The sequence below is a fragment of the Delphinus delphis genome, chromosome 1, assembly GCF_949987515.2.
Source record: "Delphinus delphis chromosome 1, mDelDel1.2, whole genome shotgun sequence".
Taxonomy (NCBI): domain Eukaryota; kingdom Metazoa; phylum Chordata; class Mammalia; order Artiodactyla; family Delphinidae; genus Delphinus; species Delphinus delphis.
In genome coordinates, this window is record NC_082683.1 from 152,961,552 (window position 1) to 153,032,222 (window position 70,671).

At 47.7% G+C, this 70,671-nt stretch overlaps 2 protein-coding genes across 14 annotated transcripts; both read right to left on the reverse strand.

Moving 5' to 3' along the window:
* Positions 1 to 7,131: 7,131 nt before the first annotated feature.
* PPFIA4 (PTPRF interacting protein alpha 4) lies at positions 7,132 to 41,015 on the reverse strand. 10 transcript variants are annotated; one of them, XM_060010529.1, is made up of 29 exons: positions 40,782 to 41,015; positions 38,637 to 38,738; positions 38,079 to 38,243; positions 37,690 to 37,764; positions 37,369 to 37,458; positions 36,602 to 36,793; positions 36,156 to 36,302; positions 35,752 to 35,859; positions 33,790 to 33,873; positions 33,362 to 33,493; positions 32,934 to 32,996; positions 32,154 to 32,245; positions 29,945 to 30,053; positions 28,180 to 28,388; positions 26,399 to 26,639; positions 25,898 to 25,933; positions 25,547 to 25,680; positions 25,083 to 25,249; positions 23,121 to 23,214; positions 22,552 to 22,633; positions 21,819 to 22,019; positions 21,054 to 21,116; positions 20,428 to 20,454; positions 18,525 to 18,700; positions 14,952 to 15,049; positions 14,025 to 14,200; positions 11,463 to 11,531; positions 7,785 to 7,962; positions 7,132 to 7,181 (listed from the first exon to the last, which is right to left on the reverse strand). In XM_060010529.1, exons 1-29 carry the CDS (start codon positions 41,013 to 41,015, stop codon positions 7,132 to 7,134), a joined length of 3,594 nt encoding a protein of 1,197 aa, XP_059866512.1. The 10 variants fall into 10 exon arrangements, with proteins under 10 accessions (XP_059866512.1, XP_059866502.1, XP_059866554.1 ...); XM_060010519.1 differs by having other exon boundaries at positions 35,752 to 35,886; XM_060010571.1 differs by lacking the exon at positions 35,752 to 35,859.
* Positions 41,016 to 53,808: 12,793 nt separating this feature from the next.
* On the reverse strand, positions 53,809 to 69,296 carry TMEM183A (transmembrane protein 183A). Of its 4 annotated transcripts, none has more exons than XM_059996431.1 (8): positions 69,107 to 69,296; positions 68,823 to 68,912; positions 67,835 to 68,002; positions 62,861 to 63,017; positions 61,798 to 61,978; positions 59,305 to 59,385; positions 57,544 to 57,699; positions 53,809 to 56,195 (listed from the first exon to the last, which is right to left on the reverse strand). In XM_059996431.1, the coding sequence occupies exons 1-8, from the start codon at positions 69,213 to 69,215 to the stop codon at positions 56,010 to 56,012; spliced, it is 1,128 nt and encodes a 375-aa protein (XP_059852414.1). In that variant the 5' UTR covers positions 69,216 to 69,296; the 3' UTR covers positions 53,809 to 56,009. The 4 variants fall into 4 exon arrangements, with proteins under 4 accessions (XP_059852414.1, XP_059852405.1, XP_059852434.1 ...); XM_059996422.1 differs by having other exon boundaries at positions 62,861 to 63,020; XM_059996451.2 differs by having other exon boundaries at positions 56,101 to 56,195; positions 57,544 to 57,691.
* Between the last annotated feature and the right edge of the window lie 1,375 nt (positions 69,297 to 70,671).

Genomic DNA, 70,671 nt, shown 5'->3' on the forward strand with positions numbered 1-70,671 from the left:
TTTTCTTTTTTTTGCTAACTTATTTGGATTTCTTTTTTAAAAAATGAATAAAGACTGGGTGCTAGAAGAGTGTCTGTGATGATATAGAGGGAGGAGATGACTAATGCTATAGCCTCTCCCACCTCAGTGGTCCAGACACGTGGCAGGGCCAGGGCTTGTGGAGCAGATGGGGCTCCAAAAGCGTCAGAGGCACCATGTTGCTGGTGGTCACTAGGCGCTGGGATCCCTGCTCTTTTTACCATTACAAAGGAAGCCAGGTCTGGTCCATTGGCCGGGCGAAGACAAGATTCTACAGAAATCCTTGTGGGACATGCAGGAAATTCTGTTGAGCATTCTGTTGCACTCTAATTCATAGACACTGTTCACAGTCTACTACACTCCATCTTATATCCCAATAGGTCCATTCCCTTCCAGTTAATTGAGCATGCTCATATGCCTAGCACTTAGACCACAGCCAGCAGACAGGGGTGTAGAGCTGGAATTTGTGGGTTTCCCCTCTCTAATCCCTGCCTCTCCTCTGGTGCCACATTAGCAGGAGTCCTGTGAGGAAGTGGGAGGTAATTCGATCAGGGTGACTAGGGTCAGACACTATCACTTTCTTCCAGGCCAACTAGCATGTCCCCTTACCACACCCTTCCATTCCTCCAGGCTGCAAGAGATTCTGGTCCCTGTCTACAGCTCAGAGAATGAAGGCAATTCCGCTGGGGGTAGGGGAAGGGGCTTACAAAGGAAACAAAGCTGGGGCTCTCTTCATGTGGGATGCTATCTTCCAAAGACTGGCTTCCTGAGGGGGAGAAGGTGGGTGAAGAATTGGGGAGAAAGAATTTGGATAGAGATCGCATAATATTAACTGAGAAGGCATCAGGAGCTAGAATTTGAATGGACTAAAACCTTTATTAATTCCAACTGCTTCACGCTAAGTGTGATCTGATTTATTGCAAATTTTAAGTTTCAGAATCATTACAGAAGTCAGGGGATTCAGAGTGTGGTACATTCCATCCTGCATTCAATTCCTCAGGGCCCTTTATAAAACACTTAACCCAGTTTTATCAACCAGGCCCTCTTACCCATTCTGCACTTGCTCTGGGCTCAGCTGGGCCGTCTCTACCACACCTGTCCTCTTGATTTGTTCCTGGAGAGGGGAGTCAACACACTGCTCCCAGCGGTTTCTCCAGAAACTCCATTTAAGCAAAAGGTGAAGTAGGCTCACAGAACTCAGGTGAGGGTGCAGAAGGGAGGGTCCCCCCCGGGGCATGCTCATCCCAAACCACCAGTCAGGGCTGGGCCTGTTGGGAATCATAAACTGGCCTAATCTGTCCCCGTTTGTGGGATTTTCTTCTTGGGTTTATGTCATTGTGTTTACAGCTGTGGACAGGGAATGTTGCCTGCCATCCCAAGAAACAACAAACGTTGCCTGCCATCAAACTATCATCCACTGTAGTGGCAAGGTACTCCCTGAGGGGAATCCAGGATGGAGAAAAAACAGGAAGCATTCTGTGCTTCGGATACTGGCCCTAGATTGTTAAGATGCACACCTAAGGAATAATTTCAGTGAGCCTGGACTCTTGCATCTTCCCATACATAGAAAAGCACTAAAATCATTAATTTGATATGCCTGTTTTTTGTGATTAGCAGTAATCTTTGACATCTGACTACATTTTTTTTTTCCAGCAAAAACTCCCATATATCCTGGCTCCTCCCTTAACTCTTCAGAACAGTTCCTCAGAGCTATCTGAGAGGCTGTCTCCTGGGCTATAGTCCTCAGTAAGTTCCCTGAGTAAAACATACCTTGCAACTTTTAGGTTGTGTGTTTTTCTTCAGTTGGCACAGTTCTACCTTCTTGGAAAGGCTGGAGAGGAATACCTAGGTCACTGCCACAACTCTTAGCTCTCCCTGGCTCCCTGCCCTTGGAGATGAGGAGAGTAACATGTGTGGATGGCAACACCTCGGCTCTCCAATCTATACTCACTCCCTTATTATGCACCAATAATACTGAACTACCCATTCAAGGGGGATCTTCTCCCCTCGGGTTCATTTCCTCTGCCCCTGGTACCTCCCAAGCTCCTAGGGTAGATACAAGCCTGCTGCCTTCAGTTGCCCTCCTTCTTACTGTGGGCTCGGTCTGGCCAAGAGAAAGGCACTCATCTCTCCTAAGGAACTGATAGGCTCTCGGGTTGCCAGATATATTTTTTAAGTTTATTCCTCTTCAGTTATCATGTCAATTGGAATCTGAGGTTCATATTCATAATCTGTTACGAATGAACAGTTCTAAGCAATGGCTATTAAGGTCGATTGATCCTGACCATTGTCAGGTGTAGTCATTGTCTGCTTATTTCTTTTTCAGTCTTTAAGTCCTTAAGCCTCCCACCAGGAAGAAACAATTTGCTGGAACTTCACATGTGTGAATGGCAAACTTTGCCAAACTGGAGCCCAGCCTCACTCATTATTTTCACAGAAGAAACATTTGTCATCAAAGCACAGGGACTTTCTTAAATTAACAAATGTTTGACCTGCCCAACTGAATTACAGATAAGACTCCAATTAACGAGTAATGAGTGATAGTTCTTTGGGGAAATTAGCTTACATCTGGTCTCCCGTGGAAGCACATGCAATAAATCAAAGTTAAACAAATGTTGCCTAATAACGGACTTTAGGGAATCTGCTAGAATAAAAAGATAAGATTTGAAATTGACATACCAATTGTCAGTGTGGAGAGAGGAACTTCTTGGAGTGTTTAGATAGTGTGAATTGCAGAATGCTTAAAGTACTATTTGCTACACTCCAATAAACATCCTTAGGTATCTAACTTCTCAAAGTAACCTATTTGGCAGACTGAAAAACCTTTTTAAGTGCTGCAGGTATAGTAGTAGGAGGTTGGACCAACTGGAGACGGAGGTAAAGGGGGTAAAATGGAGGGTGAGAGAAGAGGAGCCCCCTCAGCAAGGGTATCTGTTTCTTGGATAAGACCCACCATGTCACGTCCCCTGGACTTGTCTGAATTCCTGGTTTCCGGACTCCAGGCTAGGGCAGAGATGCCTGGAGGTGAGCTAAAGCTCAGGAAGAACTGAAGGCTGTGAACTGGGCTAGGATCTTGGCTAAGGAGGCACCACCTAGGCCCAAATGGGATCCCCAAACCCCACAGCGATTCTAGCTGTCCCTCACTGCTCAGCCACAGGCAACCACCTGATCCAGATTCTCTGCCTCTCACTCTGCTGGGACCATTCCTAAGGAAGGCAAAGGAAGGTGTTCTAGGAAAGAAACCTAGAGTCTTCTTTCTTTTTTACAAATGCTGACAGAAACATGATGTTGGGGTCTCATCTCAAATGCAGCATGTCCAATATCAAGCTCACATTTTCACATGAGCCTGTTCCCTCTACATTCCCCAGCCCAGTAGATGGCAACTCTGGGAAACTGTAGTTTTCCTGGATTCCTTCAGATCTCACTCCTGTAGCCAGCTGGTCACCAAGGCTGGTCAACTCTACCTTTGATCATTGAGAGGGTGGGAGGGGACCCCCAGAGGCTTGTAGGCACTAGGCCAGCATCTTCCCTTGCCTGTTTGGCCTCCCTGAGTCACAAGTTGCCTTGTCTTACTCCCATCCTGCCATCTGTGCCCACGGACTCTGCCATCCTGTATCATCAGCGGGTCAGTTAGCCTTGGAGAGGATATAAGGCTGGATGGTGGATTATGCTGCCCTCAGGGAGTTCACCATTCAGATGAACAGAAGAAACAAGCCTCCATGAAAATCACAGGAGCCAAGTACCGCATGAGTGGTACAGATGTAAGAGTTTGAGAAAGGGAGCTGCGAGAGGCTTAACTTCAGCGTAAGGTCTTGGGCTCACTTAAAAGAGAAGCAAGTAATATCTGTTAAGCACTCCTGGTACCAGGCCAGAAGTTTTAACAAACATCTGCACATCTATCTCACCAGCTGCACGGTCTCAGCTTTAGAATTTCCTGTTCTGCAAAATGGTGATGAGGATACATCACAGGGTTGGGAGGATTTAATGGGCCAATACATTTAGCATGCTTAGAACAGTGCCTGGCACACAATAGTTCTCAATAATTTTTAGCTTTATTTAATAATAATCCTTATAAAAACCCTCTGAGATAAGGTTGGTTCATTTATTCATTCAAGTATATACCTAACCCTAAAGGAGCTTCCCCACAGCCCAGTGGGAAACAGACAAAGAGAGGACAATGGCTGGGCAGCATCACCGTGTGCACAGAGTGCCAGGGGCGCAAAAGGTTGCTGGTTATCTAATTCTTCTGAGGAGAGGCAGGCAATGCCTCCCAGGTGATGCTTGAAGTGGGTCTGGAAGGTTCACAGCTGCAAAGGCAAGGGAAGAAGTATTCTGTGCTGCCTTCTGGTGATGGGCCTGGGTAGACGCAACATTTCTGAGTTAGGTGGACTCAAGACTGTTGGGAGGAGAGGGCACTGGAAGAAGTTATGATGGCCTCTTGTCCTACACCGAGGAGTTGGACCTCAGTGTTGGGGAGCTGCTACAAAAGCGAACAGCAGCGTGATATGACTAATGGGTATTTAGCTTCAGTAACTCTTGCATCAGTAGGAAAGTCTATGAGGATAGTGAAGCAGGTGTGTACAGAGGAAGAAAAAGAAATAAATCAATCCCAGCAGTCAGGACTCCTCACTCCTTTTCCTATACTCCCTTGGCACAAGTAGCTCAAACACTAATCTATCAACCCATGGTTATGTAAGTAAACAGAAGGTTATTGACTACAAGTTTAAAAAACTCTGATATTTACTTTCCAGATTACAGCAGCCCTTAGGACTGTGGAATAAGCTAGATGTATCAGGTAAGCTCAAAGTTAAAAAAAAAAAAAAGACCAAAGCCATATGTATGTTGTCTCAAAACCAGGTTATTTATTGGTATGTACACACACACACACACACACACACACACACACACACACACTCACACTCATACAGACCCATACACCCATTCCTGACGCACTGTGTCGGCAGTACGGTACTGAGAAGGAACCTGAAAAGATACAGGAAGCTGGTGAGGGGGTATGGGTCACAAGTGACTCCCCAAATAAAAAGTATATTGACTGTGAGGCAAGGGATACACCAAGACAAGAGCCTTCCATCACTGTACGCATCACCTCCCTGCAATAATCCCAAGATGCCCCGAACAGACCTGGGTCCTGCCAGCAGCTGCCTTATGACATGACTAATTAAGATAGGGTTGAGTTGTAGAGGAGAGGCTGGGGCTGAATTTCCCACTATGCTAGCCTATCAGAGTTCCCTGAAGGAGTCAGATGGCCTTGTGGTCTCCAACTTCACCAATCTTAGGAATCTGGGGTTTCTCCATAATCTTAACATCCATTACCCAGGGATAGGAGCTCTTTCTCTCCATCCAACTTATTTTCTGCTCAAGAACTCCTCCAGCTCCATTCCCAGTGGCCTGACAGACAGGAAGGGCAGGGAACAATGAGGGAGAGCAAGGGAAGTTGGATGCCTTGCCCATACCCATGGGAGCCCACCCAGCCCCACCACTGGTAGACCTCTCCTCTACTGAAAAGCAGCAGAAACCTGTAAGCCTGGTACTGCCCCAGGCTCCAGCACTCCTTCTGGACAGGGTGCTCTGACCCATCATCCCACCTGCGAGCCTAGCCACCACTCAGAATCCAAGTCATCAGCTTGCAAACCAGCTGCTCAGCCACCTGCAGGGTAGCGCTTCACTGGCTCCTCTCCAGGAAACATGCTTCAGGCACTTTTCCTCTCCTTTCACTTGGATGAAACCTTAGGTTCCATCAGCTCACCCTGAACTTGGGTCCCAGACACTTCCAGGCACCTTGGCAGGATGAGTACATGGGTTAAGAAGAGGGATTTCTTGGAAATAACATTCCTACCAAAGCAGGACCTGTATCCCTCAGCCCTGGATGCTGCCGTGCTACTGGGGAAAGCAACTGAAACTGGGCAGGTCTCAGGAATTTCTGGACGAAGCAGTCCCTGCACACCAAAAGAGCCCTGAACAAGGGGGTAGTGGTGTGGGGACAAGCAAGAGAATGACAGTCTTCACCAACACTGGATTTCCTGGACCTAGGACATGATTCACTACAGGGGAATCTTTATTTTCTTCCTGGGAGATCAGAGGAAGGAAGCCTCAGATTACCTTTTTCCCAAACCAGACTTTAAGGTCAATGTATATACTCAATCCACCCATTAGGTATATTCTTACGGGGCTGGAATTATCAAAGAAGTGGGGCAGAGGGGGACAGAAAGGGAAGGAATACTGGGAGCATAGCTGGCAGTGCAAGGTTAGCTTGATCCACAGCCAAGATCCACACAGTTCTCTCTCCCCGCAGCCCAGCAGCAGCTCTACCCTACAGCTGGGGCAGGAGGCATTCCCGCTGCCATCTGGGCTTAAGGCTGCCACAGGCCATTGGCTCTCCCTCTAGCTGACCTGCCTGCACCTCTCACTGGGCAGGAGGGCTGAGTTTCCCAATCCTTATGTTTGGTGTTCGGGATTCAACTTAAACCAGGGCCTAGAATCTCCACCTTAGCCTTCCCTCTTCCCAGGTTCATCATCCTGAGGAAAAATGGGGCCTTCTACAGCCCTTCCCAGCCCCCAAGGAGGTCCTGGAGGTGAGGCAGGAGCTGTAGCTATGCAGATGAGTTGGGGGAGGGATAATGGTGAAGGTGCCAAGAGCAGATGTAGACCATCTAGTACAACCAAGAGGCGGACAGAAACCAGAAAGCCCAATAACCCAAGCAAGGCAGTCTGGAGTGCCGTTTTCTCGAAAGGGCCATCCCCAGCCCTTGACGCTGTGTCCTGGTCTCTGGTGGAGTTTGCAGTCCAGACCAGCTAGATGCAGAAGAGGGAAGGTGGAGTCCATCCATCTTGGGCTGCCTTCCTCTCCCTCCCGCAGACCCACAAGCATGGACAACCTGGTTGCCTCCACAACACCAGGAAACCCAGCCACATCCCGGAGAGCCTTACAAGGGACACACGTTGGACCTGGGGTAGAGGGATGGCTAGGGGGTAGACAGTATATTCTGAGATATGAGACTAGGAGCCGTGGGAGTAAGGGGACCGAGCAGGAGGGTTAAGGGCTCTCCGAGCCTGTGAAACCAAGCAGAAGGAAGCTGGCCTTGGGGGCTGTAGCTAGTCGCGGAAGGCGGAGAGCATGTGTCCGTAGAGATAGTGAGAGTGTGCTAAAAGAGAGAGAAAGAGACAGGCGTTGCGCGGTGAGCTGGCAGTGAGTCCCTGAGAGACGGGTTGCAAGGTATCTGCGGCGTGCTCGCAAGCTCCAAGCGCCCAAGGCCAAAGAATGCAGAAGGGGTAAGCCGGGCACTGGGCGCGAGCAGGGCGGGAGCGGCACTGCCGGCCGGAGGCCAGGGACAGGTGCGGGGAGGCCTTGTGCGGGCGGAGGGCGGGCCAAAGAGCGCCCGTGCCCAGGGCCTGGCCCACTTACCCCGAGCCACGGGCACAGCCCCGTCAGACCCGGGGCGGGAGGCGGGGTCAGCAGGAGTAGGTCCGAACCGTGGAGGTCTCCAGTCTCTGCGCCCCCGCCGTCCCGGCTGGGAGGAGTCGGCAGCCGCGGGAGAACACAGAGCGGCGGGTTAGTGCGCGCACAGCTCGCCCGTGGGGCCTTCCCGGCCGCGCCTGCCCGCGGCGGCCGTTAGTTAGTGCAGCGCCGGCGCGGGAGCTGTGCACCCGCCTCGGCCTCGCCTGAGCGCCAGCGCCCGTCCCACTCCGCCGCCCGGGCACCTAAGTCCTGCTGGGCCGCGGCCATGCCCAGCCAGCCTGCCACTCACCTTCAGGCATGATCTTCTTTGGCGGGGCCGGTGGAGGCTGCAATGGCCCCAGGGTGGACACGCGGAAGCCTACCGGGAGCGTTTCGGCAGAGGCGCTGAGCATGGCGCTGCCATGATGGTCCCGCGGCCGGAAGCGTTTCCTCCAGGAGGGTGCGCGGCGGAACACCTTGTCCTCCCCCTGCACCGTGGGGACACGCAAAGGACCAGGGCTACCTTGGAACTGCCACCCTCACTCCCTGCCTGGGGTAGGACAGTCAATGGCTGGTTCTAGGGGTACCTTTCTCTTCGGAAAGAAGCAAGCAAGGTCACGTCCGCTTTTAGGCCCTCAGCTTTTCCTTGTGTAAAGTGAATGGGGCAAGTGGATGACTCCGGGGAGCCCTTGTGACTCTGAAGTTCCCTGTCTCTTGGCTCCCGGGGTGGGGTCCCCCTGTTCGGATGTGGCATTCTGCAGTTGAACTCTGTTTCTCTGCCCACCCCAATCATCTCAAACTGGGCTTGGGGTGCCCATTGACCTTTAAAGTATTCCTCCTCTCAGGCTCATCCATGGGAAGTAGTCACCAGCCAGCCTCCATTCACTCCTCCCTGCCTTTCTGGGGCCTCAGTATGGCTGCAGCACCGGTGTGCTGAAAGAGCGCTGGGTCAGGAGTCAGGAGACCTGGCTTCCATTTTATCAAAACTAGCTATGTGACCCTGAGCAAGTAACCTCTCTGAGCTTCAGTTTCCTTATCTGTAAATGTGAAATAGGAATATCAGCATCTACCCTACCTATTTCTCAGGCTGCCTATCCCTGAGGGGATCAGGGGAGAACATTGACCCATTGATAGTGATGGGTCAGGCAGATGGCCAATCAGAGGCAGGTTCCTCCAAAGGCTCCTGCTGTCTGCCCTCTCACCCATGCCAGCCAAGTCTCCAAAATAACTATCTCTGCCAGAGGGCACCCAGAGCCATAACTCTACAGGATGTCCCTCTGCACAAGCACCCACCCCACCCTTCAGAGCCCACATCCATCCTGCTTGGCAGCCATGCCTAATCCCCCTCAATGCTTATGTTCTTGGAACTGGTGCAGGTAGACCGCTAGCAGCAGGAATAAGAGACACTAACCCACCAGTTCTCACCTACACAACCTCTCCCAACCCCATTAGGGTTTGTTGTTTGTGCTCTGAGTAGGCCAAATGCCCCCATCAGTTCTTAGCACCATGTATCTCTGTCATAGCATTCATCATAGCATTTTTAAATGTACTTATGAGATTATTTCATCAATTCCTTTCTCTCCCTCTCTTCCTCCCCCCACCCCACCCTTTCAAATTCTATGCTTCATGGGACAGAGATTATGATCTTTTTTGTTCCAACCAATATATCCGCAGACCTGAGTAGTGCCTGGGAACACCATAGGCCCTCGATAAATATTTGCTAAATGGCAGCTGGCTCCCTAGGCAGGCATCCCATCCCTGAGTTTATCAGGAACTTTCCTCATCATTTCTGTCTTCGCCATGATCCTATCTTTAACCTAATCTAGAGACCCTTCTCTTCTGCACGCTCTCTCTCTCTCCATTTCTATCTTCAGCCAACCCTAAGGACTAGTTTCTGTTTTTCTCCCCTGTCCCCTAATAGTCAGATGTTCTTTGTGTTCCTCATCTCCTCATTTCCCTTGAGTCCTGACATCCATGCATGGGAGAACTGGATATAGCCCTCCAGGGCCTTGAAGCTTGAGAGGGGAGACTGAGAACCAGAATTGTCAAAGGAAACAGTTGAAAGAGATAGCTCAAGGTTGCTGATGGTGTGCTGGATGGCTGGACAGGAGGCAGTCTCTTGGATCTCCACCCTCCCACCTGCCACTCCCCCCACCCCCAAATCTCACCTTATTCCTAGGACCTGGCCTTCTACTTAAGCTTCCTTTTAAAGAATCAGTTCCCTCCAGCGCCACACCTAGCTGCATCCCAGAAAGCCCACTACATTGCCAAAATGATGTCACCTACTCAGTAACCACCCCAATGCCTGAAGCCTGATAGGACAGCTGTCTCCACTTTTAGGAGGCAGCAGGAGGTAGGAAAAAGAACACAGGAATCAGATACACTTTTGCTCCAGTCTGGCTCTGCCACATGTCAGCCTGTGACTGCAGGTAAGTTATCTGTGACAGCAAGTAAGTTACCTCTTTGAGCTTCAATTCCTCATCTGTAAGATGGCATAATAACCTGTCTCACATGATGATTGTTAGCATAAAATAAGATGTCTGTCATCACTGCACCGCCATGCCTTGCCCAATGCCTGGCCCAGAGTAGGCATTCAGAGAATATTTTTGTTAGGATTGAAGGGGTAAAGAGTTTTCTAAATTAGAAAGCACCATTTAAAGATATATGGGAAAGCTGTATCAAAGAAAGCTTAGAACCTAGTGGGTGGGGAATAAGTAGGAGGGTCCACCTTGCAGGGGCATTGGGAAGATTCAGATCTCACAGTGGGGACATCTGGTGGGGTCTGGCAGTTTCTCTCCTTGAGTGGAATACACACACATACATATGTAATATGTGTGTGTGTAAATAACACACTCCAAATTTCAAGGCACCTCTGTGAAGAAAACACCCCTCCACAAATTCTGTATGTTTCTGAGTCTGTCCTATCTACCGAGGTGCAGTAGTCATTCCACAAAGGTGGGGTTTAGCCCTGTTAAACCCAACTAAGAAGAGACTAACTGATAAGCAGATAACACTAATGGTGTCCCACAAGGAGGCCCAGAAGTCTAAACAGAGGCATTGGTAGAGGTAGGGGTGCTGCAGAGAAAATGGGGATCAGAAAGAGTTCTGATTGAAGATGGAGAAGCTAAAAATAAACAGTCTGGGCTCTTTTTTAACTTGTTTGGAACCAAGGCAGCTAAGGCAGACCTGACAGGGAAGGCAGGCAAGGTTAATGGTAAGAAAGGGAGGAGGGAGGAGGGAGGGGAGAGGAGGCCAGGGCTGGGGAGGGGGCTGTGCCCTCAGGAAACACGTATGTTTTAGGAGGAGCATTGTGCTAGGAGCATCAATCTAGCATCCTAATGCTAGATTAGGAGCATCTCTAACAGGAGCATTATGGCTAGAACTTCGGAGTCTTCCAAGACATAGTCCAACCTGAACTCAAGGAGAAGGCCTGATGAAACTCAGTTGGAAGGGACTGTTTCTTCAGTGACCTGGGGCATAAGAGTAAAACTAGAAAGGAAGCTGGGATGATAGAGGCCTGAGCCATGTGTTTAGCTGTGTCAAACTGCACTGAGGGACATGTGAGCAAACCTGTCATTTAATGACCTCAGAATAATGTCTACCTCCAAACAACCACACTATTGGATGGGTGGGAAACTTAGCAGGCTGGAGATATGCTGTGCTCACAGCCCTGAAGAGAGGGGCTCTAAAAGATAAAGAAAAAGGTATGATCCCAAAGAGATGACCTTTGGGGAAAACCTCTGATCCTGTGTGGTTAGGAGGTTTAGGGCACAGAGTTGGAAGAGGCTAGAGGTACCCAGAAGGAGTTTCATAGAGACTTCTCCAGGCCTATTGCTAGGCCTGTCCCTGCCTCCCCAACCCCCTGATATCATGCCCATCCTCTATGACTCTCCTCCCTTAGGCCACCCCACCAGTCATTAGCCCGAGGAAAGCAGAACCCATGAACTCCAACAAACCAACAGTGACCAGTTCACAGCCAGGTACTCACATCATCCAGTTTTCGGTCTGTGCCTAAGGCCAACAGGTTGTTGAACTCTCTCTCCATCACCTGGCGTGCCTGGAGTCCACAGGGTGAAAGGGGGAGAGAAGGGAGGGGCTATAGTTAGTGACCTCTAATGCCATCTTTCACCTGTTTCCTAGGGGGTCCAAGGGCAGAGATGGGGTTTTCAGTGCATTTAACCCATTAGCCCTTGATGCCGCTCCTTTGAGCTAACCTCGGTGTCCTCTGAGAAGTCAAAATGTTAACCTTACAATTTTTTTCATATGGAGCAAATTAGAAAACTATAATTTTTTTAAAAAGTAGGATCATAGAACACGTGGATGGACAGACTTCACCTACTGGGGAAAACCCCCCCCACAGTTTGTCTCTGTAAGGGAATATCATGCCATACTATCTTTCTGGAGGGGTAAATTAAGCATGTAGACCATGGATAATGAAGATTTAACTTATTTAGATTATATAAATGTATTTTATAAAGTTCCACATCAAAAATTAAACTTAGGAAAACTGCTCAGTCATGGATATTGGTGGCCCTTGGGCTGAGTGGGGCATAAAGGCCTTCTCTATAGGCCTCCCAGCAATTTCTCGCTAGGAGATTTGAGAAATGCCAGAAACAAGAAAATTTTCAAAATTACCACCAGATATTCTGAACCATTTTTAATGAAGGATTCCATATTGGGTCAGATCCTACTTCCCCTAATAGCTAAGCTAAATGAACGGGTCAGAATAATAAGAACGGTTAGAGAGCAACAGAGAGTAGCCCTGCTACTCTTTACAGATGTACTGTTGTCCACAAAAACTGGATGTATTTAGAGATAGGAAATGAGAGAAAAACAAGCCCATTTCTGGGTAGATAATATTAACCATAGAATTCTGTGGGGACAGTCTTTGTTGGTATTGGGAACATAATATTTTTTTAAGTGATCAGAAAGGAGAAGCATAGTTAATTTTCAAGTATCCAGGTGACACTGTTCCTCTGGGTAATGAAAGGTGACTATGACATTTACAAACTTCAGAAACATTTCACAAAGTTGTATGAGTGGGCAAGAAAGCAGCTGATGGGGTTGGAAATGGGCAAGCATAGAAAAATTGCATTGGGATTTCCCTGGTGGCGCAGTTGTTAAGAATCTGCCTGCCAACTCAGGGGACATGGGTTCAATCCCTGGTCCGGGAAGATCTCACATGCCGTGGAGCAACTAAGCCCATGTGCCACAACTACTGAGCCTGCACTCTGGAGCCCACGAGCCACAACTACTGTGCCCGCGTGCCATGCAGCCATATATAAATAAATAAATAAAATTTTAAAATGACTCCTTGATTAAAATAAGAAAAATTGCAGCTTGGGGGAAATCTCAGCTCTTCCTAGAGAGCAAGGGGAATCTGTGCTATCCATTCTGACTGGTTGGGATGGGTCATTGCAGAGAGACTGTAGGATGCCCTGGCCCTGTGTGCTGCCATCACCCCTAAAAGGCCAACACTCCACCCAAAATTACAAGACAACTCAGCCCTATCCTCACACAAGCGAAAACTCGTCTGCTCCCAGAATAGCTTGTGCAGCTCTGGTGGCTGAATTTCAAGAGATCTGACAGCTGCAAACAGTCCAGACAAGGGCAGCTAAAATGATCAGGGCATGGAGACAAGTCTATATGAGGAAAGGCTAAAAGAATTAAGACCACTCTGTCTGAAGAAACAAAAGCTTGGACCCAGAGGCAACACAATCAGAGTTTATGAAATCACAGAAGGTGAGAGCTAGTCAAATACAAATACCCGTACTAAATCGTAGACAATTAGGATGCGGCAATTCTCTTCCCCGGGGGAGCCGACTGTGGGTACATTTAGGACAAATAAAATTAGGTAGTACTTTACACAACAGGTAGTAATTCTAGAGTCCATTACCCACAGGAAGTTAAAAAAGCCAAACATATAAATAGGTTCAAGAGAATTTAGGTATATTCTTAGATGACAGCTCCATAATAATTATCAAATGTAATGGAAGGAGATGTCTAATCTTTTGAGCTGTTGACAGGGAGGCAAAGCCCTGGCAAGGAGAAGCTCTGGGCTGTGTTATTTGGTATATTTAACTTTCTAAAGCCTAGGGACCCAGGAACAGATCCCTGGGGCGGGGGGTGGGGGGGGAACAAAGGGGATATGGGTTCTCTGGTCCTTGTGGGCCCCAGCGCTAGTTTTCTTCTATGAATAGTCAGGTCAGAGAAGCAAGTAGAGGAAAAGTCTCAGCCGTAAAGATGGGGCTGGGAGGAGATGGGGGTGCTCACTGCAGTGTGGAGATTAACACAGTATTCCAGGCCTGTGCTGAACGTGCTCTGTATGTGAAGGGCACTTGTTTCCTAGGGGGGCTTGGTTATGCACAGGGACCACTTGGAGGTTTGAGGACATTTGTGATCCCCTCTAGAACAGGCCTCCAGAAAGCCCTCCCACCAATCCATAAACTTGCGCATATCAGAGGGAGAGAGAGCAAGAGAGTGGAGGAAAGGGAGAGACCAAGATTGAGACTGATGACCAAGATCAGACTGATTGAGACTTACAGCCTACCTGGGTATTCTGCGTGGGTATCTGGAGGACCAGGGCCAACGTGTTGTGGTCGAAGTTCTCGTCCAGGGCCAGCAGAGCACCATGCACACCACTCTCATGCAGGTTTCCTGCATAGTCCCGGAGCCCAATAGACTGGACCCAATGAACCACCTGGTCGTTGGTCCAGACCAGCACATCTGGAGGGCAGGGGAAGAAAAGGAGCAGAAAGAGACAGGTTTGGCCAAGGCCCCTCCAGGGACAGAAATAGAGGTTCCTAGACCCAGAGCCCCAGTCCACCCTGTTCTCTTGGCTCCTAGCCACCCCTACCTCCCTCAACTTTCCACATCTTCTTTCTGTCCTCCCTGGCACATGGGCTCTTGGAGAACCAGCCCCACACCACTCCATTCTTGCCAGCCTGCAAGACTCAGGGTCAGGCTAATAGGCTTTCTCCCCAGAGCCCCTGTACCAGTCATCCACTGCCCCCAGGCGGGAATGGCCCTCTTCTTATTCTTTCTACCTTCAAGGTCTCTCCTAAGACTTGCCTTTCTTTCCTGTCCAGCCCCACCCAGATCACCAAGTTCCACGAGCACTTTCTCACACCAGTCTGTAGCACTAACCCAAGGGGATCACTGCATTTGTCTCGTTGGTGGCCATCGTCTAATGTGTTGGGGAGGGGGATGTTGCAGCTGATTGGGCAGGGGCTATTTTTCCTCCACCAGATGGCAGCATCCTTTGGGCATGGATTGTGTCTCCCTCATCAGACTGGGAGCTCCCTGCTCCCTAAGGGCTGTGTCTTCCCTCTTAGATTTGGAGCTTCCCTGTGGCACAGAATGCCTCTTCTCCCTTCACTCAGCCCAAGGCAGGGATCAGTGAGGCAGGTCCCTGCTCCCCCAAGGCCGCTCCCACCACAACTTTCAGAGGAGGCTCTATTGAGCCTGACAAGCTTACCCTTGATCTCATGCTGGCTTTCTTCCTGCCTCTTCTCCAGCTCCTTCCGGTCATAGTTCAGCCTCTTCAGACACATGATGCCATACTGAAGACTGGTTCTGCAGGCACACAGTCCCCCTGAGCCAGAGCCTCAGTGGGGCCACGTTTCTACCACATCTGCCCCATATCCAGCACCAACCACAGCCCATCAAGACCTATATGCTCCAGCACAAAGAGCATCACAGCCCACTCCTTCTCCTCCTTCCCCCAGGGCTTAGACATAATCCATCACAAGGCCACTTCCCTCTCTCTGCCTACCCCAAGCCCTCCCTCTCAGCCAGGGTGTGGGCCTGCTTGACAAAGGAAAGTTCTTTGAATGATAGCAACATATCCCTCCCTCTCCAGGCACTGGAATGACAAAGAACCCTACAGATATTCTTTTGTGTCCCCATTTCACTCAGAGTCCTTACAATGGCCTACAATGTGATACATGATCTGCCCCTATACTGAGAGCCCTGCTGTTCCTCAAACATGGCAGGAACGCTTGGCCTATGTGCTTTGGGGCCTTTGCAGTGGCTGCTCCTTCTGCCTGGAACACACCCCCTCCCTGCCCCCCAGTCTGCTACATGGCTTACCCCCTTGTCTCCTTTAAGTTTTTGCTCAAATGTTATATTTTAAATTCAGTAGTTACCTTGTCCACCTGATTTAAAACTGCAACATCACCAGCACCACCAATCCCCCTTACTCTGGTCTAATTTTTTTTTCTACCACCTTTTATCTATTAACATTCTATATATTTATAATTCCTTGTCTGTCTCTCCCAGTTACAATGTAAGCTCCATGAGGGCAAGGAGGTTTGTTTTGTTCACTGATGTATCTCAAACACCTAGGATGGTGCCTGACACATTCCACAAATGTAAACACCATAAATGCTAAACGAATGATGTGAAATAATTCACATAAAGTACTAAAAGTACTTTAAACTGTACCAGGTGCATAGTAAGCACTCAGTAAATAATTACTAAGCCAGGCCACGAATCAAAGAATCCGTAGGTTAGAAGGGACCCCACACACTATCAGTCCAAGCTCCCCACCTAATGCAGGAGTCACCTCTGTAACAGCCTTCTGAGTATTATGAACACCTGTGCCTAAATACCTCTGGTGACAGGGAACTCACTACCTCTTGATGCAGCTCATTCCATCTTGGGCAGCTTTCCCTGTGGTGTTCTTCTTTAAACTTGAACACTACTCTGTCATTCAGCCTCTCTGGGTTTTGTCATCTACAAAGTGGAGGAATAAAATAGGACTCTCCCAATTCCAAATACTTTTGACTCTATCATTGAGGCCATTGCTTTGTGAGATTAAATTATGCTTGATTTCTCCCTACTTCTCTCCCCTCAGTTCTACCCAGGTAGCCCATCTGCCTAGAACAAACCCTTATAGCTCAGAGACACCACTTCTAAGGAATCCTGCTCAAGGCCACTGGTTTAATCCTTGGTCCCCTGAAGGGGGCAGATGCACACATACCTCCTAACTGGAAATGCCTGTAATTTCAATCTCACTTACTATAATTTTCAGTTCAGTTCCTATGACTTTCAAAGCTGTTGCACATCTTAGCAAAAATATAAAGGCCTTAAAGTCAGATCAACCTGGATCTGAATGCCAGCTGTGCCACTTCCCAGTTGAGTGGCACTCAGCATATGTGAGATGGGGGTCATAACTCTCCTGCAGAGTTACTGTGAGCATTAAAGGTGATCCTGTATGAAAGGGCTTAGACCAGCCCCTGAACATCAGAGGCATTCAGTAATGGTACCACTTTTGGGAGGACATTACTAATTATTGTGTGTGCTTTTTCTCCTATCAAAATAGGAGATTCTCATGGAAACCTGCTCAATAGAACACTATGGTCTAAGGAAAAGAGCTCTGAGTTGGGTGTCAAGAAAGAAGGATGCCGGCCCCATTCTGTAACCACTTGGCTGAGTGACCTGGTGACACTCAATCTCTATTGGACTTGTTTTCCCCATCTGTGAACGGAGAGTTTTTAAATAACTCTTTCTCATCGTTAAAAAAGTATGATTTAAAAGAATTTTTAAAGATATAAGAACATGCTTATGAAATATTAAGTGGAAAAAAAGCAGTTATATACCTAATTGAGGTAAGAAATGTGGAAATGTTTTAGAAACTGTGAAGTACCCAAGATTTAGAGCTAAATCTGGAACCGTGTATATAGGCTGAGAGTCTCTCATGGGCAAAGGGTCGGGGAAGGACTTCCATAATGCTGTATAGGGTTGGGCTGCCTGATCCTCTAGCAGCCGAGCCACATCTCAGCTTGGTGGGGAATGGCCCTTCTCTCCCCAGCCCTATCAATCACTGAGGAGGGAACAGGTGCAGCTAGGCCTGGCAGCCTCCCAGATTGACAGAAACAAAAGATTCTCTTTCAGCCCCGGTGGTGAGGGAGGGGTGGTGCTCAGGGCAGACACAGATGGGGGTTCCAGCATAGGTGGCTCTGCAATGTGGTGGCAAGAGAACTGGGTTTCAGTCAGGAGACTTGCATTTTGGTAGCATCCCTGCGTGACCTCGGGCCGTTGCTCCTTCCCATGCCTCAGTTTCCTCACCCATAAAATATGGAGGCTAACTAGATCCCTTCCAAATATAACTTTCTGTTGTTTGTGAGTTGGAGAGACCAAGGGACACCTGCAGAGCCCTAAAAGAACCTTGAAAAGCCACACTCCCAGCTCCACCCTTTGTCACATTAACTACTCAAGATAAAAGACCTGGCTCAAATAGCAGCCTGTGTGATTTGAAGTTGGATGTTAAAAAGGACTTCCTAAAACCTATCAACTCCTGGAACCATTACCGAAAACCTATGTCTTAGGAGGGCTGCCTCCCTAGCTCCAGCTGGTTGTTTCCATGCTGGGATGTGCCCATAGAGCTTTCTCTTTTTCAAGAGAAGCCAGACATCCAGAATTTTGTTTAACATTTCCTAGTGTTTAAATATTGGCAGCTAAGGTCACAGTTTTAAAAATACAATGTAGGCCAAACAAATTACATGTGTGAGCCAAATTCTGCCCTCAGGCTACCAGTTTGTGACCTCCACTGCAGATACTTTTGCACAGAAGACCTTTTCAACAAAGAGGAGGAGAACACTGGATGACTTCCTGTACAAAAGGATGTGTGTTTAAAACTGAGAGGCTCAGATCTGGGATGTTGGCAGGGCAAGCATCCAGAAAGAACTTTCCTCTCATCTTGAAAGGAATTAGACACCTAAAATAGATGCTGGGTTCAGTGTGAGTCTTCTCAGGGTAAATGTAGAGAATTCAGCAAGCTCAATGACAAGAAATAAAATTCATATCTAGGGGGGAAATTTTCCAAGTGAAGCTAAAGAGAAATGACTGTGTCTTAAGGGTTGAAGGTGAGAGGACTAAACCCTCAAACTGCAGGGGAGACAAAGATTTGGCTTTCCCCAAAGGGAGACCTGTTACCACCCAGAACAGGCAAAGAAAGAGATGGAAGCACCTCTATTCCTGGAGACAGACCCCCAGAGTTGGGGGAGACCTGTGTAGGGAGGTGGCCCCGGTTTCCAGCCTGGCTCACCGGTGGAAGCTGTCCACCATCTTCAGGTGGACCCGCAGGTCCTTCTTGGTGAGGTGATCCAGCATGCGAGCGTCCACAAGGCACTCCATGAAGTAGCTGCGGTACTGGGGGAGCCCCAGGCTGGGCAGCCACTGGTTCCCAATCCACTCGTGGTTCATGTCCCCATAGGCCAGGGTCTGGAGAACAAGATGGAGGAGGCTGGGGGCAAAGGCAGCGCAGGCAGGTTGCAGCTAGCAGTTCAAAAAAAATTCAGCTTACTTTCACTGAGGGGCTGGTAGAGGCGGGAGGTGAGGATTTTAAATGGAGCTTTTTAAGATCCTGGAATGATATATTCCCACTCACTTATCAATTATCTACACTAATGAACAGAAGCAGCCACCTAGGCAGCAAGTCATAGGAAATCCTTCCCATCGACTCTGAAATGCATCTGTGGTGCTGTAAGGCAGACTCGCCTTCCTGATTTTCAGTCAGCCTCAAGCCTGCTGAGCCCAGCGGATAGGCTGCATTACAGAGGGCCTGCAGAGTGACAAAGAAAGCCAGTCTCACTTGGGAAACTGGCCTCACACGGTCCACAGGGAGTTACGTTTGGCTAAAGATATAAAAAAATGAAGTAAGGTGAACTGCGCCTGCCAGCGCTCTTCTCTAAGGCTTGGTTGTCTCTCCAGAGATTCTCTAGGTCCTTCGTGTGCCGCCTCCCCACCCCACCATACACTGTGCGCCCCACCGCCCACCCAGTCTGGTTCTGAGAGGCCTGCTCCACTTAGTCGTTGCCTCATGCCTTGAGGGCAGGGACCTCCTTAACCATCTATCCTTAGAACGAATTTTAATGGTAACCCTCCATCACTCTCTTTCCTTACCCACCTTGATTTTTTTAGAATTGAACATTTTATTTTGTTATCTTTTAAAATAAAACGATTGATACATATAAAACATATGTAGCGTATGTTCATTACTAAGCATAAAAACGAAGTTGACATCCTTGGACACCATCCATGTTATCTACACTGTTGCATCCATCCTTATGCTCTTTTTCCCCATCTTATGCCCTACTGCCCCCCTAGAGGTAACCACCATGCTGAGTTTTCTGTCCATGATGCCCCTGCTTGAAAAAATGTTCTTATAGTCACCAAGGTATATTTCTCTAAATAATATGTTTAAATTTGCTTGTTTTTGAGTTTTAATAGAAAATCTTTGGGGACTTACACTTTTCACTTTACACTATATGTCTGAGTCATCCATTCCCTTTGCTAAATAGTGTTTTACTGTGAGAACATACTGTAACTGATCTGTCCAGTCTCCTGTTGATGGGGTTGCCCAACAAGTGTGAACAGTGCAACGTGCTTCATTTTTATTCATGGCACTTACATCTATCTGATATATTATCCATTTATTTGTTTGTTTACTGTCTGTTTCTCCCCTAGAATATAAGCGCCATGAGGACTAAGTTTGCTCACTTCTGTATCCAGAGGGCATAGAAAGGCCTAACACCTAGTAGCTGCTCAATAAATCCTTGCTCACCAAGTGAATGAATGAAAGCCCTTTGCTCAGCTCACCAGGGGTACCCCTGAGAGGGACAGGAAGAGGAAGAGGATTCATACTAATCTAAGTCTCATTACTCCTGGAAAGAGGGTCGAACTGAGGGGAAGAGGCAGGCATGCTGGGGGCACAGCCCTCCAAGGCCCCTCACCTGCCATGGTGAAAAACCAGAAGTAGCTAAAGGGGAATGAGGAAGGATGGAGGTGGGTGGCTTCAGCGGAGGAGAGAACCTGTGCCCAGGACTCTTTGTGTGAAGAGGGACCTAAAAGACTGGGGCTCAGAGAGTCCTGCAGGGGAGCGAACCTGCTGGGAGAACACTACCCCAAACTGCTGAGAGTTGGTTCTGGACAAGAGGAGGGGGTCTTACCTGAGCCCAGCTGCCCTCCTCACTGTCCTAGGAATGAGTGCAGCATGTCAGGGGAAACAGGCAAAGTCAAGAAACCTAGCAGCCTCCACCCAAGGTCCCATCAAGAAGGAGGAGCAGACACCCCAGTAGCTGAATGGGTGACTAGGGAAAGCTTGTTGGGAAGGTTAAGAGAGCACAGAAGGCTGGTGCACGCGCCTGTGTTTGCAGTGAGAGGGGATCAAATGTGTGTGTGGCAGAAACACAGTCTGGCGAGGTGCCAGGTCCTCCCAACCCTCTCTGTTCCTCCACCAAGGTTCAAGCACAAGGGTTAAGGACTCTGTGGCTTCATGACAATAGCAGGGCAAAACGCTCCCAAGCCCTGCTCTTCTTCACTGGAGTATACCAGTAGCCCAGGGTGAACTTGTGACCCCCTGGAATAGACCACCCCCCCACACACACAAACTGTTTCCATTCTCACTTCTTTCCCACCCACCCACCATCCTGAGAACAGAACTCCATCACACATCAGGGATACCAATCTCGTATTAGATCAGCTACAAGCCTCTTTGACTTCCCACAACCTTTCCCTCATCCTCATGCAAGTCATCAGCCCTAACCCCAGGCCCAGGGCCCAGGGCCAGACTCACTGTTTTAGTGGATGTTGCCAGAGTTTCCATCTCTTCATGGGTGACCCAGACATTCCCAGAAGACTGTAAGCAGAGAGGAGACCTAGCTGGTCCTGCGTGTGAGCTCCTAGGCTCCCCATCAGGCTGGGAGCCCTAAGGACAAGACATAGCTCCCTTCCCCTGAGTCCTCCCACAGGCCCAGCCCAGAATTCTGCACATCGTCTAGCTCTGAGCAACTCTCTTTTATTACCGTATCTGCACTGCTTAGCACAGTGCCTGGCACATAGAAGTACCCAACAAATGTTTCCTGAATGAATATGAATAAATGGTGTGAATCTGGAATAAGGGCTGACCCCAATCACAGAGATGGACTACAGTGAAAGATTTTACCCTGGGGGTCCATGGAGAGGTTTACATTCTTGTGGAGAGCTTAGAGGACCAGAATTTACAAATGCCCTACTCCCTCTGCTACCCCAATCTGGCAAAAACACAGAACCCAGAAGTCCTGTCTTTGGAAACTCTGCCCAAAGATCTAAAGTTACCGGCATGGTAGGTATGGGAAGATGGAGCTCATGAGTGGTACGTGGGAAGCAGGGAACTAGGCCTGCTGGGATTCTGCTAGCAACAGTGTTACCTCCTCTTGGAGACCCGGTGGAACCCTTTGTGGGGATGGGAAGTAAGGGGCAGGACTCAAATGCTACCATCTTCCCAATGACCAATATGAAACTTTGTAAACACTATTTTGGGGCTTCTGAAAATGTCCTGGGTGAGGGAGAGGCCACTCACAGTCCTGGAGGTGGGCGGGGCAGAGGGGCTGGTCAGCGACACCATCTCCTGGATAGCCAGCCGGAGCTTGAGCCGGTGCAGGGCATTGCTGATGCCAATTTCCCGCTGGATCTCTGTGTCCGAGAGGGCTGACATGATGGCCCCACTCTTGACGTTGGCCCGGCAGGCTGCCACATACCAAGCAGGCATCCCCACCCAGAGCTGCAGATATGGGGCACAGAGGGTAAATTCAGCCCCTTTCCCGAGATCTGGGCTCCACTGCAAAAGTCTGGCAATACTGAGAGGCAAGGGCCAGGCCTCATCCATGGCCTCAGAACAGCAAATGAAGAGCAGAGGAATTTAGAAATGTGGAGATGACCATCATCAAATGCCTCTTTTTCCCATTTTACAGATGAAAAATCTGAGGCCTGGGAAGGTGAAGGGACTTTACCAACATTGCATGGGTGATTAGCTCCTGGGGGCACCTATAGGAAGAATGAAACCACCTGTGAAAGTCTTAATGGGTCAGTGAAGATTAATTGCCCTTATCCAGACCTAGCTACTTGAGAGGCATGAGTATATAGCATCGATTCTGGCTAAGTGCTAGGTATGGCACTGTGCACTTGGCACGGGAGAAACATGCTGGGAAAATTCTAGAAATACCACCCCTTTGCCCAAGGAGTCCTTGTCCCAGTCCACACATCCTTCCCACCAGACCCCTGAGTAGACTTAGACTCCCTTTGCCCAGGTTTACCTCTAGCCAGGAGACCACAGTAGGGCCGTCCCACTGGGCAAAGGGCATTCCTTTTCTGCGGGCATCTTCAAGCAGCTGGTGTCTTTCAGGAAGAGGAACAACAGACTCACTAGTCCTTCCTTCTTTCTCAAACAAGCTTACTCCCAGGGACCATGGGCTGTGCCAAGAGTTGGACTCCCACTACCCCTTCTCCCCACCATTGGACTGCCACCCCTGCTCTATTCCTGAAGCAGTGTGACACCAAGACATGAAGCAGCAACACCTCTCCATTCCCAGAGGTGAGGGCTCTCGCTTTGTTTGCACATGGCCTGAAACACATTCTACTCTGCTCTGCCAGAGATCCCCAGATGCTGGGTCACTCTCCCACAGCACCCTTGTCTCCTTCTCACTCAGGTCATCCTAAGAACAACCTCCCAAACCCTGCTGTGCCCACTTAGACCAGACCAACTCAGTCCAGAAAGGGCCTTGCTGGGCTCTGGCTGCCTGAGCTCAGTCCCATGGCAGTCCAGGGAAAAGAGTGTGTGAGGGGTTGGACCCCACCCTGGCAGAGACTGGCCAGTGGCTCTTACTTCTTCTTCAGCCGCCGGTCCTTTTCTGCCTGGGTCCCCAGCTTGGTAGGTACCATGGGCTCCTGCAGACCGAGCTCAGAGTCTATTAGCAGAACTAGAAGGGAAGAGATGGCATATCAGCGAGGCCCTCTCTGCTTCTCCTCCCTTGGCCTGGGCCAGGACCGGGGAGCAGACCAGCAAGACCTCAACATGTGACAACCCGAGGGTCTGATGGGACAACCCATTATTCCTGGAGCCTCCACATGACATCCCTACAACCAGGCAGTCCCACAGTGGCATCGAGTGGGTCACCCCAAGCCCAGAGAGCCTTCCCCTGGGAGCCTCAGCCCTGGAGGTGTTTTTCAGCCAGACGGATGGAAGTCGTTCCACCCCAACGGCAGCAGAATCCTAGACAGAACTTGTCCCTCCTCCAAACCAAGGGAAAAAGGAAACCCAGAGAGCCAGAGTGGGCTTCGAGGCTCAGACAGAATTATCCTGACCTGGGTTGAGGGTGGGGAAAGAGGCACGTTCAGAGATGTGTGTCTGGGCCTCTTTCTCAGGGCCACTCACTTGCACAAATCTCAAAAGGGAACATGCATAGCTCTGTCCTCTTCTGTTAAGGATCTCCTGAACTGATGCTAGAGTTCATGGCAGGGGCAGCATTTTACAATTCATTTAAGCCCTGGTCACTCCTCACAAGTGCACAGAGGACCGAGGGTGTTGGTAATCCAGAAGCCAATCTGGGATGCTGTCTTAGGTTTAGGTGCCAATGTGGTGTGGGGAACATAGGAAATCATAAGGCTTCAACACGAGATCCCTCGTCCACTGACCAGACCTTCTCAGTCCTGCCCCCTCCCATGTGTGGCTGGCTCCACAATATATTTTGCAAGGCCCTTATGAGCTGGCCCCAGCCTAGGGTCTAAACTCACCTCTTCTGCTCCCCCCACCCTCTTCCCTCCCCACTCTGAATAGACTCAACTGCTTACAAAACTCTCACACCCATGAATCTTTGCCTTTCTCAGACCCCCCCTACCCCCCGCCTCTTCCCCCCCCCCCCCCCACACACACACCTCTTCTTGGCTTGGCTAATTCCCACTTAGCCTTCAAGCTTCTGCCCAGGTGTTGCCAGCAGAGAAAGCTTCTCCTGTCGCCCCCACCACTCCATGGCTGACCTCTGAGTTCCAGAAGCACCCAGAGCCTATTGCTATCTTAATATTGTTTTAGAATCATCTCTTTATTTTTTCCTTTTCATTAGAAACTGAGCTCCTTGAAGGAATGCACTATTGCTCCGATACCTAATACTAAGCCTTGTTTACAGTAGTTACTCAATACGTGTCTATTGAACAAATAACTGAATAGATGAGGGAAAGAGAAGAAGGAAGGGAGGGAAAGGAAGAAAGGAAAGAAGGAATAGGGGAAGGGAGAGGAAGAGAGCTAACGTTCATTGTGTACCTACCACACACCAAGCACACACTGGAACTTTATATCGTCATAGAGGTGTTAATAATGCTACCCTTGCCCAAGCACTTACTTGACTATAATGTCTACAAAGTCATGATTAGGCATTGTGATATTTTGAGTCCTGAAGGCAAGATATACTAGGAATTAAGAACTGACTCTCTTAGAGAAAGAACTAAGAAATTTCTCCTGAAGGTCCTGAGCACAGTACCTCAGAAAACCTCCAGATTGGAAGAAACCTCAGAGGTCCAACCTCACACTGAATACAGGAACCCCTTCTACAGCATATCAAATAAACAGCCTGACACTGATGCCTGACACTTCTCGTGGCAGGAGCTACCACCTCATGAGGTAGCCCTTCCCGCTGTGAAATAGCTCTAACAGAAAACTTCTTCTCCGGAGCTGAATCTCTGTGTCTGTGGCTTCTGCCCACTGGTCCCTGGGAGGCAGGCAGAGAAGACTGGATCCAAGGATACCCTCCTGCTTCTGCCCTCTACTCGCACCCATTTACTAGGAGACAGAGACCATGGCCCGTGGCTCCGTCCTGGCTCAGCTGGATCAGCCTGCCTTTCTCCTTCTTCCCAAACAGGCGGCCGATGGATGATTTGATGCCCTTGCGCTTGGTGCCCTTGTGCAAGGAGTCCTGGCTGCTGTTGCTGCTGCTGGGGTTGCTGCCTGGATCCTCCAAAGCACTACAGGATGACAGCCAGGAGCGGGTGGAATGAGAAGAAACATACTTAAATTACAGCATGAGAGATGGAAGTTAGACTTCAGGAAGAACTTACAGTAAGTGTCAGAGTTGGGAGGGTTAAGGGGGTATGATCAGAGCATGTGACCAAAGGAGACATGGAACTGTCCTTCCCCGATGGTGTGACAAGTGAGATGTTCAGACACCTGGGACAAGTGAGATGCAGCCTGTTCAGAGGCAGAGAGAGGGACGAGATAAACTTGGGAATGGAGAGGCTCGATATGGGGTCTGCTCCATTTACCTCTTGCCTTCTTCCTGGCTCAGGGCTGGGTGGCCAAGCTTCTCTAGCTGCAGCGTCCTGGGTGAGGAAGGAGGAGAAGTCTCACATTTTATGGTGGCTTTATCCTCTCGGTTCTCTTCCCGAGACACTGGTGACTGAACAGACAGTGAAGCCGTCAGGGGATAGAGGGAGAGATCTGGGGCCTGCCTACCCAGCCCAGACAGGCAGAGGAGCATGGAGAAAAGCAGAGGGGAGGCCCTAGGGGCCTCTCAGAGTTCAGACTCAGATTCAAGGGCCCAGTGGGGAGAAGCGAAAAGGGAAAGGCCTGGGAGAATTAACCTATTAGTACCTGCGTCATCATGCAGCACTCACCAGCAGCTTCCTCCTATGCTTTCTTAAGTCACTGGGCTGGAAGAGAGAGTGAAGGGTGAGCTTGGACTCACCCTTTGGTTGCTTGAAAGTCTACCCCAAGGGGAGCCCAGTGGTCTTAGGATGAGAAGATAGGATTCAGTGCCTCACACAGGCCTGAAGAGAATATCACAGCAAAACAAAACAAAGCAACAACAACAACAACAACAAAAAACTGGCTTGAAAAAATAAATCAGGGCTACCTCTGGAAGAGAGAAAGAGGTATGGGCATTGGGTGAGTTTCTTAAGCATTACCCAAGGGAGAGGGTAAGGAAGATACTACATAGCCCTTTCCAGACCCAGAAGGACATGCTGGTGACCTGGTATGCCAGGGTCTGCACACATCATGAGAAGAAGATGCTGGGGCCCAAATGAGAGAGAGTGAGCCCTGCTGTGCCTTCTCAACTCCCCTCGGCCAAGCCCAGTGATGACAAGGTTGTTCATCAACTGCCCCAAGACTCTCACCAAGGTCATGACCCCCATTCGGTCCAGGTCCTGGGTAGCACTGCGGGAAGTAAGCTTAGGTGTGGAGCGGCCGCTGAACAGAGGGGATGCGCTGGCCAGGGACAGGGCAGTCAGAGAGGTGGGGATGGAACCACGTTTGCGCAGCTGGGTCAGATTTAGGGCCTCCATGCTGCCACTAGTCACTCGTGTCTCAATCTCCTCAGCACGGAGCTCTGTGGACTCCTTCTCTTCCTGGATCATCCTGGGAGGCAGGCAAAACCAGATCTCATAATTAGCCCCAGAGAGGACGAGCAGGAGGCAGATGTGGGCACTGCCTGCAGTCACCACCCAGTGACCCCAGGTAGAAGGCAAGGCCAGGTGTGCCCCATTGTTTTCGGCATTGCAGGGACATACAAGGCCCTGTGGGCAGAGTTGGTTCTATCCCACTGCAGCTTAGACAATTTTTTCTCTTTCTTGTTAACTGGCCTAATGTAACAAAACTCCCTAATTTAACAAAAGCAGTTGCTGGGAAAGAAGGCAGTTTAGTCAGTGGAATATAAACCTTCATGGAAGTCAGAATTCTTGACCTACCACTATCTATAGGGCCTCGGTTTCCCAATATACCCAATGTCAGGAATGGTCTAGGCCAGTATTTCTCAAACACAGGACCTTTAATTGATACTGATCCCTGATGGAGCCTTTCCTGTTCCAGGGAAAAATTAGAATAATAGTGATAATGTTATGTGTATGAAGAGGGCACTCAGAGAGGAATGTGTGTGTGCACACTCACACACACACACTCTCTCTCTCTCTCTCTCTCTCTCACACACACACACACACACACACACACACACACACACACACACACACAACTAATGTAAACATGCCAACTATCCTTTAGGAACAGGACCTATCTTTATTCTCAGAGCATGTCTTTCCAACTTTAGGGATGTTAAAATATCCTTTCTTTTGTAGAATGGTTGTGATAGGAAATGGTAATTATCTTTAATGTTTCATTCTGCAGAATGAAAGTTGGCAGTCCTGTGTTAGTACCCTTCTCTTTGTGTGTGTGTGTGTGTGTGTGTGTGTGTGTGTGTCCAGTGTTTTCTTCTTAGCTGGTCTGTGAAATCCAAAAGTGTGGGAACCATTGAACCAGATGACCCCTACAGCCCTGTAAAGCTCTGACATTCTCTGGTTTGGATTTTCTCTTGCTGTTTGTCACAAACATTAATAAACTCTCTACAAAGGCAGGGTGAAGTGCAGGTCTTCATAACATTCCCTGCCAATGGTTTCTGTTTGATGCCTCATTAGAGACCAGAGGCATGACACAGTGCACTGAGTTTAGACCCGAGTTTGAATCCTGGCTCTGCCACTTACTGCATCGCTTTGGGCAAATCACTTAATCTCTCTGGTTTGTTTCCTTGTCTATAAAATGGAGATAATGCTGTCTCCTCCAGTGACTGTGATTAGACTGACCAAAGCTCTCACCCTGAGTTGGCCTCAGTATGTGGGAACTACACTCATAATGGTTATGTTTAGCTTCAGGAGCTTCAGGAACACAGTCTCCATAGACCTGGGAGAGAAAATGAAGCCTAAGAAGTCAATCTGAGGTCCTACCCCTCTCTGTCCAGCACTGGGCCAGAACCTTGCCTGATGCTCCACACAGGGTCCCTAAACTGTGGCACTCTAAGGTCCAGCTGTAAGAGACAAGCAAACACATGTAGAATCTCTCCTGCAGTGACCAAACACAAAGAGCCTCTGTCCTTCAAGGAACCTCCCAGGCCCTCCACCCCTGCCCTAACCTGATCTCCTCGTTGATAGCATCCAGCTGCTCCTGCAGCATCATGGCCAGGGTCTGGGCGTCTGAGTGGCTGCTGGGGGAGACAACGTCCACGGAGCCCACCAGACCCCCTGGCTCATCCTCATCCACATCAGAGATCTCAGGGTCACTGTCAAAGGCAGGGGTGGCTGTGGGGACCAGCACCCCAGGCAGTGGAGATGGCTCCCAGTCCTTAGCAGAGAAGGAGGGTAGAGGAGTAGTAATAAGATACACCAGATGACTAAGGAGCAGGACCCTCCCAACCTATACCAGCAGCATTGGCATCTCCTAGGAGCTTGTTAGATAAGCTAAATCTCTGGCCCCATCCCAGACCTACTAATTCAGAATCTGCATTTTAACAAAATCCCGGGTAACTTACTTGTATGTTAAAGTCTAAGAAATACTACGCAAACTCAAGGAGCCAGATAGCAGAATGGTTAGGAACAGATTCCAGAGACTGCCTTGCTTTGAATCCTGGCTCCACCCAATACAAGCTACAAGAGAGTTGTTTCACCTCTCTGTGCCTCAGTTTCTTCATCTGTAAAGTGGGAATGGTAATAGTACCTACTTCATAGGTAGCTCTGAGGATTAAATTAGGAAATGCATGTAAGGCACTTAGCACAGGGTCTGGCACCAAGTCAGCATTATGTAAAGGCAATCTGTTTCTACTCACACAAAAGGTGACTAGATATAGGGAACGAGAAAAAGCCAAGCAGGCATGACTGTCTTGTGTCTCAGAGTTTCAGCACATTACAGGACCCTCCGATCAACCCTCAGAGGAGGTAGCTTCTCAGAAATCATTCTACAAACCCCTTCGGTAGACAAAGGTCCAGAAGCAGAAAGAGCACAGAACTGGGCTGGGGGTGTGAGAAGAGCAGCGGAAGAAAAGGAAAGAGGTAATCTCTAACCCCATCCTGTATGACCCAGACCCCCAAGATCCCCTTAGGGCTCTTTTCCCACTCCTGCAGCCTTTAGACTGAGGTCCTGGGTAGCTGCTGTGCTCTTATAAACAGAGGAAAGGGAGAGAGGGGAGAGAGAAAAGAGATGACTTCCGACTTCAACTCCCCCCTCACACTAGGGGTTTCCTAATGGCAGAGATGAATCTTCCGCCATCAGACTAGGAGTTCCCTCCTTCTCCACCTATATCTTCTAGTGCCCTAGAGCATGTAGAGGATCTGGGCTCGAGACAGAGCACGGTTAACAATTATGGGGCTAGGAAGGAATCAGACTTCCCCAAAAGATCGAAGTCAGTCCTTTTCTGCCCCTAATCTTTCCTGTTCCCTCTAAATCTCCCTAGGCAGACTCCACATGAGCTACATGCTTCTCAGAAAACTTCAGGTGCCGTCCCATGGCCAGTTAACCTGTCATCCTCTCTCACCTACCCATAAACCACAGCTTTTGTTCCAGAAAGCTTGCCAATTCCATCTTGCCCCTGCATCCCCCAGCCCAACCACTAGAAATACGTGCCTGCACACCCAGGTACACATGCACAGGCTTCAGTGGGGCCTCAGGGACTAGCTGACCACCCACCAGCCTCTACCTCTTGCCCACCAGGAGGTCGAGGCGAGACACAGCTGTTGCAGTGATGGCCCCAACCCCAAGGCTGCAGCTGTCGTTGACACGGGGGAGGGTAGGGGGAGGATTTGCATCACACCAGCCGTCTGTGAAACTGGAGCAAGGCGCGTGGCTGAACTGACCCCAAACTCCCCAGGGTAGACCCATCCACACTCACCCCTCCACCCCCTCACCTTGGCAGACTCTTCCCGCAGTGCTGAGTAGGAACGATGCAGACCTTGAGGTGCGTGGGCGGTTGCGCTCAGGGAGAACCGCACATCTGCTGCACTGCCTATGTGCGCCCTTGAGTGGCGGATGGGGGAGAGAAGACGAGCCCTGAGGACTGACAGCCCCAGGTTACACCCACTGGGCCCAAAGAGTTAAGGGATCTTCAGCTGGGAAAAGAGAAGTCTTAGCAGGACATGAGCTTCTGTTAATGCCTTAAGGGCTGCCACGTAAGCAAGAGATTAGGTTTATTCTCTGGTGCTCCAGGGATCAGTATGATCCAGGGGAGAAAGTTCTAGGGAGGCAGCTTTTCACTTAACACAAGAGGCACCTTCAAATAGCAAGAGCTGGCTTATGATGCAACTGGTAGCTTTAAAAAAGCTGCACTCCCCTCAGAGAGGTATTCAGGTGGAGACCCTCTGGCCACCTGACAAGAATGTGTGGGAGGGATCATGGCACCAAGAGAAATTGGAAGGAATGAGCTCTAAAAGTCCTTTGAATTCTGAGCGTCTTTGTTTCTTGGTCTTCTCCCTAGCAACTACCTCTGGTCTTCCTCTGGACTAAATCCCTGGCCAAAATTCAAGCCAGGCATACTCCCTGTCCCCAGGAAGCTTCAGGAGGCCCTGACACTGTATCAGAGACATGGGCTAGAGAAAGCATTTTGACTGCCCCAAGGGTCTATCCCAACCCTGAAATTTTAGGATCACAGTAATGATCCTCTGGAATATCTGGAGCCTCCCCTACTGACATCTCTTCCCTATGCCTTCCCAGTTTAGAACTTGAGGGAGCCCAGAGCAAAGGGACAGGGTGAGCCTACAACAGGTTACACAAGCTATCTGGAGGGATGGGGGAGTTTCTGCTTATTCCCCCCTTTTCCCTGCAACTCAGTCCCAATTCCATGATGGGGCCAGTGCTTCTACAGTCAAAGCCAAGAACTCCCAACCACTAAGGAAAGCAAGCAGTGCTAAATAGCTTGGTGTGCTCTGGGCTCTGCCTTCTTAGTTGGCGTATGGGGTTGGTCTCTTCTGAGCAACCTACAGGAAGGGAGAAGTAGGAGGAATTCCAACTACCATTTTCTGTCTCTATTCCCTGCTTCTCTCCACACTCCTATACAAATATTCCTAACAAACTTGAAATTGATACCCAAGTCTCTAACACCCCAGAAACCCACAGGCTTCTCTTCTTCACGTTCAACATCTCTTTCCCTAATTTAAGCCCTACCCCTCTGCACATATACATGTACAATTTTCCTTTAACCTCTCTTCAAAGAAGCTGATCCCTATTTCCCTGATATAACGAGAGCATGACCATAGGGAACCTTATGTGTTCTGATCTAAGAGACTTTGGTTTGGACAGAAAATATCCAGGAGCCATGAACCTTGAGTGGCATCATCCACTTCAGTCTCCTCGATCGTCAGCCTGCCTCTCTGGGCAAAGAACTGAGCGCAGGTTTGAGGTCTGAGTTCACTGCCAAATGCTTCACAAAATATGAAGAAAAATCCAGAAGTTCCCTAAAACATGGGCCTAATTTAAGCATTAGGTTCAGAGCCGTAAATAAGGTGTCTCAAAGTAACTAGAGTGGGACTTCCCTGGTGGCGCAGTGGTTGAGAGTCCGCCTGCCGATGCAGGGGACATGGGTTCGTGCCCCGGTCCAGGAGGATCCCACATGCCGCGGAGCGGCTGGGCCCGTGAGCCATGGCCGCTGAGCCTGCATGTCCGGAGCCTGTGCTCCCCAACGGGAGAGGCCACAACAGTGAGAGGCCCACGTAATGCAAAAAAAAAAAAAAAAAAAAAGTAACTAGAGTGAACCAGATACTCCCTGTGAGCAGGCCCTGTGGGACGTAGGTGAGCATGTAACTCAGCAGACCCCTCTCAAGGGCGTGCCCTCTGTCGAGGAAGCAGGAATCATGCCCTGTGTCTCATGGCAGTGGCGAAGGATCATCCTGTGCTTTAGTTGCCTCTCAGCATCCCTCAGAGGACAGGTGCTCCCTTCTAAACTGCCCAAGTGAGCTGGGTGACTTTACAAAGTTCTCTAAGCCTCAGTGTCCCACCCTGAATGTGAGCAGGACCCTGAGATCCTGGGCGGTGTTTTGGTGGGAGGAAGTCTCCTCCCCCAGGGCCCATCTAGGTCTGTCCAGGACTCCATCACAGCACACTAAGCCTCCTGAGCTCCAGTACCTGGAGTGGATGCCATCCACAAATGGCCCTCCTCGACCCTTCAGCTGGTCCACCTCTTGGCGCAGCTTCTCAATCTCTTCAGACAGGCGGCCCTGTGCCAGGCAGAGCCATGGTGGGGGTAGGGGCGAGGGAGGGGAAGAGCGAGGAAAGAAGGACCAAGAGAACAGCAGAGTTGGGGAGAAGCAGAAGAAAGTACTGCAAAGTCCAAAGCCAGGGACCCAAGGCCAAGCCCACAGATGACACCAAAAGAGAAGAGGTCCAACTGGAGAGTGAGTAGAAGGGTTGGCAGGGGCAGGGCCAGAAGGAAGGTCTGTCTGGAAGGACTCTACCAGAACAGGCCTGCTGAGCCCTCACTAACAAGCAAATGCATGACAAATAAGGCTGGGCAGCAGAGGGGCCCTCAGTGAACTCCCAGACCTCACAGACATTGCTAGCATAGGGATAGTGGCTAATCCGCCCCAAATCACCAGAAAGCAAGAGCTTCACCAGGTTTGCGGCCCCACCAAATCCTTCTGTCGAGTCCTTCACAGCGTCCTGCCTCTCTGCTACCCACTCTCTGCCGTATGCTTACGGCTAAGTTTCTTCTTTACAGGTGGGTGGGTGATGCATCTACTACGATAGGCTTTAGGGAGGATTAGTGAAATAATGTGTGTACATGGACTAACAAACTGGCTAGCACAGTGCTGGGTTTTAGGGCAGCTGCTTGAAACACAGGCGTGTTCCTTCCTCACAGCAAGCTCAGCCCTCCCGGGCTGGCAGGGCTGGCCAGCAGCTGGGTACCTTGTCATGCTGCCGCTCTTCAATCTGCCGCTGGGAGCTCTCCAGCTCTTGGATCAGTGTGTTCTGGGGGAGAACAGCTGTGAGCCAAGATGCCCCCCTTCCCCTCCACCCCGGCTCCTCTACTCCGGCTCAGGCCTTCCCCTTCCAGCAAGATCTGCCTTCCGGTCTGCTCTCCCAGCCCTACCTCTCCTTGCCAGACCGCCCCACCCCCAGCCCAGGCTGCTCCTCTTCAGCCTAACTCCACTCCACAGCCCTCCGCACTCCCCGCCTCGCCCAGCCCCCCAGCCCCGCCCGCTCCCGACTAAGCTCTCACATCCCAACCATTCCTGCTCGCCCGGCTCCACCCACACCTTTACCCACCCCGCCCCTTTCCGCCAGCGCCGTCCTTCCGGGCAGCACTGCCCATCCAGGCCCGCCACCCACAGCACCTTCTCCTCCAGGGCCGCCATGCGCTCCTTGAGGTGGAGCTGCAGGCGCTCATTCGACTCGCTAAGCAGTCGGTCCACGGTGTCTGACAGTCGCTTGCCGTGGTCCTCGTTCATCTTCTCCCGCTGGCGCACCTGCATAACCAGACCACCTTGCACCAAGCCACCCCAGGGCCATCTCACTGCAATCCCAGGGAGCCACTCATTCCTGCTGTGGTTCCAGCCCACTCACCTGTCCCCTTCTTATCCTCCGGGGGCCCCTGTCTGCAGCTTTCCTGACCACCTCCTCCCACCCCTCTGTGGCTCTGTCTCTGTCCCTAGCCAGGTCCTTCCCTAGCTCTCACTCTTCCTCCTTTCCCTACCCACAGACCATCCTGGGATGCCGCCCTGGGGTTGAGAGGAGGCTCGAGAGTCTGGCCCGGTAAGCTCACCCTTGCCAGCTCTTGGTTCTTTTCCTGCAGCTGTCCCTCCAGCTGCCGCAGGTGCTCCTCAGTGCTGCCATGCCGCTCTTCAGCCTGGAGGGAGGAATGGATCAGTGCAGCCCGAAGATCATCTGCCTTCCTGCTCAGACCTTGTATCCCATGCACCCAGGTGCCAGAGCGGCCCTTGGGAATCAGGGCCTCAGGGACCAAGGAAGCCAAGCTCTCCACTTACCGTCTTGGAGCATAATTGCCACCACCGTTGCCTTTCTTCCCAAGTACCCCAACCCTGCCGCTTTCCCCCCCCCCCCATACCCTCTCCTTCCTGCTCAGGGCTATAGCCTTGAAACATCCCAGAGCTGGCAGCTCAAGAGGCTAAATTCTCCCTATGCTTCCAGAAAGAAACCCCACTTGAAAGTATGAGCGACCATAAATCTCTATGCCTCCAGATAGATGGAACTGCCCTTAAGAGCATGGACTCAAACCAGACTGGTTCAAATCCTGGCTCCCTCCCTTCCCAGCTGTGTGACCTTGGGCAAGTTACTGAACCTCTATTGAGCCTTTATCTCCTCAGTTGTAATAACAGCACCTATGCCCATGGCAAGGACTAAAGGAGATAATCCATGGCAAACACTTAGGACACAATGAGCACTCAACAAATGGTAGCCATGGTGATTACCTTTGTTATTAAAGCAGCCTGGGTGGAGTGGTCTCCCCTTCGTTCATGCATCTTCAGAGATGGAGACCCCACTGCCTCTTCTGACAAGGTATTCCAGACTATCACACATCTTGCAGTCAGGAAATCCCTCCTTAAGGCCCTTCTACGATGACTCCCTTGAACATATTAATCACTTCAGTCCATCCCTTCTTGTCAGTTTTGAGAGTTACTAAAACTGACTGCTCAGCATCCCACACATAATGTCTTCTGCTGCACTTTAAACTCTGCCCTTCATTCCTAGGGGCCTGAAAGGCCTTAGAGACGACCAAATTCAACCCCATCATTATAGAGATGATGACATCATCACAGAGATAATGACACAGACGCCCAATTAGGGAGGGAGTGACTTTTCCCAGGTCACAGAGCAAGTCAGTGGCAGAAGCAAACGTGGTCCTGGGTCTACCGAGGTACAGCCAGGCTGCAGGTTCCATCCCCAGAGCCCCCAAGCTGCCACACTGGCACAATGGCCAGCCTCTATCCTCCAGAGGCTCTGGGGTCTGATGCTTATTAAATATTGGTTTTCTTCTCTCCATTGCTTGGGTGGGTAGCTATGGTGATCCCACATGAGGCACCCCTGAAAGCCTCCGACCCGCTGTAAACACTCCTAAATTCTCTTGATTAAGCCACCACATGTAGATGTCCATGCATTTACATAGCTCTTCCAGACCTAGGATGTTTTCAGCCTGCATACCTCCATAAAGTTAGCTATCCATTGGGTAAAATTATATTCCCTTTTATTTGTCCAAAAGCTGAAGCCTTCAAACAGCTAGGGATGGTCCCTAGATCTAGAATGCTTCAATTTGACAAAAAAAAAAAAAAAAAGATATGCTCAGCCTAAACTCCCACCCCATTCAGAGATGTATAAACTTTGATCATATTTCCTCTCAGATTTCACCTTTCCAGAAATGAAAGTCCTATTTTTTCCACTTCAGACCCCCCCCAAAGGAAGTATTAACTACAATGGTGTAAATGATAATAAAAATATTTTGCATCAGCACAGTTTCTTCTACTTATTAAAGTACTCTTACATCCCTTCTTATGGGACTGTCACATCCCTGTGGGGTGATGAGGGCAGGGATTACTCTTCCATGTGACAGACACAACAACAAAGTGTGTTTCCTGGAGTCATGCAATGAGAAGCAGTTTCCTGGCCCCCAGCCCAACGTGCCTCCCACTCTCTCCATTCACTGCCTGGCTACATAAGAGCTCAGGAAGCAGGGAACAGAGGAAGATTCCCAGGCCCTTGGCCCGCTTGCCTTGGTGAGGGCTGCAATTCTCTGGGCCAGCTCAGCCTCCACCTCTGGCAGCATCTCAGCCTTGCGCATCGTCTGCTGCAGTTTCTGCTCTGCTACCTCCAGTAGCTCCTGCAGATGCTGGGCTTTCTCCTCACACTAGCAAAGTAGGGGGTGGGGAGAAGAGTCAAGAGGGAGTACTGAAGCTTCCCCCACCCCCTGGCCCATCCTCAGTAGAGAGCAAGTGATAGGTCAGAAGCCGCAGGGAGCAATCTTGATTCTTGGCTACCCAGAGATACCTGACTTTCCCTTTCCGAAGGCGGCCAGCACCTCAGGGTCTCCTGGGCCACCAAGGGGAGGTTCCAGAATGATCATTAGGACCTCCAGGGTCAAGTACAGTGTCCCCCAACCCCATCTGCAGGAGTTACCTGGTGGTGCAGGGACTCCTTATTGGCCAGCTCATTCTCCAGTTTGTCGTTGAGGTCATGAATCGATGTGGCCTCACGCTGAGCAGCCAGGTAGCGCTTCTCCAGTGTGGTTATTCGCTTCTCCACGTCCTCCTTCTGGGCTAGAGCCTGAGCGGTACAGGAGAGGATGAGATGAAGGTCATCAGCTTTTTCCTGCCCTAATCGTGTCCGCACCTCCCCACCAAATCTGGCTGGCTATATCTCATCCACATTACCCTATCAGTTTCTGACCTTGACCCATCCCTCCTACCACTCGTCCCCACATTGGACTCTACCAAGTGTTCAGTCTTACACACCTCAGCCCTTGCCTGGCTCTCCCTCTACACCCAGGACATCCAGCAGCTACCTTCTTGAGTGCCAAATACCTGCACCCAGAAAGATAGGGTCGGGCCCAGGCCCTTGCTCACTTCCCAGAGGTCCCGCTGACGTTTGCTGCTCAGCTCCTCCGACTTGATAAGGTCCCGGCGGGCCGTGCCCAGGTCCTCCTCAAGTTCGGCCACGGTTGCTGTCAGGGTGACCAGTCGCTCCCGGGCCTGGCTCAACTCAAAGTTCTGCTTCTCCAGGAGCTCCTGCAGCTCTTCTACCTGGCCCGCGTCATGCTCCAGAGACAGTGAACTATCAGTCAGTCATCAGAGCCTTGAGCATCCCATTCCCCTGCCCTGCCCTGGGGAGGTGGGAAGAGGGACAGCACAACCAGAGCAGATCACAGCTCTGCCCCCAATTTTAGAGCACACCTCCAGGTACACCCTTCTTCCTCTGGCCTCCAGAAGCTCATTCCAGACAATGACCAAACACTCTCACTCTCCTGTGTATCTCTTGAAAAATAATCATGCCTAGTTTTACCTGCTATTTCAGCCTCTTGTAACCTAGGAAGGGGCATGACTAGGGGAACAGAGGCTCAGAAAGAGAAGTGATCTCTTAGGTACATGGCACCTAACAATGCAAGTGAACAAACACATTATATGCTTAGCAGTGTGTGTACTGGGCACTAAAACAAAAATCTGTAGAGTTCTTTGCAGATGGGGTAGGGGGAAGAAGGAAAGAGAGATGGTACCATTGGAGAAAGCTCCAAATTTAATTCAAGCAGTTGCTCTACTGCACTAAGGCAGGGCAGGGGCCCCACCTCCTGTCTGGGGTAAAACATGTCCCCTCTATGCAGCTCCCCATGACCCACCTTCCACAGGCATTTCGGTCCCTGTTCCACAGTCCCCTCCTCTTCTGCCACTCCATCCTGAACCCCTGCCTCCTGCTGTAGGGCAGACACCTGTAGGGCACAGTCCCCAGGGCAATGAGTCAAAGAGAAGAGAATCTCCTATATATTCCAGACCCTTCCAAGTCTCCCACCTCCTAGAGAGAGATGTCTCCTGTTGGCTAACAGTCTCCAGTTGAGACAGACGGGAGAAATCTGATGAGGAACAGAGTGGGGAAAAGGGGTAAACCAGCCTTGGCTTCCAGGAGCTGTAGTCTACAGATGGAGGGAGGGCAAGCAGCTTACCTGCTGGTGGGCACCTGCCAACTGCTCTTCCAAGGTGGTCACTCTCTCCAGGGCCACCCGGAGCCGCTCTCGCACCTGTCCAAGATAAAAGGGGAGATGAAGAAAGAAACAGGGACCCCACTGGACTCAAGTTGGAGAAGCCTGGGCTTGGTCTACCACCACTGAGCATAAGGCAAAGAGAAGGACCTGCCAAGGGGCAAATTTCTGAGAGGGAACCTAATAGGATGACATGGAAATTGGATTAATGGTAGGAGGGAGCCAGTTATGAAGCTAGAAGGCAGTTTTCCCTAAACACAGGATTCAGAAATCTCAGAGAAGGGACGCACGGAGGCTCTGGGGAAGGCTGGCTGGATTGGGGGTGGAGGCAGGCTGTGGGCCAGCCTAGGTACCTTCTCATCCAGGGCCTTGTGGTGCACAAACAGTGATTTGAGAGCCTTCAGCACCTCCACCTCACTGGAAACCCCTGAAGGTGACTGAGCCTGACGCTTCACCACAGTCATCCTCAGTGACCGCTCATGACGGGACACTAGGCACTCCAGATGTTCCAGAAGCAACTGGCAGAGAGAAGGGGAGGGCAAGAGGAAGGGCTGTGAGCCTATGCCCCAGGGGCTATAAGCAGGGTCCACACGAACACCCAGCAGACACGAGTACTGCCATGTGTACCATTGTCAGAATGGTGAAATACTTCTATGTGGGTAAACAGCTGCTGCCCCAACTGAATACCTGCCCTAGCCTCTCTCCCAAGACCCCGACCTTTCCCTTGACCCCGAACTAGAGGTGAAAAGCCTAGCACTGATGGTTGAACAAACTGACTATCACCCCAGGGTGATATAAGGCAGGAGGAGGTTAGGATAGGGCTGGGGATGTGCTGGCCCTGGCCATGCCTGCTCCCTTGGTCATAACCCCCACCCCCAAAGCACAAACACACGCCAGGTCACCCCACTTACCCTCGTGTTATTCCGCTCTGCTTTCAGCTCTGATATCTCTTCCTCCCTCTCTAGAAGCTGCTCCCGACACATACTCAGCTTCCGGGTTAAGGTGGCAAATTCCTGAAAACCCCCAAGGCCCCTCAGTGCTTGGGGATCCACCACCTAAGCAGTATCCTGCACGCCCGAGTCAGTGGTGGGATCCTCTCACTTGTCCCTTACTTCCACCAACTGTCCCCAGAAATATCCCTATCCATCCATACTACTAGCATGTGCTTCTCCAGAGGGGAAGCATTCCAAGGGTGTGGTAGGGTGCAATGGAATACAGTTGCATAGAAGAGTGAGAAAGCCACCAGGTCTGCTCTGCGCCCCTTCCCCCTCCAGCCACCAATATAACCTGATTATGTCCTCCCTCCCATTTTGTACTTCTGTTTCTCCAACAATCCAGTGACATTTCCCTTTAGAAGTGGATGGAGGGGAGTTTCACTTCTGGTTTGGCATTAGTAACGTCCCTCCCCAACTCTAACCCCTCTGACACACTGCTGCCAGGGTAATCTCCCAAAGCACAGTGTTGTTTACACCGTTAAATACAAACTTATTATCCTGGTTTCCAGCTTCTCTCGCACAGTTCCTTTCCATACACCCTAAGACCTGGTCAACCTGGGTAACCGCTGTTTACAGTCACTAGTAAACTTCTTAATTCCACACCTTTGCTCAGTGGGCTCCCCGGACCCCTGAAAGCCCAATCTTCTGTCAACACCTGATCTTTCAAAGTCCATCTCAAAGGACACACCTCCTTGGGACCTTTCCAGACTTCCCAGTGGAAGGCTTTCTCCCTCCTCTGAAAACTGTTACGAACACAGGCACTCTGAGCACCTACCATGTACCAGCTCCTGTGCTGGTCACTGGAAACACAGTAACAGAAAAGACATAATCCCTACCCTCATGAAGCTCCCAGTGAGGGGTTGAGATCAAATCTCAGGTCTGCCCGTTGGTGACCTTGGACAAGATACCTAACCCCTTTGAACCTCTAATCCGAAAGACAATCCTCCCTCAAGTGTTGCTCTGAGGATCAATTATCTGGAAGCTATTTTAGGTGTTGACACTGTTTTAACAATCCTTTGGGGGCCCCTCTTCTCTTCCTCCACATTTTCTTCCTATCATTTGGGCTCTTGTCTATCTCCTTTCTAGTGTTCGAGCTCCCTGGGGGCAGGGACTGGCTCCTTCATCCTGGGGGGGCTTGTTCAGGGCTCCAAACACAGTGGGATAGGATGGGCCCATCTCCCACCCCAATTCCTCACCAGGGCTCCATATTCCTATCTACAGAGCATCACAAGACTCTGCCCCCCGAACGCTTCTGGACCCTGGGTAGGAAACTCAGCCACTCTGGTTCTTCTCCCCACACGTGGGGAGAGGGCCTGGAGCTGAGTCCTGAGCTGTGTGGCCCCTCAGGGCTGCCTCCCTAACCCTTGCAGCACCCCCACAGGCAGGGTGGCCATGAGCAGTTAACCAATCTCCTCAAGTTTCAGCTTCATCATTTGTAAAATAGAGATGATGGTGATAATAGCACTAACTTCAGCACTGTGGAATTTAGTGAAGGAAATTCCAGTCAAAGTGCTTAGCACACAGAAAACACAATAAATGGTGACCATTATTGCTAGTAGTCATGTTGATTGAGGAGAATAAGAGGGGTATCACAGCTCTGCCTATAATATTCCATGTGATGCCTCTTGTTTTTTTCATCTGTGCAATGAGAGGTGGACTAGATAACCTCTAAGGCTTCTCCCATCTCCATTCTCTGTGGTTCGCCACCCACCACTTCCAAGAATAGGACCCTGGTGAGGAGCCTCCATGGTGGAGGTGTCTTTCCAGTATAGCCTGCCACCTTCTGGCTGCATGGGTTCACTGCAGTTGGCAACTAAGGCTGGGTTTTCTTCCTGCATCAAAGTCCATCCTTTTCTCCAGGTGGAGCCAATTTCAGCCTGAGGAGCTTGGGAGTAACAGGGAAAAGTATTATGAAGCAAGGCGAAGGAGAGTAAATGCTCTGTGAATTCCATTTGTTGAGATGCTAATAGACGAAGAGAGCTGAGGGCCCAGAAGCTGAGGGCTCTGAAAGGCTGGGTGAGGGGAAGGGGATGAGGGAGATGCAAGACTATCGGGCCTTACCTGGGGAAGGGCAGAGTTAAGGTGGCACTGGAGCTGGTCTCGCTCATGCAGGGCATCCTGGAGCCGGCTCTGTGTCGCCGCCAAAGTCTCCTGATTCTCCCGAAGGGACTCTAGCAACTTCTCCCGCTCATCCAGCATGTTCACCATCAGCTGCTCAAAGTTGGCGTCAGCATCCGTTCCATGGGGAGACCCCAGGGGGTCCCCCTCGTTGATTGTGGGCATCACTTCACACATGGTGGGGGTGGGCAGGGCCTTCTCAGTGTCAGGGCACAGGGGAGGGTTTCACAGGGTTGGCACCTCCAGGGCGACACGTGTAGGGGTCTCAGAGCAGGCAGTACCAGGTGAGTGAACAGATGGGCAGGGGCTTCTCCCATGGCATCAGTTGCTCTCGGTCTGAAAGGGGACTGGTGCCCAGAGTGCCCCTGTGAAATGGAGTGAGAGGGCCTGGTTTAACCTCTCAGCGCTGGGGCTGGGTGCCCTATGTCCCCAGGCAAGCAGGCAGCAGCTGAGTGTGGCCATGACAGGCAGGGAGAGCAGGGCTGGAAGAGGGCCCTTTCCTTAGACTGAGCACTGGAGCCTGGCAGAGTCCCAGCTGGGTCCAGCAACAACCATCGTTTCCGGAGGGCAGTGATCTGTTGGAGAAGAGACTGCTGTGAGAAACAGCTGAGCAGAGAAGGGCATCCAGGAGGTGGGTGAGGGGAGAGGAGGCAGGAACGTGGACCAGAACGTGGGGAAAGAGGGTGAAGAGTTGGCGCATGCCCCTTCTCCGGGCTTACTCACTCAGATGGTGCCTTCCTTAGTTCTCCCAAGAAATGCACATGCCCACTGCTGTAGCCTCTGTCACCAGCTTCCCCCACCCACAGCTGTCAGAAGTGCAGCCGCAGTGGAGTGGTTCCCCCTCCCACGTGGCTTGCTGGCCAAATATAGAAATAATTCAGTAAGCGGCAAGGGAGCAGCCGGAAGGCTGCCCAGAGTCCTCCCGAGACCTGGGGCTGTGAGAGTGGGAGGAGAGGAAATAGGGTCCCTGCCCCACCCCATAGGTTTCTCCCCCACATTCAGGCCAAGGCAAGCACAGAACGGGTTAAAGGGCTTTTAGTGGGTGTGAGTCCCATACAGGATGGACTACTGGGCTCATAGGAAACAGGGACAGAGTACCTCCTACCCTGACCACTGGCACAACATGGCTCCTTGAAAAGGCACAGGCTGGACACTGGGGCAGGCAGACAGCCCTGACCTGCTCCATGCCCATCATTCAGGGAGGAGGCTCTGGCTCAAGTCATCCCCTACTCCTGAAACCTGGCAGACAGCAGGCTTCCATTCTAAACTCATGGCCTACCACCTCTGGGTTGGAGCAGAGACAGAATGGTGTAAAGGATTCATGTTGGTAGGTGGGGGAGATGTTACTCTCCTAGGGCAGGGCTTCCATGTGGGGCCCCTGCTCGTGTCTGGGAATCTTCTCCCTCCATGTAACTTCCCAATACTGGCACTGTCAGAAAGTCACCAGCTAGGGTGGTTAGCATGTTGACAGCCTGGCAGTAACGCCTTGAGCCTGGCACAGGGAAGCCCAGTGGTCAGAGCAAAGGAAGGTGAACCGAGGAAGGCAGCATGCAGCTAGGGATTTCTGCCTGCCATCAGCTTCCAACCTCCCTGCTCACTGCTGGAAGGCCACCACCTTAATCAGTTTTCAGAGGGAGCTGTCTTCAGAGCTCCTGTTTTATGAGAGATGGGATGTGAGACACCCAGCACAGTAATGGGCACTCAGAGAAGCCCCGTAAATGCTGCTTTCCTTCCTTCCCTACCCCATCCCCATTTGGGAGACACAGAGACAGCTTCCTGTTCACCCCTCAGGTAGCAGACTGGGGAATAGGCAGACTGGGAGGGTCAGGGAGAGGACAGGCGGCATTTGGACCCAGTATGAGGTGAAAAGTCAGACACAGGGAACCTCTGGCCTGTGGCAGGATTGAACCTAGCAGGGGAACCAAAAACGGGCCGTGTCTCTTCTACCTGAACCCCCCTGTCATCCCCTTATCCCCTCCCCCAGAAACGGGGGATAGCCAAGGTGAGGCTGGGGAGGAACTTGGGCATGGATAAGAGAAAAGTTAGAGTGCCAGCTTGAGAACTCCCAAGCTCATACCCACAGCCATTCCCAGAGGGCCCAGTAGTTCAGGCAGCATGTGGGCGTGCCCACACAGGCACACAGGGAGACACAGGAACTTGGAGACTTAGGACATACACATGTTCCCAGACACAAAAACTGGATACACACTCTGATCCAGGGATCCATTCCCCAAGCCGGAATAGCACCTTGGTCTGCACCCTACCTTACACCAATATCGCTGCCCCACAGAGCAGCTGGGAGCAGGTAGGAGGGGCTGCTACCCCAGTCTTGCCAGAGGTGCCATCTCACTAATGCTAATAACAGCAAGTCCTCTGATTCTCCAACCCACTTCACCCTAAAGCTTCAATCTGTGAGGTTTAAAGGCCACACTGGCCCCCCATACCTCTCCAAGCTCATCAACAGCCAGGCCCTCATCCCTTCCCACTCCCCTACCCCCATCCCAAGAAGAAATGAGAAGCAGAAAAGAAGGCCAGTCTGGGGAAGGGGCCCCCTATGGCAGAGGCTGTCTTTTGGAGAAGAGTATAGTGTGCTCAGGAGCTCAGGGACTCAGTCCAACAGATCTCCAGGCAGCCTGCAGTGTAATATAGAGGAAGGAGCCCAGAGCGGGGACTCTGGAGACCTGAGCTGCAGTTCTGCCAGACCAGCTGAGTGATCTTGGGCTTGTCATGACCTACTAAGGCCTCTACTGTAAGAACCCACAGCCCTTATTTAGTCCACCTCAGAGGGATGAGATCATGGATAAAGAGTTTGGAGAAGCACCCCACAATTGTAGGGGAGTATGAATTACCTTAGTAGTGGGCAAAGGCGGGCCTGTGGGTAGGTTTTGCCTCTCACTGTTGTGGCCTCTCCCGTTGCAGAGCACAGGCTCTGGACGCTCAGGCTCAGCGGCCATGGCTCACGGGCCCAGCTGCTCCGCAGCATGTGGGATCTTCCCGGACCGGGGCAAGAACCCATGTCCCCTGCATCGGCAGGCGGACTCTCAACCACTGCGCCACCAGGGAAGCCCTGTGGGTGGGTTTTTAATGACTCCTTATGGGAAAGGGGTTGGGAAGTTCTCAGGAAGGAAACATAGGACCTCAGGCTGCCCACAGTGATGTGCTGGCCATTTGGACTGACTTGGCCTCCTCAAATCCTCCTAGTCATTCTGGTAACTGAGAAGCTGGCTTCAGTGCCATCAGCCCTTTCCCAGCCTCCTTCCAAACCGAGAGCCAGGTAGCGACTCCACTTACCCTAGTGAACTGGCATCATGTAGAGCAGGTTGAAGATGAGCCCAGAGATGTATGCCAGACAGATGCCCCTGAGATGACTGTCCAGGACTTCCTCTCCCTGTCCCCACAAACTGCACAAGCATGGTGAGCAGAAGGGAGCTTGAAGACAGCCACATCAGGACGCCTGGCTTTTCCTGGTTCCATGGCCATCTTTAAATAGCGCAATTATCATCTCAGCCTAACACAAGCCTCCTCAACTCCTGCATAATTTCTAAGTAACACTCACAAGTCCTGATTCAGAGACGAAAGCTACCAGCCCCCAAAGCAAACATATGTGAGGGGTTTTGCCAAGTGAGGAGTGTGGGCAGGCTGTGACACAACAGAGAAGGGCTCCAGACTGAGCTGATGTGTGTGTGAGGAGGGAGGGGTCAGATGAAAGCCAGGCCTCTGGGCTTTTAAACACAGAAGAGGCAGACTCTGAGGCCTCTTTGGCTCCCCCCAAATCACCCCCATCTTTTCCTAACAAACAGGAGGGATGGGCACTTGGGTCTGATGCTCTAGCTGGCCACATGCACACACAGACAGGCTGGCTCCCCACTGCCCTGCCAGATGGCAGGCCCCACCATGGTGAGACAGCTCAGCAAAGGCAAAGCTACCAGCTCCCATAGAAGCCAAAGGGCCAGGGCAAAGCTTCCAGGAGCTGTGCTCAAGTCTAAGTGGGCCATGAGCCACACAAAGAGGGCGCTTCAAGGTAAAGAGGTAAGAGAGGAAGGTCAGATACCCACCCAAAAGGGTGAAGACCTGAGGAAATGGGGAGGGAAGTGGTCATCTAGGAAAATAATAACAATTATAATAGCAACTATGATTTATTCAATATTTACCATGTGCCAGACACTGTGTTGTCAGTGGACATATATTAACTTACTTTAATCCTCACAAGTCCTTGCAAGGAAGACACAATTCTTCTTCTCATTTCACAGATGTGAGAATTGGGACTTAAGTCATGTAATCAAGTCTATTACAGCTAGTAAGAGGAAGAGCTAGGATTCAAGTCCAGTCTGTCTGACTCCAAAGAGGGGTAGGGAATGGAGGAAGAGGGAGTGGACATGACTCCTTCTGGCATCATGTTTCTTCCAAGAGGCCAAGGCACTTGGGCCCTGGCCCTTGTCGCCTTCATCGAGGGAGATGGCAGCCTAGGGATAGCTCACCTCGGGCCTCCTCCACTGATCCTCCTCTAGCTTGAGCGAAGGCCTCTGTGTAGCAGGCATCATGGTCATGAGGCAGTCACTTCCCCACTGGAAGTGACCTGTCTCCAAAGCCTCATCTACCACCTACCCAATTCTCTCCCTCTACCGCCTAGCTGGCTCCATACTGAGTTGTAAGGAGACTGCCTGAGTTCCCCATACCATACCACATTCCCACAGGAGCTACAGAAACACATTCTTCTGAGCCCTCAGCCCCACTCACCCTGTGGCGTTTTCAGATACCATCCTCCCAGTAGCATGAAGTCTCACTCCCCACCTCTCTTTTCCTCTAATCGAGAAGCTTCTCCTCCTCCCTTGTTCCTCTCCCTATCCAGCTCAACATCCCAAGAAGATTTGCCCTCACTCATCCTCTTCTCCAAAGCCCAGTCAAGCCCTCTCTCCCCTGCTACTCCCTAGCTCTGCCCACTGTCATGCTCTCAGAGCCCACCTATTGCTCATGAGCTTCTAGCACCTCACCTGGCCTGCCTCAGTCTTCCTTTCCATGTTAGTCTAAGGAACTCCTGATCACCCTTCTAAGCTCATCTTAAATACCACTTTCTCCAAGGAGCCTTTTCTGATTCCCCCCCATACCTAAGATTGGCTGTTCCACTGACCCAGCACAGCCTTTCCCTCTGTTTGTGCAACATAGACTCATCTGAAGACTCTAAGGTAAGAACCATAACCTAATTATCTTTGGATGCTCCAACACTTACCACGGTCCTGACATACAAGGAGCTGAATGGATACATGTGACAGAGTCATTCTGCGAAGTGCATCTCTGACCAACTTTAAAGAAGGGGAACTCTAAAATAGAAAAAACTGACTCAAGGCCTGGGAATAGGTTCATTTGTCTTCCCCTCTGAAAAATTAAAGCTTCTTTACAGCAAGATGGAGGCCACTCCTGCCTCGAAAGGAAGACTCTGGAGCAGGTTGATGGGCTGGCTCCTCCACTGACATGTGACTCTGGAAAGACACCTAATCTCTCTGAGCCTCCGTTCTTCATCTGTGAAATGGAGATGACAATAATATTCACCTCACATAGCTGATGTGAGGATTACTAGAGTTAACATATGCAAAGTGTTGACATCCATGTCCAGCAAACATTCAGTAAGTGTTAACTCTTAGCACCCCAGGCTCCTGAAGCACCTCAAGGCTGGGCCCACTCCAATTACAATAAGAAAACTAAAAATCTATATTAGCTACAGGAAGCCTTCCAAGAGAAAAACACTCTTGGAAAAGCTTTATTGACAGTTTCTCACTGCTGGCCACAAATCACTTCTAAATCATCCAGTTCCCTGGGCCCCTAAAAGGCCAGCAGTTAGACTTTCTCTGGGCATCAGGTTCCTAAATCTGGAAAATGAAGGTTGTAACACACAACACGATACAGTGATCTTACAGGGTGTCATGAGGGTCAAAGGAGTTAAGAGACATGAAACTGTTCTGAAAAGTATAAAATGCTACCCAAGCACAGGTTAGCACTGACTGCCAGCCCAGATACTCAACTTCCGAACATCGGTGCATTCTGTTGATTCAGGAAGAGGCCTCTCTATCTGACAGGTTCCTCTGGGCCCGTATCTGTGAAGCCCATCCCTCCAGCTGCTCCCCAGGAGTTAGTTATGAACCACCTCTTGCTAAGACATGGCCTATCATTTGAGTAAGCAAACAACTTTCTGTCCAAACCAGGATAGTGAATGGAAGCACTGTTAACAACCACACCAGGGCACAGATATAAACTGCAGCTGCCCCGGGCATGCCTAGCCGTATGGTTACTCTCATTCTCACCACCCCAGGAGGACTAATGTCAAAGGCTAGTGGGGAAAGGAGGACTGCAAGTCTCTGTGCACCTCCAAAATAGTTCCGCTTCAAAATTACAGCCATCACAACTACATCTTTAAATTAAGCCAGGGATTTGCAAACTGGGCTTTATGATAGAGTACCTTTGGGGCAGCCCGGGACGAAAAAAGGGGAAAGAGGTGAGACAGACACAAAGGGCTCTGAACTCTCTTTCCTTTCTTTAATCTCATCAACTCCAAGTCTGTCAATTTTACTGGACATGTGATTAAGGTTTCATTTGTATAAAAGGGTTCCAGGCCTAAAAGAGGTTAGAAGATCCCTGGTAAGTATTGTCTACAGAGACCTCTGCTAAAATAGATACATGTTCTCTCAGAGAGGCAGCACATCAATGCAACAGAGAAAAAACCTGGGAAGGCTACACAGGTGACACTGGGGGCCCACATTCTAAATGTCTAGTAGAGATAATTTATTTACAAAAGCTAAGATAGGCAGGACCTGGCTTTCGCTGAACTTACATCATTAAGTACAGTAACCCTAACCATCTTCTGCTAATCAGAGCCATTGATTAACACTTATAGATGTCCTCAAATAATGTTTGCAAAAGAAGAAACAAAGTAATAAATGTCATTTATTTGGAGGATAAAAATCTTTCAAACTAGAGGTCTGTGTGGGACAAATCTGGGTCCTCTGGTGTTCACAAAAAACTGCTCAGAGGTTTCTGTGTTTGTAGGTCAGCCCATCAGATTAGAGAGCTGTCACATAGCAGAAAACAGAACTGCACAGGGGTAATCAGGAACACCAGAAGGGAGTGCTGCCAGGTGCTGGGGTGTGAAAGGTCTAGAGTACACAGAACTACCCAGAGACATATAGGCACCACAAAAAGTGTGTATGTGTATGTGATCACAAAAGTATGGGGGCTATATGTGGTTATGACACAGAGAGAACGTGGGGGAAGGCATGTATATTCACACAACAGAGTGTGTAAGTGCATAGTCATGAGAATTTGTGGCATAAATGTGTAATCATGAAAGAGAAGCATGTGTGTGTGTGTGTGTGTGTGTGTGTGTGTGTGTGTGTGTGTGTAACAGTATGGTCATGAGAATGGGGTCCTGAGCGCATGTGCATGAGAGAGCATGAGTATGTATAACGGTGAGATTGTGTGTGGATGTGTGTGGTCATAAGTGTATGACAGGGCTCATGATGGTATACGACTGTGGTCGTGAGAATGCATGTGTGTGTGCAGTCATAAGAATGCATCTGGGAGTCACGAAATCATGTATGTTCATAAGAGCTCATGGGTGCCGTGAGAGCTTTGTGTGTGTGCATGATCATGAAAGCGTATCACTGGTCATGAAAGAGTGTAAGTGTATATGTGGTCTTGAATTTCTGTGGGAATGTATGAGAGGGAAAGGAGGGAAGGATGAGGATAATAATGAAGGAATGAAAATTCCACTTGTTCCATGTGCTCTGTCCCAAACAAGGGCCAAAATTTTGGGGTACTCCACAACTGGCCTAGTGTGAGCTGAGGTCAAGGAACTGGGCTGAGCCCACCCTTCTACTTACCACCATCCATCAGAGCTCTACTGCCCAATCTCCCGAGCCCAGGGCTCCGTGTGCATTAGAGATGGCAGTGGTCACCCCCTAAGTCTCCCAGAATGCTCACTCTTCATGGAACAGTCAACGTCAAGCTCCTGACCTGGCTGCACTTCCCAGGCCCTCCTCTCAGCAGCTATCCTCTAAGCCAGCGGTCCACAACCTTTTTGGCACCAGGGACTGGTTTCGTAGAAGACAATTTTTCCACGGACGGAGTTGGCGGGGGCATTGTTCAGGTGGTAATGTGAGAGATGGGGAGCGATGGGAAGCGGCAGATGAAGATTCGCTCGCTGGCCCGCCACTCACCTCCTGCTGTGCTGCCTGGTTCCTAACAGGCCTTGGCCTGGTACCTGTCTGCGGCCTGGGGGTTGGGGACCCCTGCTCTAAGCCAAACACAGGAAAATCCTCTTTTGTAGTAGCTGTCAAGAACCTCTATCATCCAGTGCCGACCCCCACCCCTGCCCATACTTGGAACTGCAGATTCCGGCTTGAAAGGTTTTCTGAAGTCATGCAGGCCAACCTCCCACCCTGGGAGGGAGCTCCTTCCACAACATCCCTGACAGTTCAGTCTTTACTTGATTATCCTTCAGGAATAAGGAGCTCACAGCTAAATGAGGAATTCCTCATTGTCCTAAGGAAGTTTTTCTTAAATTAAATGGAAACCTATCTCTCCTTTAAAATGACAGTTATCTATCTGAAGACAGTGGCCATGAAGTCACATCAGACATGCATTTAATTTATGAGAATAAATAAAATTCCACTGACTGGGCAAAGTGAGCAATAAAGGCCTCTAAATGCAAACCAGCTATTTCATCTGACACTTAACTACAAAATTATACTTGTACTTAAATACTCTTTTAAATCATTGTATACATTATGTATTTTTATGATTACTTATAATATATACTATATCTGTACATTAGTATTATTATTCAGAGTTATAAACCTAAACCACATACCATGGCTTTATGGGAGATTTAGGAATTTTCACTTCACTGCCTATAGAATCTAATTCCCCCACTGATGTAATACCACTGTATTGGGTCCCCAGAGGATCCTCTGCTCCTGGTTAAATATTTGTAGTTGCAAGGAGGTTTCATTGAACCCAGAGGATCTGAAGACAGATCTCTTTAATTCAATCCAACGATTACTGTCAGTAGACTTCCTATGCTGTAGTAGATTACTTACTTAGCTAGGAATTGTTATGGATACAAAAGGCAAGTAAGATACAATCTTTACCCTTAACAAGTTCACAGTCTACCTGAAAGAACTTAAGATATACAAGTAATCATTTGGGAGCAATACGGAGTAGCATGTGATCAAAGATTCAGTCTCTGGCACAGCCTGGGGGTCAGCACTGAGCACCACTTGGAGTATGACCAACTGAATTAACTGGTGATAGTTTCTCCTCCAGCTCTTTGAGGATGAAGCAACCCCAGCCAAGGCCTCTCAGCCCCTGACTGACAGGCAAGAAGTGGCTCTGGATTAGAACTGACTTCACCTGGGGGAACAGAAGACACTCGAGGGAGGCGGGGGGCTGCAGCTCCCAATGCTCTCCGAAAGCAGAGCAATGAGCTGGGCAGCAATCATGCTTCTTGCGTGACTGGTGAGCCAGCGGCCAGGAGATAAGAGGGGAGTCCTCAGGCTCTGCCAGCCCTGGAGTTTCATACCATCCTGGCTTAGAGCTCCTTCCCCCACTGCTATTTCCCCATGACATTCTCAGGTCCTAACAGGCCACTCCCAATTCAGAAAAGGTCCCCTAGAAACACCCCCTCTCAGAGTTCGCCCAGCACCAGCACCTCTGAGTACTCTTTACTCTGCTGGCCATCCCAAGTGCCACACTCCTGTGAGCCAGCACCACACGCCCTCCAGAGCTAATTATAGCTCAGTGAGCAAGCAGGCCAGGGGGGGGATGTATGGTGACTTCATGTGGCTGCAGTACACACTCACCCCTCCCTCTGACCCCACTCCCTCCCCTCCATTTCTCCCAATTCCCTACCTGGGACTTAGACTCTGAGGCAGCTTTCACTCAGTCCTCCATGCTCCATACCAACTCCTCCTCTCCAGTACACACACACCACACACAACTCCATACCACTCAGAAACCACACGTTGTTTCTATGTCAACCCATCCAAGGGCCTAAAGCCCCAGAGTAGAGTATCCCTGGCATAGAAAGACCTCAGCTATCTCCCCCATATCCTAAAGTCCCATTGGCCCCCACCTCCCTGGCCCTGCTCCTCTCCCTAGCTCTCACCCTGCTATCCTCAGAGGCTCTCTCTGAAAGGATCCACAAGCAATCCCTGACAGCTCTTTCAGCTCTAAGATTTCAGCAATCTCCTAGAAAGGAGACCCAGCAGCCTGTCTGCCTGCCCTGCCCTGCCCCTCCAATCTCTCCTTAGCACCCAGCTGCCAGACCTTCCTTATACATGCCACAGTTCCGGCATCATGACGTGCTCAGCTGCACATGCCCAGATACCACTGGACGAGATTTCCCTTTCACATCCCCCCACCCCTACTCTTCTATCTTCCAGAGATGGTGTCTCCCATTGTGCTGGGTGTCTAGTGCATTCTTGGCCCCCGATAACCATCGTGCCATTCATTGCTTCATTTTTATCTTGAGATACCTTTTATCCCAGGCAGCCTCCTCACACCTCAGGACAAAGTCCTAGAAAATAGCCAAAGGAAATCATTCAAACTGTTCCTTTTGCTAAGGTAGTTTTCCTTGGGACTCCCTGCTAATTAATAGTGGTAGGGGGCGGATAGGTTGGAATCCAGTTCAGACAGTTATTTGAAAGGATGTGGACAGGGCTCTGGCTTTTTCTTATCCAATAGCAATGTAACAAAATTGGGGCTGGTGGAGGGAGGGGAGCGGGGGCTGGCGGTGTGCAGAGCTGTTAACAGTGTCTACTGTGTGTACCTTTCAGGTGCTCCATAGCCCTAAATTGCCTTCAGAAGACTTAGCACCTAGGATGGTGTCTGGCATTATAGTAGGTGCCCAATTAACATTTGTTGGATGTCAAACAAAGTACTAGGTACCAGTTCCAACGGGGAAGACTGGGGGAAGAACCTGAAACGTGGCTACTGGAGGAGCCCCTTAAGCTCCCGCCAGGAGGGGATCTCCATGCTAAGCAGAGTCTCCTCCTTAACCACTTGCTCACCACATAGGACAGCAGCCCCAATTCCCCCACCCCTCTACCAGCATACCTCTCCTCAAAGGTGACTTTAGCACCTGGTGGCACCTTGTCCTCAATCCCTCCTCCTCAAAACAAAAAACCCAGCCACACCTCGTTTCCAAGTCTTTCAACCGGACCTCTCTCTTCCCACCCACCACCAAACTGTACGGGGAAAACATCCCTACTGCGTGGTCGAAAGTCAGTTCCCCACTCCCACCCTCCCAGCTCAGGAATCTGTATTCCAGCACTCTTTTATGGTTGCGCCCACACTCAACCCCACCTTCACCAGACCTCGGATTGGCCGCTCCTTCCACCCCACCGCCCTGGCACTGCAGAGATGGGGGCATCTCTGGCACAGCCTGAGACTGGCAGTTCGAGGAATGGAGAGCTAGCAATATTAAGAACGGGTGATATGAGCAACGTGGGAAGGAATAAGACCCCTGGGAAGAGCGAAGACCTCAGTACCTCTTGTGCCAAAGGAGCGGAGATGGCCCAGGCTCTTCTTCTCTGACTCTCCTGGAGGGGAAATGGGGGCGCAGTCCATCCAGTTTCCACCGGGAGAGTTGCCAACTCAGCCCCCCCGCCCCAAGCTGATGGAGCTGAAGGCGAACTCCATGCCCTCCCCGCAGATCGGGCATCGTCCCCCCATTCTCACCTCCAAGGGCACAGGGCACTACAAAGGCTGGTGAGGGGCGGCAGAAGAAGCAGTAGCGAAGTCTAAAGGAGACGACACATTTGAGTAAAAAGGTGCTGTTTCCCCAGAACCGCTACACTGAGACGCCCTCCCCAAACTGTGAGGGGAGCTGAAAGTGGGAAAAAGAGGCATCCTTCCCCAACCCGGGCTCTGGACGCTCACCTGCCTGCAATCACTGAAGGCCGGGCAGCTCGTATCCGAGCAAGAAGCCACCCCGGACCCCGGGAGCCCGACGCGTCCTAGGGAGCCGAGCAGGCGCGAACGTAGCTGCAGCCTCCACCAGCGCCGTGGCGCCCCTCCTCAAGGTCCTACCCCCTCCTTCTGCTGACAGTCCCTGGCCCCACCTCAAGGGCGGGGCCTGACCGACTCCCTCGAGGCCACGCCTCCGCCCCGGCGCTCCCTCACACGTGACACAGGAGCCTCTTTGATGCTGCGCGCCATCTTGGTGCTGCCTGGAGAGTTCCTTACGAGGTGGCGGAGAGCTGAGGTTTTTACCCAACGCCAGTAAAGTTTCAGAGCCCAGCGGAGTCCTGCCTCCTTCCCAGTGAGGTGCAGCACATATCCCTTTGAACTTACCTTTGTCTCTAACCACCTGCTCTCTAAATTGGCCTCAGTACTGGCCTTGTGATTGTTTGCCAATGGCTCGTCACCTTTCTCTTGCGCCCATCTACTACTTTTACTCTGGTTGTACCCATTTTTTAAGTGGAGAAACCTAATCCAGATACATTTCCCTAGGATGCACTTCAGTGAATTGTGTCGCTTGCCTGAATTCAGGTATTTGGCTGTGCTAACACTTACTATAAAATGAAATGTTTGTCTATTATATATACATAGTATGAAGACAGTCTCAATGCCAAAATTCCTGACAAATTTTGGTTAAATCTGTACATTTTCTTGAATTGCTCCTTACCCTGTCACCGGTGGCTATTAATGCATCTTTCCCATCTGGTTTGTGAAGTATCATCACAGTGCCTACTCAATCCTTTACAATACCCAGTACACACTGCTCCAAGTGTGAAAGATTTTTATATACATGCCATGTGTACAGACTTATACACACACATGTTCTATATCAGCAACAAATGCTGTAGTTGAGATCAGTGGCACATATAACCATTAATTAATTAATATTTTTCTTTCCCGCAATATATCCACCTTTTGGCTTAGTTTCCTTGTATCTTTGGTAGAAGGCAGGAAAATCTGAGTAATTCCGATTTATTTGAGGGGTAAGAAATGAAGCTAAGTATTTTGTTTGTCTGACCCTTAGAGCAAAATCAAGGTACATATTTAAGGAAGTGACAAGTACAAAGCAGTTTTTACAAAAGCAGTTCAGAAAGTTCCAACTCTTCTCCAGGTAGTTTCAGGTTCTCATCAAAAGGAAATCCCTGAGACACTTCATATCCTTTCACTAATGAATCAGGAATCATCCTAGAAAAGGCAACTCAGTCAGTGCAGAGGGAAGGCTGAAGCCATGACAACCTTTGATAACATACTTTACCAAGTGTTTGTCAATATTATACTAAGAGAACAGCTGAGGCAATATCATCATACCATGGAGTTTCATACAAAAACTAGGAAGATCAGTCAGAACACAATTATTAAGCCAAATTTATTTCACTCCCCTTCTAAAAGTTAACTCCTAAATGGGGGACACAAAATCCACCAGGACAACTCCCTTCTGCTCCATGGCATCTTTAATTCAGGGAACTAGGGACTGTGTGCTTCTCTCCTCTTGCCTCAAAGAGGCAACTTCTGATTGTAGAGATGGTGCATATTGTTCAGGGGTTTTTTGTTTTTATCATTTAACTGCCCAAATTCTGGTTTTCACTGACCCAGGCTCACTTTCTGTGTGAACAGCTTTAGTACCACCCTCAGTGCAGGGTAAGGTTAGCTGTTAGCAGCTGTATTAAGCAGGGGCTTCCTAAGAATATTCTTTAAATAGCAGGGGGTAGGGAATGGTAAGGAAAAAACAACACACTAATTTAGCAGTCAAGCTCATGATAATAACTACCCCCATGAGATTTTCATGTTTAAAGAATATGGTCGTAATGCCACCTGTAGCTAATATCCAGCTCCCTAGCTAATTTGGGTGGGGGGCAGGTGGGAGGAGACAAGCAGCAAACTTATCTTGTTAGCAGAAACAAAACAAAAACATGATCCTCTTCTCAGAGTACACAAGCTATACCAAGTCCTCTCACCAAGAGGACATGAGCATTTCTGCAGGGATAAAAGGCCAAGCTCTCATAGGCAGCACAGGGCAGAGCAGAGCAAAGGAGTCACTAAATTCTTATAGTGCAGGAGTCTGGTTTCAATATGAGAATGCAATTTTTTAATGAACCTTCATAATAAATGCCCTTCTAACAATTCAATGAAAATATCACTATACTTCCTGCAATAACTGTCTTGATTTGTTTTACATTTTACTTGGAAACACATATTTAAAAGATTCTTTCATCAATCTTATATAACTCTTAGGCTGATTAGGGATAAGGTATACCACAATCAACTTTTTACTCACCCTTTTACTCTTTCTATCTATGTACACTCTGCCTACTCCCCTGTGCCACCATCTACCACAAGAATAATAAGACTGACCTTTTTAATTGTGGCACAGCAAAAGGACCTGGGTCAGAATTCTGGCTCTGCCACTTATTGGATAGTATGGCCTTGTTTAAGTCACTGATTCAGCTTTTTCAGCCAGAGAATGGGAATAGTATCACCTACCTTGCAGGACTGTGAGAACTAGAGATACGAAAAGTTCCTAGTGTAGCACAAAATCATTATCATTACTATCAGCTTCATGCAAAAAAAAAAATACCTAAAATCCAAAACTGGCAAAAAAATATTTATGTGACAAATATTTTTAAAGAAAGATACACAAGTCAATCTCATAAGTTTATGAAAACCCTGTCACCTGCTTTATTTCTAGAGAGGGGTAAAGGGAGAAGAGGAAATATTCACTTGAATTTGAGGGGCAGCTAAATTGGAAGCAACAGTAGCAACAATTTTAAGCCTCTAAGGTTACTCTGATCCATAAGGGAATGCTGAAATTTCCTTGTTTGGAGATTTAAGAGTTTAATTTTCCCCTAAAGCGAGATCATCCACTCTGGCTGGGATAAAAGAATAAAGAACAAACTCAGTAGCACCAAATGGGGTTTAACACAGAAAATAGGGCCAGGTTTCACCTTTCAAATGCAAAATTTTACATTAAAATATGTTTATAAATCATAATGTTTTTACTCCTGATTCAATCCTTCTCCTTCCCCTAGAAGGAGCCCCAGAAACCTGAAGAGCATGTGCATTACTGACCAGATATACAATCAGCTGCCCCTTCCAAAATGGAATCTGATTACAAATGGACTGGCCTAGCTCAGGGCTGCCCTCAGTGATGGGAAGCAGTATCTATGCTCTCAGGGAGAATGGATACTGAGGATGCCACCAGTCAAAAAGTCGAATGCTGTGCACTGGGTCCAGGATGACTTGCACACCCTGTTCACTGCGCAGTTTCCGACCTCCATGGACAGGAGAATCTTGGAACACCAGTCTCACTCGATGATGCCGCATGTCCGTGCTCACATTGATAGTAAACTGGGAGGGAAAAATAAATTCAGTACTCAAATTAAACAACCTTGTTTTCCTATGACTCACTCTAAAATGAGACAATCTAGAAAACTGACATGAACTAGGCCACAAAATAATCTCTAAGTTATACCAACAGCACTATACTATCTTTTTTTGCAAAGATATTAAAAATTAAGGGTGATTTTTATAAGTTTTTCTTAGCTTCATATATTTAAACTGTGCTAAAGAAAGCCTCTCCAATGGCTGAACAAATTAGGACACATGCACATAGACTACCTTAATGACAATTTAAAAAAATTGGATTAGAGCTATAAGAGATGACTTGAAGGGATTCTGATGAGATATTATTGAGCAAGTTAAGCAAGATGCATGAAACTGATCTGATCACACTGTTTTGGAAAATAAACCACAAAATCTCTAAATGTTTATGTATACGTAAATCTGTATAGAATTCTAAGAGTAGGAAGTATATGGAGTATAATAAGTATATAAATAAGTCATTAATGTGGCTTAATGAGAGATGCCTACAATAAAAACAGATATATGACATAATCTCAATTATACAAAATTATTTAAGAGAGTGGGTGTATACATGTATTGAATATATATTAACAGATACATTAAAGAACAGTTCCCCAAAAGTTAACTGCAGTTATAGGATAGTGGAAGTCTAAGTCACCTTCACTGTTCTCAATGTGTTTATGTATTATTTAAATTCTTCACATGAAGTATGAATTATTTATTTTACCATTAAAAAAAGAATAAAGCTATTTTCAATGTGGAGGGGGAAACATCTCTGAACATAAGCTTAAAATACAGAGAAGATAAATTACATGAACTCTCCAGTTGCCAATCCAGTTAAAAATGTTAAAAACATGGAAAATACACCAGAAGCATATTTGTTGTTTACTAATCTAATTCTTAGCTAAAATCTAATTCTTAGCTAAACCTTGAATAGTCAGAGCATCACACAAAAGACAGAGCTGGTAACCCTACATTTTAATATTCCATATATGATACCACATGCATGCCTCAGGTCCTGACATACAGTGTTCATGTATAAGCTTCATCATTAACCTTAACAGGATAATGTTTCTCAAACATTAATGAACACTACACAGGAGATGCAAAAACATTCTGTTCACTATAGAGAAGGAAACAGAAGTAAAATATTCTCAGACATAATTAACTTCACAAATATGTCTATTCCTAGTATACAAGTCTGCTTTCAGATTTTGTTTAAAATTATTCTTGAAAGATTTCTTCCTCAATGGTTAAATTTACAAATTTCTTTCAAACCCTAAGTATAGTGAGTCTATGAAAGAGCTGAGGATGACATCCTGTCTCCACTTACCAGGGTAAATATCATTCCCATGACAATTGGAATAAAGATGAAATTGAGGGTGGTGACCTGCAGTAGGCAGCAGTCCTGGTCTGGGTTGGTATGAACATCTTCGTACTGAATGGGAGGCTGCAATCCTCCCATACACTTGCTCTTTAATCTAGGGGACTGAAGAGAATTAAGAATTACTCTAATGGGTTAGAGGAAATGTTTATGGCTCTAAGACTCCACCAATGAAAATGGTATGGCTTAACTAAAGCTGCTGAGATCCATTTTTCCGTTATCTCTTCTCTCTTTAATATACATATCAGTTTCTATACAGATCAAGGAAAATCTGACCTTTGAAAGACATGGAAACACATTTGGATGAGAAATGTGACAGTGGGTGCTTCATTTAGATGGTGTTTCCTACCATCTGGCAAGACATGGAAACTTATAGCTCTATCAGAGGCCCTCCAATGTTTGAGAGATCACAAATTCCTTGTGACTTGTCAGACTCCAAAGAACATCTGCTGCACAAAAAGGGATGGAAGCAGAAGTGGTCATCTAATTCCAGGCATCATAAAACAAGAGTCACAACTCTCAGAGCTAGAGGAAATCTTAGCATTCACTTTCCTGCAGCAGCTCTGGTCTTAGCTTGTATACACTGTAAAGATTGCCCCTCAGTTCCCTCCCAAAAAGGTGCTATGGTGGACTTTCTACCAACATCTAATGGATATCATAGATTGTGGACATCTTATTAAAAGCAAATGATCAGAGCCAAAATTCATCCCTAGAACCGTGTTTTTGAAAAATCAATGTAAAAATATGATTTACTTTAAATACAAACTTATCTGGAACACACTTGTCATCAAGTGAGGGATAACTGTAATTCTATTTGTAATGTGTCACCTCAGTGAGATACTAAGTATGGGAGACAGATGGAGGAAATGAGGCTGCTGAGGACAAGAAGTAAAGACATGCAGAACAGATCCTCACTGTAGCCAAGATCTCAGGTACAGTCCAAGAAAAAGGCAGAGATAAAGGTGCAATAGTATCTACTCTTCTTATAAATAGACTCTTGGCAGTCCCTCTCCCCATGGCTTGCCCAAACTGCCTCAGATATAAAACCATATGAAGTATTGTTGTTTACAAATACATTTGCTTTGAAAAACAAAAAAATTCTTAGTCAAATAACCTCAGTACATTGTTATAACAAGTTTTTCCCTTTCCCCACTTTTAAAGTCTTCAAATATATAGAAAAGTTAACAAAACCATGCAATAAACTCCTGTATACCCTTTACCACTGGATATTTTGCCACGTTTGTTTTCTCTCTCCCTCACCTCTCATTTTATATATATTCACATATTAAGAAAAAAAATACATGAACTCTTGGGGTAGGGGAGGCAAAGCCATTTGAAAGTAACACTGGCATTCCACCCTTATTCAACATGAATAAAGATACATATATAACCTCAGTAACATTATCACACCTAAGAAAATTAACAATAATTTCGTATAATCTAATATCCAGGGCATACTCAAATTTCTTTAATTGTACCAAAAATGTCTTTTATTGCTCTTTGTTCATTAATCCAGGATCCACTCAAGGTTTACTCTTTGCATTAAGCTATTAAATCTTTGTGCCTCTTTCATAGAAAACAGTTTTCTTTTATTTTTATGACATTATATGTTTTAATGTGTATTATCTGATTTTAATGAGGCAATTTTATGTCTAGTAAAATTAGAGTAATATATTACCTGAAAAGCAAAGAGATGATAAAAGCACACACCTGCTTTTTGAACTTGAAGTTGAATTCCCACATTGGCTCCTGTCTGTTCCCAACAATCTTTCTGCACCAGAAAAGTAAGCACTGTAAGAAAATAAAAATAACCTTTCTGTTTGCTAGCTCTAAAGCCAGCCACGGTCCCAATGCTGAGATTTTTACTTTGGCACGGATAGAAACCCCCACCTCCCCCGCACCACCACTACAATTTGACACTGGTGCAACATGAAAAGAGACAATCCCAAGGCTATTCAGTAAAGAGAAGAGGTACCAATATAAGTCAACCTCAGATGCTATTGAGGTCAACCCCTATTGTTCTCATCTTTAAAGACAGAAACATGGTCTCTAGAGACTGGGGCATTATCTGATTCAGCAGGCCACTCCTCTATATTAAAATATAAGGGCAGCCAGTAGCCACCAGACAAGATGATAACAAAGCCATAAGGCAGGCAGAGACAGCCAGCCCTGTACGTAATAGGAGCAAACCACTCAGGACCTTCTGGGAGCAGACAGCCGGTATGGAAACTACAGAGGTGAGCTGAATTCAGTCTAGAGTAAGCCCCTCAAGGAAAGTCAGGCTACAGCTAGGGTTAACACAAGAAGTTAAGTACCTCCCAGGGGATAAGGGGTGGGTCGTCCGCCGTGCCAGCTGTCCTGCCCTTCAGACATGCCCTGTAGGTCCTGCTGTTCCATCAAAAATAATGGGCTTGGCTTTAAGGGGCAAACACTTCTGCTGCCAACACAACGGCTCCAGTGTCCCACACAAGCTATGCTACTGAAAAGAGAGAGAGGGAGAATCAAATACGAAAAGGTGGAGTCCAGGAACATGGGACAACTTCCCTTAGGCATGCTGGCAACTTCCTGAATGCCATGCGATGTGGTTATACTAGCAAGGCCATGCATGGGACACCTGCCACTGCAGGTCCCACATCCTCTTCAGAAGATCTCTAACAACAGGTACAAAAGCAGCAGACAGGTGGCCTAGCCTTCCTGTCTGGATTAAGACCTTAGTTATCACCACCTTGACTTTTAGCCACTTAAAAGTCACTTTTTTAGTCCACTTAAAAAACTTAATATACAATTATAAGAATATGAAGACATGGGTATTTTAGATTTAGGCAGTAGCACTTGCATTGTGCACTGGAGCCGCGAGGATGTGTCAAGCATGAGGAGTTTGCCCAATGCTGCTCTGCTCCCAACAATTGATTCACCCCTAGCATGGTTAGCTTTGGGATGATCCCCACCTCACCTGACAAGATCAAATGTTTTTTGGGGGAGAAAAACTATAAATGTGAAATGATACACTGTCCACTCATATTACAAGGAGAAGGAATGAAATTCTACTCACCCAGCATTCTAATCCTGCCCTAAATCCATCAGCTAGTGTGACATTAAATTGGCTCAGCCAATGGCCCTGACCACCTCAGTTTGCAACCCTGGGGGGAACCATGATGATCTTGAATCAACAGTACCCTTTTAATCAATATGTATCAGGTAGAATGTTATCACACTAGAGCTGAACTAGGGGAAAAGAATGATTATGTAACATCCAAAGCATAAAAACAAAACAGAAGAGAATAGGAAGTGCTATAGAACACCAGACTTTGGGTAGGAACAGAGTAATAAAAATTATTAACAAACGCAAAAGATACAAAATTTAGACAATAGTATTAGTTGAATGAGAAAAAGGCCGAGACATCAACTTGCCTAAATAATCATATATGCTATACTAGTCTAGCTTGGCAAAGATGTGTTCACTAGATATTTCATTATGGCAGAAAAAAGGAGAGAATGGACCAAAGGCTTATAGACCTACTTACAAATCAGAAGTATGCCAGAACCTTGAATACAATGTACAAATATAAACTACTGGGGAAATTCCAAGATATAAGGAATGGCCTAGAACACAGTAAGAATTTTACAGGGCTAAAGTCTATGAGTGGAAGTACCTTATAGTCTCTGAAACAACCCACCCCTGAGCCTGGCAATAGTGGGCACTTTGCAAATGCTGAAGAAGTCCACACCAGAATCTTTTAAGGTTAACAAGAAAGTGGAAATCCAGATGTCAAGGTCACATTAGAAAAAGAAAATTAGTAAGTCGTTTTATATCTTTGTATCATGATTTAAAGCACCTTTTAAGAATTATAGTTTACATCTACCATTTGAGTTGTGTTCTTCCTAGCCCAAACCATCAAACCATCTAAACCATCTAAAGTGGCCCAGTGTATAAGGCATGAAAATAAATTAAAATAAAGAGAATAAGGAATATGCTAAAAGCACAAGAAAGCTTTAAGGTAAAGATAACATGAGCCAACCCAGCACAGCAGGAATGTCTTGGAGAAGAGATACCCATAAGCCCTGAAAGTTTACATTAGTCCCTTAGCAGCCTGGTACTTATGGCCCTAGACCACCCCATCAAGGAAGCTGGAAACAAGCCATGATAACAGGCCCATTATACAAGAGTCCATTTGTTAAACCCCAACACTAATTGTCACTTACTTTGGAATTCTTTAATGTGCTAGGAGTGCTTTCTGGAATGGCTGGATTCTTGGAGATTCGAGCAGCAAATGGCTCATACATATGGTACAGAGATCGGATCACACATGCCCGGAGACAGCGCAGCTTCTCCATTGACTCTGGTCGCAGGCGCAAAGGCAGAGAGGCATCCAGCGTGTAGTGCCTAAAACATGACACATTACTCCTACCAATAAGTGACCTCTCTCTTCTGCTCTAGGCCAGTCTCCTAGGACTCCTGGGCTCAGTACAAATTTTACTATACTATTCCACTGGCCAGTAGTTAGTTTGTCCCTAGTGCTCTCACATACACACACACAAATCACTATCTCCTTCACTTCTTAGCTACTTTTGCGTCTCTTCTATGCAAAACCCAATATACCTTGTAATCCTGCACTCCTCTATTCATTTAAAAATTTTAAATCCTCACTATTTCACTTTAAAAAAGGGGCAAGTCTCTGACTTTATACCAGTACAATATACTTCAGCTGCTCAAAAAGAACCTGCACTGGGGAAGATCCACCAAGTTCTCTTGTCACATGTCTCAGAAAGTTCTCTACTCCCTGATACCTCACCATCCCCTTCCACCACATTCTTACTGACGATTTACAATCTTCACTACACTTCTAACCCTGCATCAAAAGTCAGCCCTCTTACTAATCACATCATTCACTCCCTCTTCACCACTACAACTATACACAGAGCAGCATAACTACAAAGACTATATGATACTTCAAGATGACTAGCAAATCTAAGAAACAACAAATCCAGTTGCAAAGATAAACAGATGGGCATCTATAACTTTTGAAAATTCTAGCTAAGATAAACCGCTGAAGAAAAGTGGGTAACCATAGGGAAGACAATTACCAGATGAATTAATAATATCAATTTTAAATTAAAGAGGAGCTCAAGGAATTCAAAGCTAGGTTCATGCCCAGGCATGCAGTAGAGAAAGTGAAAAGAGGTCACCATCCAGAGAGTAGCTCCAAATCAAAAACAACAAGAAATAAGCTACACAGATAACACAGTGAGCTCTCTGTGGTCGCACCTTCGGTACAACCTGGTCCAAAAGGCAGCAGTGCAAGTGACAGTCCAGGCATTCTTACAAATCAGGGAAAAATTCACAATGTCCTCAGGACGGATATAGGAGGCCAGTAAGAGCCAAATATCCATGGGATACTCTTCTCCTCCAGCCCCATCCAGATCTTCTGAAACAGAAAAAAGAACTATAACTTTTGATCTTCTATCATATGCACATATAAAGATCCCCAATCATTTCAATTCTCCCAGGGCTTGCACAGTTAAGAAAATGGTTTAAATAGGTCCAAGGAAGCCTCTCAAACTCATCATTTCCTGCTTATTCTAGCTGCTGAAAACTTTTGTTTCCTGTTGCCCAAGTGAATAGGTCTTGTTCTTAAGGCCTTTATTTAACCACTATTTACATACTATTTTGAAGTTTTCAAAGTAACTTTGCATACATTATATCATTCAACTATAATAATTTTTCAGTGGAAATAAGGAAAATATTATTGTGTCCATTTTACTATAAGAAAACAGAACGTTGCACGTATTCAAGGTAAACAGAACCCAGTTTTCTCCAAAGTCCAGCTTTTCACTATAAATTCTGCCCTTGATTTCCCTTGCAGTCCCCATCCACCAAACATTTTCTTCAATTCAGTCACTTAAAAAATAAAACTGATTTTAAGATGGTATGAGGAAACCTCAAAGTACAAACTAAATAAAAAAAAACAAGTAAGTTACAGTGTATTTTCATTACTCAGTAATTGCCTTAGATATGTGTCTTCTGGTTTCTTCTTGTTTCATTGTCAGCTTGATCTACAATTCTGGCCACAAGCATCCAGTGTTCAAGGATACCCTGTGATGATGTATCCCCACCTCTTCCTCCTTCAGACCTCATTAGGGTTAATTCTCTTGACCCTGAGGTCCACTATACATGTCAGGTTCAAATAAAAATTCACACTCCACAGAGATACCAGAATCTGGGCTAACCATAATCTTTAATTGAGACTTAGTTATATAGCTATCCAAAACACAGCTTTTTTCTTTCTGTTTCCTGAGCAAAAAGCCCCTACAACTACCTCCCTGAAGCTGCCTCTGCTTTTCTAGCTGCTTCCTGCAGCCCTATGACTCAATCAGGTTCTTGCATTAGGTTCTTCATAACAGAGACCAATGCTTCTAAAACAACATCGTCTTTTTTGGTTCTTATGCTTCTTGATATCTCCAGTAACCATTTAAGGCTCAGCCTACCACATTTGGGGCCCCCTTCTCCCACATTAAATCTCTCTCTAAAAGAGAAGGCAAACAACTATCAGAATTTCCTCCACTGAGACCCATGAGGACTTTCACAAAGCAGAGTACTATTAAAAATTTTCTGTTTTTAGGGACAAAACTCAGTAATTATAAAAATTGCCAATGTTTTACACACAATTATTAAGAAATTTCAAAACGTAGGAAATGGAATCAGTAAAGGAAAGCTTCATGGAGATAAGTTATGAAGGACAAAAAATTTGATATTCATAGGTTAAGGGGAAAAGTATTCCAAGTGAAATAAACAGTTAACATGAAGCCTGGATATTTAAAAAAACAAAACACATGTGAGGGCAATAAAGAGACAAGTCTAACAAGATTTTGATGATATTAAGAAATTACTGTTGGGCTTCCTTGGTGGCACAGTGGTTAAGAATCCACCTGCCAATACAGGTCACACGGGTTTGAGCCCTGGTCCGGGAAGATCCCACATGCCGCAGAGCAACTAAGCACGTGTGCCACAACTACTGAGCCTGTGCTCTACAGCCTACAAGCCACAGCTACCGAACCCGCGTGCCACAACTACTGAAGCTGGCACGCCTAGAGCCCATGCTCCTCAACAAGAGAAGCCACCACAGTGAGAAGCCTGCGCACCTCAATGAAGTATAGCCCCCACTTGCTGCAACTAGAGAAAGCCCACGCGCAGCAACGAAGACCCAACACAGCCAAAAATAAATAAATAAATTTAAAAAATAATAATAAAGTAGTTTTAAAAAAAAAAGGAAATTACTAACTTTTTTAGATGTGATAATTTTTTTAACAGCATTTATCTTTTGGTGATAACTACCAGAATATTTACAGACATAAAAATGGAATATCTGGAAATTGTTTCAAAATAATCAAGTGTGTATGGTGTGTGTGTGTTGACGTGGGGGTGAGGGGGTAGTGGCTGAAACAAAAGTGACCATGAGTTGATAACTGAAGCTATGTAATAGCCACATTGGATTCATTACACTATTCTCTCTTCTTTTGTATATGTTTCATTTTTAAAAAGCTAAATGAAAAAAGAGGGGGAAAAAAAAGACCAGTTTGATGAGAATGAAGGACCCTAATGGGGGTAAAGTGCAGCAAGGAAGTAAAAGATGAATTATAGCTAAGAGTTTGTAAACCACAAATCATGTATCTGATAAGTGACTGGTCTCCTGAATACATAAGAATTCTTACAACTCAGTAATATAAAGATAACCTAATGTAAAAATGAGTGAAGAATTTGAATAGACATTTCTCCAAAGAAGATACACGAAAGGCCAATAAGCACATAAAAGATGCTCAACATCATTAGCATGCAAATCAAAACCATGAGATACCACTTCACATCAACTAGAATGCCTATAGTTTAAAAAGTTAGACAATAACAAGTGTTGAGGAGGATGTGGAGAAATTGTAACTCTCATTCACTGCTGGTGGGAATATAAAATGGAAACTTCATAAAAAACTTGGCAGTTCCGCAAAAAGTTAAACATGGTTACCATGTGATCCAGCAATTTCACTCCTACCTGACAAAAATGAAAATATATGTTCACACAAAAACTTGTCCATGAGTGTTCATAGTAGCATTATTTATGACAGTCAAAGAAAAAGCAATAAAAAGGAATAAAGTACTGATATATGCTACAATATGGATGAACCTTGAAAGCATTATGTTAAGTCAAAGAAGCCAGATGCAAAAGACCACATATTATATGATTTTGTTTATATGAAATGTCCAGAATAGGCAAATCTATAAGGACAGAAAGTAGATTGGTGGTTGCCTGGGAGAAGGGATGGGTGGGAGACAGTGTTGGGAGGGAATGAGGAATGATACTAATAGATTTGAGTTGATAGAAATGTTCTAAACTTAGATCATGTTGATGGCTACACAACTCTCTTGCACTGCTGGTGGGAATGTGAATTGGTACAGCCACTATGGAGAACAGTATGGAGATTCCTTAAAAAACTACAAATAGAACTACCATATGACCCAGCAATCCCACTACTGGGCATATACCCTGAGAAAACCATAATTCAAAAAGAGTCATGTACCAAAATGTTCATTGCAGCTCTATTTACAATAGCCAGGAGATGGAAGCAACCTAAGTGTCCATCATTGGATGAATGGATAAAGATGATGTGGCACATATATACAATGGAATATTACTCAGCCATAAAAAGTAACGAAATTGAGTTATTTGTAGTGAGGTGGATGGACCTAGAGTCTGTCATTCAGAGTGAAGTAAGTCAGAAAGAGAAAGACAAATACTGTATGCTAACATATATGGAATCTAAGGGGAAAAAAGATGTCATGAAGAACCTAGGGGTAAGACGGGAATAAAGACACAGACCTACTAGAGAATGGACTTGAGGATGTGGGGAGGGGGAAGGGTAAGCTGTGACAAAGTGAGAGAGTGGCATGGACATATATACACTAGCAAACGTAAAACAGATAGCTAGTGGGAAGCAGCCGCATAGCACAGGGAGATCAGCTCGGGTGCTTTGTGACCACCTAGAGGGGTGGGATAGGGAGGGTGGGAGGGAGGGAGACGCAAGAGGGAAGAGATATGGGAACATATGTATATGCATAACTGATTCACTTTGTTATAAAGCAGAAACTAACACACCATTGTAAAGCAATTATACTCCAATAAAGATGTTAAAAAAAAAAAAAACTCTGAGAACATACTAAAACTACTGCATTGTACACTTTAAAGAGATGAATTTTATCTCAATAAAGATGTTTTTAAAGTCTGTAAGCTCTTCTGTGGAATGTGCTCAAAACCAAAAAGGAAAATCAAGAGAAATATCTAATACAATGATGATGATGAGCAGGGATTTAAAGCAAGAAATTAAGGAACAAAGAAGTGTGAGGAATGTCTATTAACATTCTTGGTTCCGGAAAAGAGTGGTATCACTGACAATAATTGGTATAACTTCAAAGCAAAGTCAGCTCATTAATTTATTGATTATTTCAATATATTTTAACATATGCAAAAGTCTGTCATCTGATTCTCAAGTATAGGTGAAAGTTCTCAGAGATCTGAGACCAAAAATACACATATCATTTATTACATTAGTTTCCTCCTAACTCTAGCTGATCATCAGAACCACTTTAGCTTTAAGAATTCTGGGCTCTACCCCAAGAGTCTGATTCCTTAAGTCTGGAGCAAACCAGTGAATGATGCATTGGCACATTGTATACCATTAGTTTACCTTTCTTTGTTTCATTTGTGTAAGTTTTATTGCCACTAATACATAAACATCACATATTTCTCTATTTCCTACAGTACCTACTAGACACAAAGCAGGCATTAACAATTGCAGAGCACTTAAAAGTCCACGATAATAATCTAACTTTCGCTGAAGTGAAATTGGTTATATACAATCCACATATTTGGGAGAGAGAACATTTTTGTCACAACTCTGCTTCCTTACACATTCAGAAATCCAGAAATGCAAAGGCTTTTTGTTTTCCTGTTGCTACATGGATTTTACCTGATAATGATATGTTCTCAATGAATGGCTACTACTGTTACCAATCTCCTTTCCTCTCAACTTTAGATATAAGTAGAAAGCCCTGGTATATTGAAGTCCTGTCCCACTAGAAAGATCCAAACTCTGGTTCTCCACTGGTATCACCTCTTGTGCTACTGACAAAGTGACAGCTTCAAGTTATCACCACACATAGGACTAATAATCCAAAAGAGAGCGAGCCCTGTACCTTTGTGCCTCTTGCTTTTCTTTTTTCTGGAGGCAGTTCTCTCATGGATGCTTTCCTCCTGGGCATCAATCTCATCACTGCTGTCAATGATGTCACAGGGCTCACCAGCCCCAGAGAAAGCTTCTACTGCAGGAACCTGGGAGGCTTCCAAGCCACAAAGAGATTTTACTAGAAGAAAATAAGAAGAGAATGAGATGGCAGAGTACCATGGCTTAGGCAGGATATCAGCATCCATAAGGAAAAGAAAAAAGAAAAAAAAAGCAAAAGCTGTGTGAGAGTCTGCTAAAGGAAGCTGAGAATCTTAAAAAAAAAAAAAAAAATAGCATTTTAAACACAAAAAATTGGAAAGTAATGAGCAAACTGACTCCAAAGTTGCAGAAACTGCTTAAGACCTGAAGAAAAAGGGAGTGAATTATTCTCCACTATAAACCCTTCAGGGTAAAAGCAAAAGGTGAATGCTATTTTCATTTGCATAAATTCTGAGGAGCAGTGTTTGAGAGGAATTAAACCCAATTTAACCTTATTCCTGGGCTGGAGACAGTACATATCATGAAAACACAAGCTTCACGGACCCCTGAGTAAGAAGCTTGAAAGTAAGAGAAGCATGAGAAAAGGAAAAGAATACTTCAAGGTTATTACACAAAGAAGCAAACAGCAGAGTTAAGTGGAGAATATATGTGAACAACAGGAATAAGATTAATAACCAGGAAGAAAGCTGTGGAAACCAAAGAAAAGTACACAAAGGTTTTTTTTTTGTTTGTTTTTTTATGGGAAGACAGAAATAAAATATTTCTGCTACAGAAACTGCTACTGCTCTTGACTAATGCTTCCCCTCCCCTGAATATATGAGTAACCATCGAGGAGAGCAAACATGTTTACAGGAAGATGCCTAAAGGATTGCAAGAAAAACACTGAGGCAGAATCCCAGGAAAATAAAGCACCTAGTTCTCTCTTCACTGAGTCTGAAAAGACTCGTCGGGAAGCCTACCTTCCTGCTGAACAGCATTGGCGACGGCTTTCTTGACCCTTCCAGACCTCACGACGGCCGGATCCGAGTTGGCATAATCCGCCACAGTCACTGAAACACAGCACCAAACCTCAAAGGAGGAGGCCTTCTCTCCTCAGCTTCCTCCCCACCAAGATTTCCTGCTCACTCCAAGTACCCAGTCCAGCCGCCCTCCCGTCGCAGGCAGGCGAGCACTCGCCTCGGTGCTGTCCAGCCCCCTCCCTGCTTCCAGCCCCAAGCCTTTCAACGCCCCCGCCCTCGCCCACCTCGCCCAGAGCAGGCGTCTTGGGCCCGGAACTTGAGTCGCTTTCCTCTCTTGGGCATGGCGACTGTGCCGGGGCGAGGCCGGGTTAGCGGGCCAGGACCCCGGGCCATGTTTCAGGCCAGAGAGCGGGAAGCAGGAGCCAAAGGCCAGCTCTGCCCGGCTCCGCGGCCATCCCGCTCCAGGACCGCAGCTCTCGCGAGGCTTAGGACAGGGCTCCGCGTCGCACTGGCGGCCAACCCCCCTCTTCAGAAACCAATCACCACCTGGTCTAAGGCAGTACGTCATCACCCAGCGCCTAAGGATCAACCTGCATCTGGTTCCCTAAGGGTAGCTGCCCGTTCTGGGCAGTGTGGGTTTTTTATCATACGTCTTGTAAGGTGATTTGGTGTCTCAGACCCGAAACCCACAACCCCGTTGATTAGAGCTGAGTTTACATTATGGTCTCCCCGATTTTTCTGCTACTGCCTCTGTCCACACTCCAGGTTCTCTTCAGTATCCCAAAAGCACATCTATTGTCATCTTCGTGCTCCATCTCTCAGGCCACGTAGACATAGTCCAACATGGGTCTAAAAGAGTCTTAACTCTAATTTCTTATACAAAAGCTGTAAATTTCTGAATTCTCAAAGTTGGGGGAGGGGTTCTTAAAAGTTTATTAATTTACCACCATACTCCAAACTTAATACTAGAAGGATCAATGAGGAAAGAATGGTGTCTTTCCTTTGTATTGAGAAAAAACCGAGCGAAGGTTACAGAACTGTGAGGGAGCAGGATCCTGGTCTAGTATCACCAGTACGAATAAGTTATTGTGTGTCCTAAGTTAGGTTCTTTGTCCTTCTAAGTTCTTTGCAGCTCCCAAAATGTGCTAATCCCTGGCTTGAGAAGCATGGTACTTAGGGACCAGGAATCCAAACTGTTGGACCCACCAGACAGTGCCACCCTAACATATTTAGAAGCAGACTTCTGTTTTTAATTACTCAATACATAGACATTCATTAGGCGCAAACCACTGGCCTTTTACTAACATCGTGTAACAGACTATCGCTAGAGATGGTGCTAATAGGGTTGAATCAATTAGGAATTGTAATTGAAACTGAGTAATTGGTTATAGTCGTGAACTATTCAAATTTATCTAAAGTTATAACATGAACAAGGGTCTAATAGACTGAACTAAAAGAAAATTGTTTCAAATAATTTTTCCATGATTGATGTTTGTAGTCAAAACACAGCTGGTAAAGCACCAAGCCTTCTCATTTCACAACATTAATAAAAAGTTCATAACGCCCACATGCAAGTATATTTCTGCTAATGTGATACCCTGTTGAAAACACCGAGACATTGAGACTCTGGAGGAAATCAAATGTGCAAAAGAAATAAAGCCTATTTTTATGCCGTCACTATTGGAGACTTAAAGGTTTTAACTGAAACATTCATTTTCAACCATATAATAACTATTTTAATTCATTGGAATGAAAGAAGTGCTAACCCCAAAACTGTTTATCTTTCAAATTTCAAGAATATGAAGATCTAAAGCAAAGCTCCTCTTAAGTCCTTTGGCCACATTAATGG

Excerpts from the sequence above, each read along its gene's own strand:
- PPFIA4 (XM_060010519.1), bottom strand. The coding sequence starts at position 41,015 with ATGTGTGAAGTGATGCCCACAATCAACGAGGGGGACCCCCTGGGGTCT. Across the intron at positions 22,634-23,120 it reads GACCGGCGGCTGAAGAAGAA|ACACCAGCTGCTTGAAGATG; the intron begins GTAAGAGCCACT and ends TCTTCCTGAAAG. Across the intron at positions 20,455-21,053 it reads TGGCAACATCCACTAAAACA|GACAGTGAGGAGGGCAGCTG; the intron begins GTGAGTCTGGCC and ends ACTCATTCCTAG.
- TMEM183A (XM_059996422.1), bottom strand. The coding sequence starts at position 69,215 with ATGGCCCGGGGTCCTGGCCCGCTAACCCGGCCTCGCCCCGGCACAGTC. Across the intron at positions 68,003-68,822 it reads CAATGCTGTTCAGCAGGAAG|TAAAATCTCTTTGTGGCTTG; the intron begins GTAGGCTTCCCG and ends ATTTTCTTCTAG. Across the intron at positions 57,700-59,304 it reads ACTTCAAGTTCAAAAAGCAG|TCCCCTAGATTAAAGAGCAA; the intron begins GTGTGTGCTTTT and ends AATTCTCTTCAG.